The sequence below is a fragment of the Geotrypetes seraphini genome, chromosome 4 (assembly GCF_902459505.1).
Source record: "Geotrypetes seraphini chromosome 4, aGeoSer1.1, whole genome shotgun sequence".
Taxonomy (NCBI): Eukaryota; Metazoa; Chordata; class Amphibia; order Gymnophiona; family Dermophiidae; genus Geotrypetes; species Geotrypetes seraphini.
Window position 1 is genome coordinate 240,239,786 of NC_047087.1, and position 72,089 is coordinate 240,311,874.

At 42.8% G+C, this 72,089-nt stretch overlaps 1 protein-coding gene across 2 annotated transcripts; it reads right to left on the reverse strand.

Moving 5' to 3' along the window:
* Positions 1–5,984: 5,984 nt before the first annotated feature.
* On the reverse strand, positions 5,985–29,079 carry LOC117359590 (alpha-1A adrenergic receptor-like). 2 transcript variants are annotated; one of them, XR_004539275.1, is made up of 3 exons: positions 28,966–29,056; positions 28,038–28,604; positions 9,968–10,103 (listed from the first exon to the last, which is right to left on the reverse strand). XR_004539275.1 is itself a non-coding variant. In XM_033942647.1 (2 exons), exons 1-2 carry the CDS (start codon positions 29,054–29,056, stop codon positions 9,595–9,597), a joined length of 600 nt encoding a protein of 199 aa, XP_033798538.1. In that variant the 5' UTR covers positions 29,057–29,079; the 3' UTR covers positions 5,985–9,594. The 2 variants fall into 2 exon arrangements, 1 of the variants encoding a protein (XP_033798538.1); XM_033942647.1 differs by lacking the exon at positions 28,038–28,604 and having other exon boundaries at positions 5,985–10,103; positions 28,966–29,079.
* Positions 29,080–72,089: the final 43,010 nt, after the last annotated feature.

Here is a 72,089-nt window from a genome sequence, read left to right on the forward strand (position 1 = left end):
AACAGCCTCCTGGAGGCAGGAGTAACTCGGGATGCTGCTGCCCCAGAGGCCTCTAGACCACCAGGGCTTTTAGAAAGTAGGCTCATGTGGTAATTTCCCCAAATGGCTGTGTGCTAATGGGCCATTAATGCAAAAAAGAAACTTGGCTTTAACGTAAGAAAAGACAACAATTTATTATTTCTATAACGCTACTAGACACACGCAGTGCTGTACATTAAACATGCAAGACCTGCTTATGGGCATGCTAAGGCCACTTTGTGACAAACCCAGCACCAGCACTAGCCCAGACCCTGATAGGATTAGGTGCAGAAGAATGGACCAGATTGATTCTGGCGCTCAACTTGAGGCTGACCTCCCTTGCCCCTATAATCAAAGTGATAGTGGGCTGGAACAGAGGCAGGCAGGTTGGCAACAGCAGCTTCCGGGCTTTAGAACAGCTAAAGAAGCCACAAGGAAAGTAGCTGCAGTTGAAAAACCCAGGCAGAGGAAAACTGCTGTAGAGCCAAAACCCATCACCCGCTACAGGCTGAAGGGGATTGGCTCTGGTCTGTTTAAAAGCAGGCAGATACAAACAGGAGGAGGAGGAGTGAGTGACGAGGGGGAGTCACTCCCACAGCCCAAGGCAGGAGAGGAGCTGTGGAACAGGGCAGCAGAGGAAAACGTGCTGGATTATCCCATGCAGGATTTGGAGGAAGTCTTAACCCCTTCAAACTATCCAGTGCCAGACCAGGTAGAAGGCATGGAGATAGAAATAGCTGGCCCTAGGGTAGAAGGCCAGTTAGAAGGTATGGAATTCTGAATGAAAGAATGCAGCAACAGGGAAACTGTTTGTGCTTTATGTTTTCTGTTTGCATATCGTTTTATTTCTCTCTCTGCTGCCCAAGTTAAACCTGAAGAAGGGGATATATATATTGAGCTGTATAAGCATAGGAAGTTGGAGAATAATACTTGCCTGAAGTCTGAATCAAGTTATGCATTCAAAGACAAGTTTGTGAACCAGATGCAGGCTGAACTGTTTAAAGTGCAGTTGGAACTGTAGGAAAGTTGCTGTGACTCCCGTTGCAGGGAGCTAATTAGATTAACCGTCTCAGCTGTGTGATTTGTGCCTGCACGTAGAAGCTGTGAGAAAAGCTGAACTGCTAACAGAGTGTGCTGTGACGATTTTTGCCTACTGAGTTCTTGTCTGCTTGAAAATGTACTGTAAGTTTGATTTTTGCCAATTTACTATTTTTGTTCAATGACCTGCAAAGTGATATGGTTTTGCTGTTGCATATCTTTTGACCTGGAGGTCAGAATAAACCATTTATGTTTTCCTAAAGAACTCGTTTGCCTGGTGATATAGTGAAACCTTGTACTTACCCTATATCTCGAGGGGCCTAGACCGTTGTCTGGGGCCGCCTAAAAATCCTGAAGGTACCCCTAGTTGAAGGGGACGCGCCCGAATCCGTGTGTTTGTCACACGCCAGCCCTGGACTGCAAGGGGGTTTGTGACAACTTTCAGCCCAGCTATTGATCTTCAAAAAAAGAAAAAGTGCTTCATGTGCTCATATAAGGCTATGAAAGGAGCTGGATGAATGAACTGAAGTTTAGATACAATGCTTTGATATCATCAAGTATGAATTGTCACCAATGAATGGAATAGGAAAAAAATTTTGTTTTTCATCCCAGGAATAAAGAAATCAGTTTACAGATAGCCAAGTACAATGCCTTAGATTGTACGGCTTCATTTCTGATGTGATAAAAGACATTTTCAAATCATTAATTATTACGAATTAAAATTACCTTTTGTATTGGTCAACATTCAGATATACTGAAGAAAAGGATAGAAAAAAGAAGGATAGAAAAAAGAACAATGGAAGGAGGAGGAACTTTGTGTGCCTGAGGGAAGGCGGCTTTGTGTGGCACTCAGTACCTTGTGGTCTCTAATGTAGATGATATGGAGGAAAAGTCTAGAAGTTTGATGTTAGATCGAGGAAGATGGATTTTCAGATTGGCACTCTACAACTGATAGGCATCTCAGTGATCAAGGATAGTCTTTGCTTTCATAAACAACTTGAATTAATGGGAAAACAAGTTAGAGCTGCCAACTCGAGAATCCTACATTTTCCTGTGTCCACTATTATGAGCAGAGAACTTAAGGAAATATTTCAAGGAGGTTCTGGCTTTGATTAATGTTGAGAGGATTGTATTGAATAAATGTTATTATTTGCCTAAGATGAGTATTAGTGGAAACCTGCCACATGTTGCGGGACTGATCAATGTTCAAACTGATTTTCTCAGTCGCCAGACTCTGGATCCGGAGGAGTGGTTGCTGTCCCAGAGTGTGTTCAACAAAACTGTGAAGTGCTGGGAACAGTCGACAATCAACCTGATGGCATCAGCACACAAGAAAGTACCTCAGATTTTAGCCGTCAATTCAAGCAAGGAAACACCACTGTAGGCCTTGGCCAACAGAAAAGCTGTTGTATGTGTTTCCTCTATGGCCAATGCTAGGCCAAGTCATTCAAAGAATAGTGATTATAGTGGTACCAGATTAGCTGCGTCACCCATGGCATGTGGACCTAGTATGGCTACAGCAGGACCGATACTTACATAAGAACACAAGAACATAAGAAGTTGCCTCCGCTGAGGCAGACCAGAGGTCCATCTTGCCCAGCGGTCCGCACCCGTGGCGACCCATCAGGCCTAATTGCCTGAACAGTGCCCCTGACTAATTTTCTAACTGTCTCTAATCCTCTAATCCTATCCCTATAACCTACCTCTACTTCAGGCTATCCTTATAGCCAATGCTCCTATTACAGAGGCCAATTATCCTGGAGGATCCAGAATGCTTTGGTATTATGGCATGGCTCTTGAGCAAGCAGCCTTAGCACAGAGAGGGTACTCAGAGGTAGTCATAACTACCCTTCTATGATCCATGAAACCAGCAATTGTCACGGCTTATGCTAAATACTGGGAAACATTTCAGCACTGGTGTGATGGTCAGAAGGTAGAGCCATACACGACTCCCATATCTGTAATCTTGCCATTCCTTCAGTACGCCCTCAAAAAAGGCCTAATGGTTGGCTCTCTCAAGGTACTGGTAGTCAGCTTCTCATGCTTTAGAACTTGAGTGGAGAAGGAGTCTTTGGCTTCCCATCTTGACATAACTAGATTTCTGAAGGAAGCATTGCAGCTTCATCTTCCTGTGCGACAACCATTCCCTAAGTGAAATCTTAATATAGTTTTGAGGGCCCTCTTCCTGTGCGACAACCATTCCCTAAGTGAAATCTTAATATAGTTTTGAGGGCCCTCTGACTGTATCAGTGATGAATCTTACAGTCAAGATAGTTTTCCTGATGGCTGTTACTTCTATAAAAATTGTTTCAGAGCTCCAGGCTCTATCATGTAAGGAACTCTTCCTCAGATTTACGGAAGCAGGCATGTCTCTACACATGGTACCTGCCTTCTGCCGTGGTTTCAGCCTTTCATGTAAATCAGGAAGTCCAGCTTCCAGCATTCCATACCACAAGCATGAAGAAAAAGGAAAAGGTCTTGGGGTAACTGGACGTGAGGACAGTCCTTCTCCATTATCTCGAGGTGATGAATGAATTTCATCTTTCCCAACCTCTTTTTGTGTTGATCAGTCACAGCAAACGGGGAAAGTCTGTCTCAAAGGTGTCCATCTCCAGATGGATTTGCATGGTGTCCCTGCAGATGATCATGGGAAACCATTCCCATGTCATTCTTTAAGGAGAGAGGGAAGAATCGGAGAATGAATGGGCACAACTACTGTCACTCAAGCCTTGAATTGAAGAATGCTGGTGTAGAAGGACTGAGGTTGAGATAGACACTAAAGAACGACATGGGATGTTTTCATGCGGTTATCCACAGGGACGGGTACGATGACAAATTCTGTCATTGTTTCATTCTCTACTACATATATTAGCTGTTTTAAACAGTTGCCAATTTCTTTGAAAGTGCATTCCACCAGAGGCATAGTTTCTTCATGGGCAGAATCCTGAGCAGTTCCACCGAAGGAGATCTGGAGATCAGCTACTTGGTCCACCTTCCATACTTTTACAAAGTTTTACAGAGTGGATATAGCAGCACAAATGAACACTACTTTTGGGTCCTAAGTGCTTGCAGCAGGCTCATATGCTCTGCCCTAGACTCAGAGGACTGCTTTGGTACATCCTACATGTCAAGCCTACTGCACCCTCTGCACTGGAAATAAAGATTAGGCTCTTACCTCAATAATCTTCTTTCCAGTGTAAGGGTACAGTAGGCTTGATGGCCCACCCTGTCAAATGTTAAATTAGCCTGCTTTCTGCCTCAGACACATATGGGTGTTTGCAGATGATTGTCTGTGAACATCCAAGGAAGAATGAAGAGGTTTACAGTACTTCTATTAAACAAGAAGTTATCTGTTAGCACTATAGCAAAGCTTTTGGGATAGGCTAAAGGAGCTTCATAAATATTAATGCTGGTTGCACTCAGGTATGTGGCTTGTTTGGTTCCACCTTGTTTATGATTTGTATCCATTGGGTTAATTGTTCTTGTTGCAGAGCAGAAAAGACTTAAAATGTCAGGGAGTTCCCTGCGCCCTCCTTGCTATTTCTCCTTCTTAAAGGTTATCCATCACTTTGATACAAACTGAGGAGATGAGGCACTGTCCAGTGGCACAAGGAGTTGAAAAATGTAGACAAATCTTGCAGGTGAAAGGAAGAAACCCACATATCAAGCTTACTATACCCTTATACTGGAAAGAAGATTATCGAGGTAAGAACCTAATCTTTCCTTCTTTGTGCCATGATTTATTCCTCTTTCTCCCTTAATGTAGACTTTTTATTTTCTTTATTGAGTGTAAAGCTCATCTTGTAATAAAATAAAACTAAAAAAGAACAACACTTTATTTTAAATGGTGTTGTTTGCTATTACTTACTTTGGGCATGTTAATTATGTTCATACAATTTCTCACATTTTAGAAATACTCTTTAAAAATAGCATGTAAGACAAAGAAATTAATCACCAATATAAGAAAATATACAAGTATAATATAAATATATGTTAATTTGGGGAATGGCTCAACTTGACTATAATTTAGCTCTGTATAATATTTCACGATAATATATTTAGAACATTAAGAAAGAATTAGTATCTAATTTTTACAGAGCAAATTTATTTACAAGAATATGCAGGCAATGCCATAATTTTCATTACAATTTAGGGATCTTTAAACAAGGGAAATGTGCCACAAGATAAATATTGTTAGAGAATCAGAATAATTAATTAAGCTGGATTAAAAGTGACTAACTCTAATAAAGGGCCAAAAAGTATTCTTTCTTCTTATTGTTGCTTTTAACCAGAAAAGCCTCATCCAAAACTGAAGTTTGCCAGGCAGTGGCACAAGTTGTACAGCACAAATGGACACTGCTTTTGAGTTTGAGATACTTGCTTGTTGTGTGCTGACACCATCGGGTTGATTGTTGGCTGTCCCCAGCGCTTCACAATTTTGTCGAATGCATTCTGGGACAGCGACCAATCCCTCGAAGTCAGGATCTGCCCAGGATTCTGCCCCATCTAACTAGAACGGTAAAGGAGCTCTGTTGTTTGCAGAGGATAGCTTGAGAAGATGATGTCCTTACTAGAAGAAAAATTTATTTGCAGGATGATTGGGAGTGGAAAATCTTAGGCGCATCATGTGTTCTTAGTATGGCTGGTTCTATCGTATCAAGATTTGTAGCTCCTTTCCATTATTTTAAGTTGTAGATTGTGCACTACCTTGATCTGCTGCCATAGTTAAAGACAGTATAGTAAGTTTGAAATAAATAAATAAATAGTGCATACAACTCATGAAATAGAGCACACTCTACTGAAAGAATACACATTCATTTCTCAACAGCATACACATGCATGCATGCATGCACTATTAAAAAACTGTACACACTCTTCGCATATAGTGTACACCCTTTCCAAAGAGTACACTCTGTTTTATTGCACACCAAATGAAAATGAATATATAAATGGATATAATGAAACAAAATTATTGTAAATTACATGGGAGACTACACAAAATGAAAATATTTTGGCTTCATATTCTAATAAAGACCCCCAAGACTCTGTTTGGTGTCTGCTAATTCTTCATTTCTAAAGAGATATTTGTTCCTTGGATTTTCATATACTAAAAATATGATTTTGCCTTGTTTTTTAAAAAAATATTTTGGTATGGCTACCTTACCTTTGATCATTTATCCAACACACATTACTTAGCATGCTATGGGGCTCATTTTCAAAACTGATAAAATTCCAGAAAGTGGCTTAAAGTGGCAGAGGGATGTTCTTCTCATCAAACTGGCCAAATCGCTATCTTCTAAACCTACTAGTATTTTCTATTCAGATTTCTATGCTGTTCATCTACAATTCATCTAAATCTCAAGGGGGCATGTTAGAGGCATAATATAGGTGAGACTAGGGCAGGCTTATGACTTGGGCATTTTTCTGCCATAATCAAACATTTAAGAAAATGTCCAGGGCACAATTTGGACGTTTGGGGCTAAACCTGTTTTAATAACAAATGTGCCAAAAAGGTTCCCAAACTGACCAGATAACCACTGGAGGTATGGAAGCATGACCCCACCTCCTATACTCCCCTAGTGGTCACTGACTCGCTCCCACCCCACAAAGATGTGAATGAAACATTACACACTTGCCTGTATGACAGGTACAGATGCTATGTCCAATTCTATTATAGCAGCAAGCAGGTCTCTGAAGTATCCTGGGGATCAGCACAGTGGACTCTAGAGAAGGGGACCCAGGCCCATATCCTACTGTAAATGCTACACTTATGGTGGAGAGTGTGAGTCCACCAAAACCCATCCAAATTGCACTGTACTCACGTATAGGTGACACCTGCAGGCATAAGGGCTATTGTTGTGGTTTATAGTTGGGTTCAGTAGGTTTTGGAGGTTTCACCATATACCATAAGGGAGTTATGGTATGATGTGTACCTGGGACCCTTTATGTGAAGTTCACTTCAGTGCCCTCTAAGGTGCCTCACCAGTCTGCTGGTTTGTCTGTGTAGACAGTCTACTGCAAATGCTGGCCCCTCCAATGGCAATGCCAATGGCTGGTTTTGTGCATTTTTTAATTGGTCGTTTTATTTTTCCACAATGGTCAAAAAAGATACACACTAAGGACAAACACATCTAGAAAGGTCATTTAAAAAAATAGATGTTTTGCAGCTTAGAAAGTTGCTATTTTCTCTACCCGATTTTTGGACACATTTCACAAAATGTCCAAACTCTGACTTTAGACATCATATTGAAAATGCCTCTTCACATTAAATGTTAGCATATTTTAAGTGCTGCATTAACCAACTAATTACAATTAGGAAGCATAGACTAGACAGAGAATGGTGGAAGTTCTTCCTCATTGTTGCTCATTAACTGCTAATGCAACAGATAACAAAGAAGAGTTCATCAAATCTCCAGTGATATGGTTAACTGCATTTTGTAGTGGGGCCAGTAGCGACTATTGCCCTGTGTTAGCGGTCTGGTTACCTTCTCCAAACTTTTACTGTAGAGATTTTGAAGCTATTGTGGGTTAATATTTGCAGACAATGTGCATTGGATGAAAGCCTTAATATGGTTTAATAAATAGGCCTCTCTGAATACTAATATTCAACTAGTTTAATATCCAGTTATAATTATTCCATCTCTCGCAACAGTTAAGCCTCCTTTTATCAAACTGTGTAAGGGTTTTTTTTTATCCCAGACTGCTATGGTAAAAGCTTTGACGCTCATAGAATTGCTAAGAGCGTCAGAGCTTTTACTGCAGCGACCCGTGATAAAAGAATCTCCTAATGCAGCTTGATAAAAGGGGGGCCTTAGTTTGCTCGTCAGTCTTCTGTTTGAACCAGTGTCAAAGACTTTACTAAAATTCAAAGAGGACACAACTTTTGAAACCCCTTTCCCCTTACCCTGTCTGATCTATTAATTGAGCTGCATACTGTGACGTGTCAAGCAAATATTCAAAAGTAATATGCTTTTTGCAGATTTGTTCTATAGGGAGTTAAACAAACAATCTTTTGAAGACGTAATCTTTTGTCTACTTGTATGCATGTAACATATGTAATTACATGGTTTTCATTCAGTATAGGCATTGTTTACCATTTTGGAATGCCAGCTTCATAACTGAGTACACTGTGCTTAAATATCCAAATAAGAAAGTATGCTTTCTAAATGTATTATCATGCATTGGTTTAGAATTAGATAATATAATTAGCATAAACCAACTTTCAATATTTAAATCTCTTTGGGGATCTCAGCAGTGCCATCCGTTGCAATTCAAACTTCCATTATCGCTAGGGATTTATACACTATTTCATCACTGACCCCTTCAAAGATTTTAGATTTTTAAATTTTAAAAGTACTCTTCCATAGTTCAATATTCCAAATAGTTCTCACTTCAAACTTTAAACTCAATAGATTCAATGACTCTGTTAGGTTTACTTAGCTTTTTTGTCAGACCGGGGAAATGGGAAAATATTTGTTATGATATTGATTTGTTTTGAACCTCTCCAATCTACAATTTTCAGTGTCATTGCCCCTGCTCTGTCAAAAGCCTTTCTTAGTCACCTTCACTTAGAACCTGGCAAACCTTCTGAACCCAGCTCAGACCTTACTTTTCCATGATGCCTATGGCTCATGAGTCTCCATCTTCTTAGACTTAGGGCTCCTTTTACAAAGGCGAGCTAGGGCCTTAATGTGCGGAATAGCACGTGCTAAAATGCCACATGCGCTAGCCGCTACCGCCTCCTTTTGAGCAGGCGGTAGATTTTTGGCTAGTGCGCACTAATCCGGTGCGTGCGGTAAAACCCAAAGCATACCTTCGTAATAGGAGCCCTTAGTATGGGTTTGAGCTCTGAACTAGCAGAATACCTGTCCCGCCCTCTAATTTTTAAAAACGTTTCTATATGATAATGGAATTCTTTTAAACATAGAAATATGACAGCAGATAAAGGCTAAAATGGCTCATTCGGTCTGTCTGTCAGCATCCACTATCTCTTCCTGTCCCTAAGAGATCTCACATGCTTGTTCCACGTTTTTTCTTGAATTCCAACACATTTTCCCTTCCAGTCTTCTAAAACACCTTTTTAAAAAATATTTTTATACTATGTAACTATGCACTATACCACTTAGACAGACTTCCTTTCTCTAGATGATATACCAAAATTTTAATAAACCTGCAGTTTCTAGCTCAGTTGGAACCAAATCTGGAACCATTTTTTTTATATTTCCTATTAGCCCTCAATGTATCAAATTTCATCATTGCAATGGCAGACCTTGATTGAGGGCGAATCATCAAAACAACATCCTGAAGATTGCAATTATGAATCCAGAATGTAGTTAGCTGGTGTTGTCCTTATGGATGACAACAAATTCTTCCTCTTGGAGGGGTGTGAAGGTCTCCACAGCATCTCCACCCCCAGGCAGCCTGGGATGCAGAAGAGCTGTCTGGGAATCAAACTGGGGTATCTCCACATGGTTAGTACGCAGCATTGCCAATAGGCCAGCCTTGTTTTACATTCTTTAAAACAGATAGAATGACATCTCAGTTGCTGAATGTAAACACTTGTATTTTTGATCTTGTCTGACTATTCTCATAGGTAGATGAAGCTGTAACTTTTTCATCACCAAGACAGTCAGCCTGTAGTTTACTGCCATGAGTATATACGTAATCTCGGTTGTATGATATACAGGAGGTAGTTCTGTTAAAAGTTTGAACATTCTTCAGGGAAGTAATCAACTTCCACTCACTTTCATCCGAGTGGGAAGGCCTATAGATTGGTCTTCCAGAAGTCAGTCTGATTTTCTGTCCGAGTTGTTCATTTTCAAGTTTCTTTGTGGTTCGTTTAGATCTCGCGCAGTAAGAGTAATGCCTTGCATGGTGTTTTCTTTTTTCTGTTGTAAATTGACCCTTAAGAATTCTTTTGAATGCTCGTTTAAATTCTTGGCTAAAACAGGGATATATAAGAGGATTAATGCAGCTGTTTAAATAGCCTAACCAGAAAATAATCTTAAAAAGGTTCTCTGGAGGCTTGTACTCAGGAAAAAAAGAACCTGTAAAGAAAAGAAAGAATATATTAGAAAATCCCCTTTCATTCTTTTAAATTACAATTTCATTTTTTTAGCATATTTCAATAAGATATTTTGGGGTCCTTTTGCTAAGTTGTGCTAACAGATTTAGCACATATTAAATGGATCTTAACTTACACTGATTCATTAGTGTGTACTAAATCTATTATTATACATTAGACCCCTTTATGTCTTCATATTTCTTTTTATGATCTCATCATCAAACAAACTGAAGCCATAATATGTGGAACGATACTACATGTTAAGCCCACTTTAGACAAATATAAGAGCCGTCTTTTTAAGATTATGACAGGTATAGCTATCCAATTGATCACAAGTAACTGGAAAAACCATGACAGACTAAGTTACACTTTTTGGTGGGTGAATGTGTGTACTACGTACAGATATGAAAGAATGAACGCGGAATGTAGGGGATTTAGTAGTGCATTTAATAAAGTGTGGAGCCCATTGACTAAATTTGTGAAACTATAATAATGTTTATCTATCTTTTCTTTTCTTCTTCTCATTTACCTTTACACATCTTTTCCTACCTGCCCAGCCGCAGCACACATAGCCGACCGGAAGTCTTCCCCAATGTCAGCGCTGACGTTGGAGGGAGGGCTTATGCAAAGCCCACCCTCTGACGTTAGCGCTGACATCGGGGAAGACTTCCGGTCGGCTATGTGTGCTGCGGCAGGGCAGGCAGGAAACAGAAGACGAGCCTCGCGGCTCGAGCTCCATTTGGATGAGAAAGTTGGTAATTTGTTGGGCAGATGAGGGCTGGACACAAACGTGGGAGGCAAATGCGGGACAGAAGGAGGTCGAACTTGGGAGGCAAACGCCGAACACAAAAGGGAGGGAGGGAGTGCGTTTTTGGACACAAGGCATGAATTTGGGAGAGAGGATGGAGGAAGGGAAGGAAAGAGGTGGGGAGGGAATGCATTTTGGACACAGGCATAAACTTGGGAGAGAAGATGGAGGAAGGGAGGGAAAGAGGTGGGGAGGGAGTGCGATTCTGGACACAAGGCATAAACTTGGGAGAGAGGATGGAGGAAGGGAGGGAAAGAGGTGGGGAAGGGAATGCGTTTTTGGACACAGAAGGCATGGACTTGGGAGAGAGGAAGGGAGGGAAAGATGCTGAGGTGGGGGAGGGAATGCGTTTTTGGACACAGAAGGCATGGACTTGGGAGAGAGGAAGGGAGAGAAAGAGATGCTGAGGTGGAGGAGGGAATGCGTTTTTGGACACAGAAGGCATGAACTTGGGAGAGAGGAAGGGAGGGAAAGAGATGGTTGTGTACATGGGGAAAGGAAGAAAGGAGAATTTTTGGTCATAGGGAGGGAGTGAGGTGCAGATGAGAGGGAGAAATATTGTGGTGGAACGGACAGATTGAAATGGATGCAAGAGGAAGGAATGTTGGACATAGTGGTGAAGGGATGGAGGGAGAGATGTGGCATAGTGCTGGAGAGGGGTGATAGAAGGAGAAATGTTGGGCATGGGACTGGTGGGCAAGGGTGAAAGATGAGAAAGGGATAAATGCTGAACCATGGTAGGAAGAACCAATGGACAGCAACAGAAGAATTTACAGAAGATGGGAAAGTGGAAAAAAGAAACTGGGACCAACTTTATGGAAAAATAAGTCTCCAGACAACAAAGGTAAAAAAAAAACAGAATTTATTGACTAAAATATGTTAGCTTTGGAAAATGCATATAGCAGATGTCTTTGTATTGTGTTCAAAAGAAAAGGAAATGCATTTCTGGTTTTATTTCTACAGTGTTGAAGTACTTGCTGAGCCTTACTGTGACTGGTGGGGATCCCCAAGCACCGCCAGAAGAGGACCTCCTCTAGAGACGGCCAGAACTCCGCTCTACCAAGCACAGCAGTCGCTGGCAACATCCATGAGCCACTGAGGTGCCAGCATCTGTGGCTCAGGGACACTGCCTGCCAAGCTTGGCAAAAGGGACTCCCGGCCAACAGCAAAGGAAGTCCTCAGCTGACATTAGAGTTGACATCTGACATTAGAGGCTCTGGTAGAAACCCGTTTACAAAGTATGCATTCTTCCCAATTAATATTTCCAAATTAATAAAGTCTCTTTGTTTATTTGTAAATGGGTTTCTTCCAGAGCCTTTAATTCAGTAGCATAATTAAATGAAATAACTATTTCTGAAGTTTATAGGGATGGTCGGGGACGGAGGGGATTCCTCGCGGGGATGGGTGGGGATGGAGGGGATTCCTCACGGGGACGGGTGGGATTTCTGTCCCCATGCAACTCTCTACATGACACATCCCATCCAGAAAAATATTTAAAAAATAACCCCCTCCTTTACACAGCTGCCCTAGTGTTTTTGAGCACCAGCTAGGATGCTCATAGGAATTTTATGAGTGTTGGAGCTGTAACCAGGGCGTCTGGCGCTAAAAATGTTAGCACGGATTTATAAAAAAAAAATTTATAAAAAAAAAAAGGGGGGGGGGAGAAGTAAGTAATGTGCTGGTTAGCATACACAAAGAGACAACATACTGCAAAACATTTTTACACATTTCTGCAGGAGTCTGTTCTCACATGCTAACCGTGTGTTAAGAGCCTAATGCCCTTAAGTAAAATGACCCATAAGGTAACTTAGGGGCCCTTTTACAAAGCTGTGGTACACACTACCACACACTTACCACAGCAAAAAAATGACATATTGAGGTGTCCTGTGGTCATTTTGCTATATGTTTGTGCTACCTACATGCAAAAATATAGTACAGAGGGCATGACTACACATGCAGCCAAATCTACACTCTGTCACAGAATCCACACAATCCTTGCACCAGCCATATGCAAATCCAAACTATACAGAAAACTCCATTCAAAAATCCCACTCATCTATAGCCTACTTTCCATTCATAAATTCCACCTATTTTCCCATAGTCACACGTAAGCACATAGGCCTGGATTCTCTAAACGGTGCCATTGTTGGCGTCTACTGATTGCATGTCAGTCATGCAATGGCATCGTTTAGAGAATCACGCCTCCAGTAAAGGTAGGCACCAGAAATGTAGACCAGAGTTTTCAAGGTCTACATTTCCGACACCTACCTTTGACGTGAATTGTCCCTACCTAGAAGCTTTACGGTGCCTAACGCCACTTCCGGCGTTAAAAATTAGTATTTCTTCAGCACTAGAACCTTTTATTATATGGCATTATTTTCACAGAACGTCACGCTAATTGTGCCCAGCATTGTTTGACTTCCAACGCTAGCCACATCTACAGCGGCGCTAGGCGCTGTAAAGAACCTCCAGAAGCATGATTCCAGCCCTTTGAAAAGTCTTTTAAGTCCTCTTTTAAATGGTGTTTTGGACTTAACTTAGGTGCCGGTAGGATGCCTGCTGGCGCCAAAGTTAAGGTGCCGTAAGTGGAGTATGTGAGCAGTCACCCATAAATTCTAAGAATGTCACTTATAGATTTTACATGATCGCTCACAAAAATACTTGCAAATCTGGAAAACTGTTGGTATTCAGAACTTATCGCTTATACGAAATAAATCTGCACGCATTCAGCCAGTCCTTAGAGGGAGCACTGATCCCCACCCACTCAAACATACTAAACCTAGTTGCTCACTCTTACACTCTCCATACACTGTAATAGATCACACCGATTAGACACTACCCACTCAAACATAGTGCAATCATTCATATACTGTTATGCAATCTCATACACCAATACACAGTTGCCCTCAGTCAACTCCCCTCCCCCTACACTCACTGATCCACATGCATACACTTGCAATTTCTAACATCCCATGTGCCCATCCCCTTACCTCCAACCTAATGTTCAAATTATGTACCATTATTTTATTATTTATTTAAGTTATTTATATATCGCCTATCAATGGAGGTTGTCTAAGCGGTTTACATTCAGGTGCTCAAGCTTTTTCCTCTATCTGTTCCAGTGGGTTCAAAATATATCTAACATATCTGGGGCAATGGAGGATTAAGTGACTTGCCCAGGGTCACAATGAGCAGTGTGGGGCTTGAACCCACAACCTCAGAGTGCTAAGGCTGTAGATCTAACCACTAGGCCACTCCTGTTTGTGTGAAAAATTAAAGTAGCTATCTTAGCATAATCTTAATTTATTATCACTCAATTCTGAAAAATGTGATACATAATTCCCCAACATGTAACCAGGAGAATTTTTAAATGTAATACGGGCTCTCTGATAATGCAGCCTGATAGGAGGAAAGCAACAGCATTGTGGACTAACTGCAAATGCCTTCAGATCACTACTTGATAAACCATTGCGTGGAACGTAACAGTAATTCATGCAGGAGGCTTCCAAAGTATGAATCATAGAGACCAGATTATTTTTATTTAACCGTGGATTTTACTTTCCTAATATTACAAAGGTGAAAGGAATGAGAAATAAGAGGGTGTTAATAGTGAGAGAGACATGTAAAGACATTAACTGCAGTTGTACAAGTATGCATTACTACTGTATATTAAACTGCTTTGACATTCATGTTTTTGGTTTATAATGTCAAGAAACAACTTAATGGAAATATTTCATTTTTAACTTTGTGTAAGCTTTTTTTTTTTTTTTTTTTAAAACAAACCAACCAAATTCTGTAGCAAATGTTTACTTAGAAAAGAAATTAAAGAGTTAACTATTGTGAAACGATAGTGGTTGATGATGCTTCAGGAATGAGGCAGTTGCTTAGCAACAACCCCCTTTAGATGACTAATCTATTTTTAAAGTGCTTTACCTGTGTCAATTAGATTTGGTTTTGCTTGAGGCTTGAGTTTATGGGTTTGTATTTTGGAAGGAAGAGACACTAGAATGAAGGAAAAATAAAATAAGGATATCCTGATAATGAGGATTGTCTGATGCTAGAAGTACAAAAGATACAGTGGAAAATATGAACCATATAATGAGAAAAATTACATGAGCAGGAATGATGTCTATTCTGTCCTGCCCTTATGGATCTGATCTCAAAATGGTCACTGCATCCTCTAGTCCAGTGGTTCCCAAACCTGTCCTGGGTGACTCCCAGCCAGTCAGGTTTTCAAGATATCCCTAATGAATATGTATGAGAGAGATTTGCATACCTGTCACTTCCATTATATGCAAATCTCTCTCATGCATATTCATTAGGGATATCTTGAAAACCTGACTGGCTGGGGGTCCCCCAGGACAGGTTTGGGAACCACTGCTCTAGTCTATTGTGAGACTACTGCAAGAGGTCATGGTAGTCATTTTGAGGCCACAGCAAGAGGCAGGAGTGAGTGGGCATTGCTCCTGCTCATTGGATCCCTAGGGATCTTAAAGGAAGATCAGGGAGGGTCTACAGGGGGTGGAGAAGGGATAGGAATTGGGATGGTTGGCTTGGGAAAGAGGGGGTTATGTATCCTGGGGGAGTCATGAAGGAGGGGTTATGGGTTAGAGTGGTGGCCTATTGATCTTTGGGGGGGGGGGGAGAGAGTCAAAAGGGGGCTTCATGATACTTTTATATGCTGCCACACAGACTTTTATGTTCCTGCATTGACTCATTGATATTTTAGACAGCTATTTTTTTCTAAATTGGATGTTCATGCTGCATGGCACAGGCATGTGGATGTCTATTTCGCCATGAACTATATCAGCCGCGAGAGGCATGTCCTGTAGGCGGGCAAACAGGAAGCAGAGGGTTGGCGTAAAGGGCCACTACTCAGACTGGAAAGGGGTCATGAGCGGAGTTCCGCAGGGGTCGGTGCTGGGACCGCTCTTGTTCAATATCTACATCAGGGGTGTCAAAGTCCCTCCTCGAGGGCCGCAATCCAGTCGGGTTTTCAGGATTTCCCCAATGAATATGCATTGAAAGCAGTGCATGCACATAGATCTCATGCACATTCATTGGGGAAATCCTTAAAACCCGACTGGATTGCGGCCCTCGAGGAGGGACTTTGACACCCCTGATCTACATAAATGACCTAGAGGCGGGAACTAAGTGTGAAGTCATTAAATTTGCAGATTACACCAAACTATACAGCAGGGCTCAAACCAAGGAAGACTGCGAGGAGCTCCAAAAGGATCTAACGCAGCTGGAAAAGTGGGCCGAAAAATGGCAGATGAGCTTCAACGTGGGGAAATGCAAGGTCATGCACGTGGGGAAAAAGAACCAGATGTTCACATACAAAATGGGGGGGGAACACCACTAGGGGTTAGTAACCTGGAGAGAGACCTGGGAGTGATGGTAGACGCAACACTGAAGGCATCGGCGCAATGCGCCACAGCCTCTAGGAAAGCAAACAGAATGCTGGGTATCATTAAGAAGGGTATTACGACCAGGACGAAGGAAGTTATCATGCCGCTGTATCGTGCAATGGTACGGCCGCATCTGGAGTACTGTGTCCAGTACTGGTCGCCGTACCTCAAGAAGGACATGGCGGTACTTGAGGGAGTACAAAGAAGAGCAACCAAACTGATAAAGGGAATGGAAAATCTCCCATATACCGACAGATTGAAGCAGTTGGGACTTTTCTCCCTGGAGAAGCGAAGACTTAGAGGAGACATGATAGAAACCTTCAAGATCCTGAAGGGCATAGAAAAAGTAGACAGGGACAGATTTTTCAAATTAAGGGGCACCACAAGTACAAGGGGGCATTGGGGGAAATTGAAAGGGGACAGGTTTAGAACAAACGCTAGGAAGTACTTTTTCACTCAGAGGGTGGTAGATACATGGAACGCGCTTCCAGAGGCTGTTGTAGACAAGAAAACACTAAATGGTTTCAAAGAAGGTTTGGATAGATTCCTAGAAGAAAAAGGGATTGGGGGGTATAGATAGGTATAGACCATTGCTCAGGCAATGGGCCTGATGGGCCGCCGCGGGAGCGGACCGCTGAGCAGGATGGACCTATGGTCTGCCTCAGCGGAGGCAACTTCTTATGTTCTTATGTTCTCTCCTCCCCACTGCACACCAAGAATCTTGCTGCAGCACACAGTTTGCAATACACTAGATTAGTACATGGATACTGTATAAATTGGATGGTGGTAAATTAATTGATAATTGCTGCTAATTATTAATTGCTATGCACTGACAAAAATAGTGTATGCTCACTAATAAAAAATGGGGAAAGAGCTTCACACAAAAATATTAAGGGCAATATGAAATATAAGACTATGTGAACAACACAGTGTTCAACTCCCTTAATTTCTACAATCTCTAAGATGTATCGAAAGGAATTAGTACATAAATTGAATACAAAAAATATTTAAAAGTGTGGTCAGAGACAGCAAAAGTGTTACTAGGCTCAACTTTAGGCTCAAGATTATAATCATCTCGCGCAATGTTTTTTTTGTAGTCAAACAAAATCTCCAAAACACGAATAATATGAAAAATTATATGAAATAGCAATTGTTACGGTTGCGGTAAAAAAAAAAAAAAAAAGCCATGACACATGGGAAAAAACATATAAGGGCACGCTCAGGCCACTTTCACCTGCAGCTTAGTAAAAGTGCCCCCTAATCAGTTAAAAATGACTTTATATTACAAAAATCTAACCAGATAAAAATAACATAAACAGTATGCAGAGTTTATTTCTTTAAGACGCTGTCATTTTGAGGTTAGGGTCTTCTTCTTCCACATTTTTTTTATAGAATCAGACCTAGCAGAGCTTAAGATCATCTCTGCCCTCTGGCCATGCCAGGCGTTCAAGGATGATAGTCTTTTTTAACGTTGGGAATATCTATGTGGGGATCCGCAAGGTTCACCTTTATCCCCCACTTTGTTTACTATCTACCTTGCTTCACTGGGAAACTTTTTGCAAAATTTAAATCTTAGGTTTTATATTTATGTGGATGACATCACTATAGTCATCCTGTTAGTTTGTCTGACAGTCGAGATTACAGATTTTTTAGCGACCATTCTGACTCAGATTGAACTTTGGATGATTGCTTTTAAACTGAAACTAAATCCAGAAAAATTAAATTTTTTTCTTGCAACTCCTAATGATAAGATCAAAGAAACAATGATACATCTGAATGGTCCTGACTATACTCTAGAACAGTCTATAAAAATATTGGGAGTGACTTTGGATAGACACCTTACTTTGGAACAGCATACTGATCTATTATTCAAGAAATGTTTCTCGGTGCTTTGGAAACTTTGCACCATTAAGAAATATTTCAATGAAGTTTCATTCCGTTTGTTAGTGCAGTCATCTGTTTTAAGTATTCTTGACTACTGCAATATCATCTATCTGGGTGCCTATAAGAAAATCTTTTAAAAATCGAGAGTGGTTCATAACACTTCAGTTCGACTGATGTTTGGTCTGAAAAAATGGGAGCATATTATTCCATATTATCAGAAACTTTACTGGTTGCCGATTGAGGCCAGAGTTTCGTTAAAATTTGCTTGTATTTGTTATAAATCAATCTTTGGCATGTTGTCATGCTACCTTGTTTCCCAATTTTCTTTGAACCATTCAAATAAGTTTACACGTAGAGTTCATTTGTTTACATACCCTTCTGTTAAATTATGTCGCTATAAGAGGTTTCTTGAGAAAACCCTCTCTTTTCAGGCTGTTAAATTGAATGTTTGGTTTGGAAAAATTATGCTAGGAGCTTCTTCCTATTTCTATTTTAGAAAATTATTGAAGACACAATTATTTGATAAATTTGTATCACAATGCATTCTCTGTCTTAAAATGTTATGTGTTTCTTTTGTTTTTACTATCTGATGTATTTTCGCTTTTGAATTGTATTTTTTGCTGCATGTTCAGTGTTTACTTGTGAACCGCCTAGAACCATTCCTGGTCTGGCGGTATATAAATAAATTATTATTATTATTACATTGACGTTAGGTGCCATTAGCCACCATGCGGTAGGTTCGATTCTGGCGCTTACCTCGGTATGGGCAAGTTCTCCCATACAAATCCCACCTGCTCTCAGCCATTCTGCCCTTCTCTTCTGCTTATTTAGGAAACAAGACAAATGGGAAACTCCATACTTAATTGAGTGTTTAGTGCAATTTTCCCTAAACCAATGGCAGACCGTGAGAGACTGAACCCTTATACTCTGCCACTCTGACCTGCAGAAGAAGCAATCAACCAGCCATGCGTCAGTTCAGCAAACATATGGGGGCACAATGCATAAAATCACTGGGAGAGTAATTCTATTAGGGGCTGCCTACTAAAGGCACCAGTCACGGTGCCATTTGGCACAGTGGTTAGAGCTACAGTCTCAGCACATTGAGGTTGTGGGTTCAAATCCCATGCTGTTCCTTGTGATCCTAGGCAAGTCACTTAATCCCCCATTGCCCCAGGTACATTAGACAAATGTGTGAGCCCACCAGGACAGATAGGGAAAAATGCTCGAGTATCTGAATGTGAACCACATGGAGGGGCATAATCAAAAAAAGCGTCTAAGTCCCCTTTTGGCCTAAGTCCCTAAACATTCAACCCAGAAGCAGGGAAAGTGTCCATAACCAAAACAAACGTCCATGTTTTGATTATGGCCTTCCCCTGCCTAAACACCCAATCTCCACTACGTCTAAAAGTACCCCCACAGCACGTCTACACTTTTAAGCCATAATGAAACAAAAAAACGCCTAAGCCAAAAACGTCCAACAGAAGGGCTTTTAGGCGAAGGAGGAGCCAGTCCTTCGCCTAAAAGCTGGATTCTGTAACCGGTGTCTGTCAAAAACAACACCGGTTACAGAATCCCCCCCCTCCCCATAGCCATCCAGGCAGGAGGGTGTCAAGCCCTCCTGCCATGGCAAACCGCGACCCCCCACCCTCCCGACAAAATCGGGGCAAGAGGGAGCCCAAACCCTCTTGCCCCTTTGAAGCTGCGAGCCCCCGACTCGATCGGGGCAAGAGGGAGCCCAAGCCCTCTTGCCCCGTTGAAGCCCCGACCCCCTCTGACTCGATTAGGCCAGGAGGGAGCCCAAGCCCTCCTGCCCTCGATGAACCCCCCTCTCCCCCAACGTCCGCCCCCCCCAGAACCCCCGATCGGGCCCCCCAGCTGACCCGCCACCCCCCCCCCCCCGGACGACCCCACTACCCCCCCACCCCCACCCTCTTTCCCCGTACCTTTTTGTCGTTGGCCGGACAGACGGGTGCCAAACCCGTCCATCCGGCATGCAGGCCACCGAAGAATGGGACCGGATTGGCCCAGTGGTACCAAAGCCCCACCTACTGGTGGGGCCTAAGGCGCCTGGGCCTATTCTGATTGCAAGAGATTGCAAGGCAAATTTAAATAAACAAGTATTAGGATATAATTAAATTCGGTTATATACTGGACAAAATAAACCTGTTGTGAGTGTGTGGTGCAGTGGTTGGATCTACAGCCTCAGCACCCTGGGGTTGTGGGTTCAAACCCCGTACTGCTCCTTGTGACCCTGGGCAAGTAGGCGGGGCTTTGGTACCGCTGGGCCAATCCGGCCCCATTCTTCAGTGGCCTGCATGCCGGATGGACGGGTTTGGCACCCGTCTGTCCGGCCAATGACGAAAAGGTACGGGGAAGGGGGATGGGGGTGGGGGGGGGGGTCATGGGGTCGTCCGTAGGGGTCATGGTTCGGCTGGGGGGCCCGATCGGGGGTTCTGGGGGGGCGGACGTTGGGGGGGAGGGGGGTTCATTGAGGGCAGGAGGGCCTGGGATCCCTCCTGCCCGTAATGTAGTGGGGGGTGGGGGTAGGGGGGTCGCTTGGGCCAGGAGGGCTTGGGCTCCCTCCTGGCCCGAACGTGTCGGGGGTGTAGGGGGGTAACCTGGGCCAGGAGGGGTTGGGCTCCCTCCTGGCCCAATCGAGTCGGGGGGGGGGGGGTCGCGGCTTCAACGGAGCAAGAGGGCTTGGGCTCCCTCTTGCCCCGATCGAGTCGGGAGGGTCACGGCTTCAACGGGGCAAGAGGGCTTGGCCTCCCTCTTGCCCCGAAGTTGTTTGTGGGGGGGGGAGTGATCCATCGCGGCAGGAGAGATGCCTCATCTCCTCTACCGCGATGCCATCACTCCTCTACCGGAACTGGTAGAGGAGTGATGGCATCGCGGTAGGGGAGATGAGGCATCTCTCCTGCCGCGATGGTTAGGTTGCCGGGCCGCTGAACTGATGGCGCCAACAGCCATCAGCTCAGCGGCCCCTTTTTCGGCACTTAGACCTAGTTTTATTTCGTCTAAGTGAAAAAGGTCTTAGTGCCGACTAAACTGTATTGGTTATACCTGTTGTACGGCTAGGTGTAGGTCGGCCTACCTCCCGCCCACTGCCCACCCTTTCCCCTCCTCTAAACACACATCTTTTCTCTCTGTGCGTTTAGAGGCAGGGGAAAGGCCTAAGTTGGTTTTAGATACATCTAAAAACCAGCTTTGGTTATGGGTACTTGGACGATCAGGCTTTTTGATCGTCCAAGTAGCCACTTAGGACACTTTTTAGACTTTTTTTTTTTATTTTTTTATTATTACCCCCTTAGGCTATAAGTAGTATATAAATACTAAAATAAATAAAAGTAGGCATCTACTTTTCTTCATGGAATATTATTGCAAGTGGCTGGAAACGTGTGAATGCCTATACCTTTTCAGACTCACAGATATCGGAATCCACAAATACTAGAACAGTGTTTCCCAACTTTTTCAAGCCAAGTACCCCCCCCAGATTGAAGAGTTTTCTTTTTTTAAATTATTTGATTGAAAAGTTTTCAACCGAATACCCCCTCAGAGATTTTGAAATGGACATTTATTGTTAGGACAGTGACTAATTAGGCAACATACATATCAAATACAGGTCAGTGCAACTGGCGTTCAGACCATGGCATACTTGGCATGATCTGTTATATTTCAGTCTCATGTAAACTGGCCCTTTGACAGGTGTTGTATCATTCTTCCAAACTGAGTGAACATGAAAAATAACACTTTGACACAGCCTATTTATAAGAACAGGAAAAATGGAAGATCTCTACAAAAGTTGTCAGCCCAGTTTCATCTTTTCTCTAGGAAAATGAAATATGAAATCTGATTTTAGTCAGTATGGGCAAGTTCTAGCACACACATCCCAACTACCCTCAGCCACTCTGCCCTTCTCTCTCTCTTTCTCACATACATGCCTGCCCTCAGCCACTCTGCCCTAGGGTTACCAGACATCCAGATTTCCAAAACCCTCCAAACAGAAATGACCCCTTCCCAGATTAAAAAAGAAAGAAAGAGAGATCTGAAACCCTAAGTCACTTTTGAAATAGTCTCACATGCAATCAGCACACTAGGACCCTCCAGCTCCATTCTTGATTCGTGTCCACCTGAACTCCTGATGTTCACAAAGGATGCCTTCACTAAATCAATACTTCCCCTAATAAACTCCCTTCAAACATGAATAGTACCACAAAGCTGGAAATCAGCCATCATCAGACCTATCTTAACAACCCCACCTTGACCCAAAAGACCCCCAGTAACTACAGACCAGTCTCCAACCTTCCATTCATCACCAAGATCCTAGAAAAAACCATACTATCACAATTCCAGACCTTCATTGACAAACAAGACACCCTCTCCTCCTATCAATCTGGCATCAGGAAATTCCACAGCATGGAAATAGTCTTGGCAGACATCGAAGACTGCTGGAACAAGCTAGTCACAGGAAACAATGTATTATTGGTTCTTCTGGACCTGAGCACCACATTTGACACCATTGATTATCCCCACTTCCTTTCCAGACTCAGAATCCACAAAATTGTACTCCACTGGTTCTCGTCATTCCTAAGCTAAAGTACCCAAAATGTTCTGCTAAGATCTGTTTTATCAAAACCAAAACTGATAAAATATAGGAGTACCGCAAGGTGCCCTCCTATCCCCTTTATATCCGACTGGTAATAGATATTGCCATACAGTACCATATAAAGATCCACTCCTTTGTGGATGACTAAGTTCAAAGAGGGTCATAATGCTGCTTTATAGAGCAATGATCAGACCACACTTGGAATACTGTGTCCAACACTGGTCTTCCTACCTAAAGAAGGATATAAAACTGCTCGAGAGGGTGCAGAGGCGAGCAATGAAGCTGGTGAAGGTATGGAGAACTTGAACTACAAAGAACGACTTAGAAAATTGGGACTGTTCTCCCTTGAGAAGAAGAGACTGCGAAGGGATCTGATTGAGACTTTTAAAATAATAAAAGGAGTCGACAAGATAGAGCAGGACAAAAAGTTATTTACGATATCAAATGTGACAAGGACAAGAGGTCATGGACTGAAGCTGAGGGGGGACAAGCCCAGGACAAACGCCAGGAAGTTCTTCTTCACATAGCGAGTGGTGGACACCTGGAACGCTCTCCTGGTGGAGATTTCTGCGGAACCCACCGTTCTAGGATTTAAGGGCAAGTTAGATGCACATCTCCTCGAAAGGCGCATAGAGGGATACGGGTGACTAAGTTTTCGCCAGGTTACACCTGGCTGGGCCTCCACGGGAGCGGATCACCGGACTTGATGGACCTAGGGTCTGATCCGGAGATGGCAGTTCTTATGTTTTTATGAGACACCCAAATATCCAAACTACACAACTGCCTTACGGAAATAAAAAGCTGGATGACTCAAAACAAGCTCCAATTAAACGCTGCAAAAACTGAGCTCCTCTGGATATGGAAAGATAACCCCACACCTGCTCGCCGTTCGATTTCCTGGGAATCCACCACCCTAACTGCCAAAGATAAGGTACACAGCCTAGGAGTGACCCTAGATTCCAATCTATCACTCTGATCATATCTCCCAAGTGGTATGCATCTCATTCTAAAACCTCCTGCAACTTTGAAAAATCAGAAGATATTTTTCAGAACTGGGCTTCTCGCAGCTACTCTACCCCTTTGTTCTTTCCCATGTAGATTACTGCAATATGCTACTAAATGGTCTCACATCAAAAAATCTCCATTGACTATGAGAACAAAATGCCACCATCCACCTCCTAAAAAAGTTCACATACGTGACCCAATCTCTCCAGTACTGCGTGTAGCTCATTGGCTACCTATCAACAAAATGTGTATTCAAGGGCCTGGTAATAGCCTACAAAGTCTTCCACAACATAGTACCAACCTATATGGCCTCCAAACTACCCCCTTATACCCCAAACCGTCAACTTCATTCGCAAGAAGAAAAAGACTACACACCCCTTCAGGATGCTTTCTCTGCCTTGAGAACATCCTACTTGCACTACCTATCATGCCTCTGGAACCAACTACCACCTCACATCAGATCACTAGAAGAACTTCTAAACTTCAGGAAGGCAATAAAAACTCACTTCTTCCTCTAACCTTCTATGAAATAGCTCCAGTCTAAATACCACTGTCTATGCAACAAGATCAACCATCACTCATCCTATGGTGCCCTGCCATACATTCCATACCATGTCATACCTAACAGATTATCATTTGCTATTATGTACTATCTTGCCATGCCACAAACTGTCATGCACTGTCATTGCCAATAATTCCACACTTTGCCAGACATTCCATGCTATACCACACTTAGCATATATTATCATTCACAGGTATGTATTGAACTGCCATGCTCCTGTATGTATACCATGTATGTCATACATCCTAATACACTGCCATGTTCTGTTATATACTACCTTACCTCGCTTTGTACTGTCAGGCACTATAATGTACTGTCAAGCTTGATTAATTACTGCAAAATCAAACCAAACTCATAACATCACCACCCCATGCTATACAAGATCTTATCTTGTCATATCCTATTAAGTATTGCCATGCTTTTTGACTACAATCATCTCCCCTATGTATTGTCCTATCATGCCATGACCAAAAATGTACTATCATGTTATGCTTTATTATGTATGTAAACTTGTAACCCATTCTGAGCTCTTCTGGGAGGATAGGATATAAATCCAAATAAATAAATGATTTCCAAATGTATCAAGAACAGCCCTCAGAATATCATACACAAATAACTTAGTGCTTTTTTTTCAATGTAAAAGCAAACTAATAGCGCATGGTTTAGTTAGTGCTTTTCTCAGTGTGAAGCAAAACCAAACAGACAATGTCCATTTCCAAGCAATAAAAACATTCAATCAAGTACAGCCCTCAGAATATCACACAAAAATAACTTGGGACCTCTTATGAGCACATACAAAGCCCATAGGAAGTGAAGGGCTTTGGTGTATTTACAAGGACATCATCGCTACCACAATTTTGTAAAAGAGTGCTTTTCTCTCAGTCATTTCCAGGAATCTTGAAACCTATACAGGTATTCCTTAACATTAACCTATAGCACATGGCTTATTGCCTTTTCAGTGAGAAAGCAAATAGCCCAAACAGACAAAAGAATATCAATGTCCACTATAACTGTTCAGACCCTCACCAAGCATGGGATAAGTATCTACAAACTAAAAATAAAAATATGTAGACAAAAAAGTTATTTTAAAAATTTCTATACCATTTAAAACTAAACAGTTTACATAATTTACATCCATAATTTTAAAACAAACATGATAAAAACATACAATCCTCAGAAATCATGTCTACAAAATAATACCATAGCTTGCGTAGTAAACTGAATAGACAAGAAGCCAGATTCTGCATATAATGCAATACCACAGAAACAATGAAACATGTCCCCTAATGCCATGCAAAATAAAGATAGCAGACGTAAATTTGAAAAAACTGACACATTACAATCACCACTTTATAAATTAACAAATAGAAATAAAACAAAAAATGGAAAATGAGATAATGCCATTTTATTGTACTAATGTTTTTCAATACGCCTTTAGAGGCCAAAACCTCCTTCCTTAGGTCAGTACAGTATACTGCTATTACAGTATCCTGTCTTGACTTGAGAAAGAGGGTTTTTGTCTCCGAAAGTTAGTAAAAAAAAATCTATTAAAATCAGTCCAATAAAACCTTATTTCCATTTCCTATTTATAAATGTTCATCAATACAGCTACTATATACTACTTTACTCTAAAGCAGGGGTGTCAAACTCAATCACATAAGGGGCCAAAATCTAACACACAGGCTAAGTCGTGGGCCAAATTTTTTATTAAGACCCTGGAAACTACAGACCGGTGAGTCTGACCTCGGTTCCGGGGAAAATGGCGGAAGCACTGATAAAAGAAAACATCAATGAACATTTTGAAAGAAACGAACTTCTGATAACCAGCCAACATGGTTTCTTCAAGGGGAGATCGTGCCTAACAAACTTATTGCACTTCTTTGAAGGAATTAACAAAGGAGACCCCATAGACATCATATATCTAGATTTCCAAAAAGCCTTTGACAAGATGCCCCATGAACGCCTACTCCGGAAACTGAAGAACCATGAGATAGAAGGAGACGTACATAGATGGATCAGAAACTGGTTGGTGGGTAGGAAACAGAGGGTAGGAGTGAAGGGCCACTACTCGGACTGGAGGAGGGTCAAGAGTGGGGTCCCGCAGGGCTCGGTTCTCGGGCTGCTGCTATTTAATATATTCATAAATGATCTAGAAACAGGGACGAAGTGTGAGATAATAAAATTTGCGGACGACACCAAACTATTTAGTGGAGCTCGGACTAAAGAGGACTGCAAAGAATTGCAAAGGGACTTGAACAAACTAGGGGAATCGGCGACGAGATGGCAGATGATGTAATGTAAAGTATTACATGTGAGTATTACATGTTGAGAAATGTAAAGTATTACATGTGGGAAACAGAAACCCGAGGTACAACTATATGATGGGAGGGATGTTATTAAATGAGAGTACCCAAGAAAGGGACTTGGGGGTAATGGTGGACATGACAATGAAGCCGACGGCCCAGTGCGCAGTGGCCGCTAAGAAGGCAAACAGAATGCTAGGCATAATCAAGAAGGGTATTACAACCAGAACGAAAGAAGTTATCCTGCCATTGTATCGGGCGATGGTACGTCTGCATCTGGAGTACTGCGTCCAATATTGGTCACCGTATCTTAAGAAGGATATGGTGTTACTCGAGAGGGTTCAGAGGAGAGCGACGCGTCTGATAAAGGGGATGGAAAACCTTTCATATGCTGAGAGATTGGAGAAACTGGGTCTCTTTTCCCTGGAGAAAAGGAGACTTAGAGGGGATATGATAGAGACTTACAAGATCATGAAGGGCATAGAGAGAGTAGAGAGGGACAGATTCTTCAAACTTTCGAATAATAAAAGAACAAGAGGGCATTAAGAAAAGTTGAAAGGGGACAGATTCAAAACGAATGCTAGGTAGTTCTTCTTTACCCAACGTGTGGTAGACACCTGGAATGCGCTTCCAGATAGCATAATAGGGCAGAGTACGGTACTGGGGTTCAAGAAAGGATTGGACAATTTCCTGCTGGAAAAGGGGATAGAGGGGTATAGATAGAAGATTACTGCACAGGTCCTGGACCTATTGAGCCGCCGCGTGAGTGGACTGCTGGGCACGATGGACCTCAGGTCTGACCCAGCAGAGGCATTGCTTATGTTCTTATGGGTTCTTTCTTACCTCCGAAGAGACCACTAGACTACCAGGTATGTTGAAAGGTAGGTTTGTGGAGGGTATCCTCTGTCCCCATTGCCGCGGTATTACCACAGAAGAAGTTCCCATTCCTTCAGCACTATCATGGAACAGCCTACCACTACCGTGCAAACTGATTTAGTTTCCCCCATTACCACAATAATTACTATAGAATTACCACAGTAACAATTACCGTGTCACTCTCTACTCCTCAGTAAGGCCAATACACAATCCCGCCATTGGAAAACACTAAGCACAAACTTTGTGTCAAAAAATAAAAAATAAAAAAAGAGTTGAAACCTTACCATATCATAACAGCACTAACTCCCAGGATTCAAAGAGCAACAACCTTATGTGTGAAAAAATGCACTGTAAATTTAATACCAATTCCTAAAACACTAATACAACACCTAGTGACTGCTGCAAGATTTCTACAAAGAAACATTCCAGTTAATAAATTCAGAGTGAGATTCTTTTTTCTACCTTTGTTCTCAGAGTATTTTATTTTTTCCATTCACTTTGATCAGTGTCTCTTTTTCTTCTATCTTCACAAGGTGTCCTGTCCATTTGACATATCTTCTCTCTCCATGCAGTCACCTGGCCGTGCCCACTAAGAGCAATGCGGTACCCCACCACCAAGCGGTATCAAATATTAGGCCTGCCTCTCAACAGGGAGAAGGCCCTACAGGCAGTGCTGGCTAATAAGGTTTGAAAAAGTACTTTTACAGGCCACCCAGAAAAGCTCACAGAAGTCACAATGGCAAGGTTTTAATTGTTGAAAACAAAAGTAGACTTTTATTATGTAGTCTTTGCAAAATAAACAAGTTTTCAGGAAAAACAAAATCAATCCAAAAACAGGGCATAAAGGTAAAACAGAAAATATGCAGCACACAAGAATCAAATAATGCAGCACTTGAAACAAACACAGAACAATAGGTAAGTATAGGTAATGGCCGACTGCTTGCATTCAGTGGATCTTTGGCTTCCTTCAGCCTGGTTAGATGCCACGCCCGGACTCTGCTTAAGCCTTGTTTCCAGGATATCAGGAGACTCAAAAGAGAGGAGAAAAATAACCTTGAGTAAGTTCCCACTTCACAGGTTCATTTAGCAGTACTACTGAATAGTTGTTGCTTAGTTAACTCCACCCAGTGTGTATGGTGCAGCATAGGTTTCATAATTCAGTAAAGTCATTCAATTAGTCCCAGCCAATAAGGAAAAAAAACCCAAAATACTTCCATTAAACAAAACACAGTTCAAGCTGATTTTTCTCAGATGAAAACAATAAAGGTTTACTGCACAGTTTCCTAGCAATAAGGCAAGAAAAAAAGGAAAAAGAATCCCTTCTCCAAGAAAGAGAAAAAACAATAAGCAGGGTTCATTCAGCTTATGTGAATATTCTCATTCAGCTCACCTTGTACAGGCACTTCTTCACACACCTCCTTGCATTCCTCAGGAATAGGCCAAGTTGACTGAGTGGGCAGTCCAGTTTCCTCTAGTTCCATTAGCTCAGGGGTGTCCAATGTCGGTCCTCGAGGGCCGCAATCCAGTCGGGTTTTCAGGATTTCCCCAATGAATATGCATGAGATCTATTAGCATACAATGAAAGCAGTGCATGCAAATAGACCTCATGTATATTCATTGGGGAAATCCTGAAAACCCGACTGGACTGCGGCCCTCGAGGACCGACATTGGACACCCCTGCATTAGCTCCTCACCAGGACTGGTTCTGGGCTGAGCTCTGTTCCACCCTCTGGTCTGCTTCTCTGGCACCTTGTGCCAGGCTGGTTTCCATCCACTTTCCTGAGCCTCTTCTTTCCCTGTCTGAGGTAGAGAGTTGCGTGGGGACAGAAATCCCACCCATCCCCGCCAGGATCCTCTCCATCCCCACCCGTCCCCGTCAGGATCCTCTCCGTCTCCACCCATCCCTACAAGGAATTACCTCCATCCCCGCCCATCCCCATAAAAGGCAGCAATTACTTTTGACAGGATCATCAATTCCACAGTTTCTTTTGTGTTTGCGTGTTGTTTTCCTTGTGGAATCTCTTTGGTGGAACCCTTTGTTTTCTGTTCAGGTAATTAGCTTATAAACCCCCTCTTTTATATTATATGGACAAACCCTGCTTCCAAAGTCTTCCATCTCCATGGGAGTCCTGTTGGCTAGAGGGGGGTCCCCGTGGGAGTCCCGTGGGCCAGAGAGGGGTCCCCGTGGGAGTCCCGTGGGTTAGGGGGGATTCCCGCGGTTCCCGTGCAGATCTCTAGTCTGAGGCTCTGGCTTATATTGTGCCAAGCCACGCCTCAGGCTCTGAGGTATGGGAATGGGCCAGTACTGCCTTTGGCTCCTCCTTTGGCCAAGCTGAAAATAGCGGTTAGGGAACATATGCTACTTAAAGGCAGTTTTAAAGGGTTTTATTCTTTGTCTTGAATAGGCTCCATTTGCAGAGCCGCTTTTCTCATTCTGCACAGAGATGGCCTCTAAGGTTACTGTACTGGGATAGGTAGCCTCATAGCTAGGGAAATTCCTCTGATGGGCTTTACTACCACCTGAAATATTGCTCTCCCTGCTTTTACCATGAGGCAAGATGAAAGCAGTGCCAGACTTGCCACAATGTCCACCTTCCATCTACTCTCTATTTCTTTGTTCTTGTACCCCTGTGATCAGTATTGCCCTTCTATGTCCCCATCCCCTCTCCATCCAGCATTCCTCCTTTGTGTATCTGTCCCTATCCTCCCTCCATACCTAGCATCTCTTTTCTATGCATAATCTTTCTATTGTTTTTTGCCTACACCCTCACCCTCTGGCTTGCATAACTCCCTCTCTATTCCCTGCTGTCTGTTTACAATCTGCATCTCTCCCTCTGAATTCAGTGCTCCCCACTTTTCCCTCAATCCAGTCTCTCTCTCTCTCTCTCTCTCTCTCCCCTTTTCTACAGAATCTCTTTCTCCCTCCCCTGCCCCTAGTCCAGTAGCACCTCTCCTCCCTTTTCTGCCCTCAGTCCAAGAGCACCTCTTCCTCTTACCTCCCCTGCCTCCCGTCCAGCATTGCCTCTCCCTCTCACCTCCCCCACCACCCATGTCCAGCAGCAGCTCTCCTTTTCCCTCCTGTCTAGTAGCACCTCCCCCTCCTACCACTCAGGTCCAGCAGCATCTCTCCCTTCCTCTTCCCCCACCTAGCAACAGTATCTCTCTCTTCCCCTTTTCCCCTGACTCGCAGCAGCAGACCCACCTCCCCCTCCCAACTAGCAGACCACCCCTTCCCCCACTAGCATCAGAATCCCCCTCCCAATGGAAAATATGGCAACCCTATATCCTGCGCTGCATAACCTCTGCTAGTGGTATGCGTACCATGTGTAGGGAACCTCTGTACTAGAACATACATATAGTAATCAATAATTTATATGTGTATGTGTTTACTGTCTGTATTCCACTTAAACTCTGTCCCAGCACACAACCACCAGCAAAGTACAGGCCATCAAATTGTATTGTGTACTTTTCTGCTAGTCAATATTCTATGAAGCCATTATGGGGCTCTTTTACAAAGCAGCAGTAAGCAATAATACGCGCTTACTGCAGCACAAAAATGGCATATTGTGGGGAACACTGAGACATCGCACGATAACTTCTTGATGTTTGTGCTATTGCGCTGAAAAGTAAAATGTATTTTGTGGTGCAAGGGGTATGTCTGAGGGGTGAAAAATGGGCATATTCTGTGCTAATAAGTTAGCACACCTATTGCTGTGCACTAAGTGATTAGCACAGGCTTAAGCATATGAGCTGTTACTGACTACATAATGATTAGTGGTAAGGACTCATACGCTAATCGGTTTTAATGGCCATTTTGGCCATTTTTTTTACAGCAGTAAAAATGGCCTTAACGCATGGGAAAGTCCCATTTAAGGTTGCGCTAAGGCAACCTTTTACTGTTGTTTGGTAAAAGCACCCCTATATACAGTATGTCAGTGTTCCATAAACTTTTTTACTCGGCAGCAGAGTATGTATGAGGTCCTGTCCTGTCATATTCTATTTTTTTATTTTTTTTTATTTAAACTTTTTTATTCACCAACATGAATGATATACACAGAACCGAGAGAACACAATCATTTTCACAGTACAATGCCTCAATACGGTATATCATGGTAGCACCCAACTAGAAATCCCAGATAATAGTGAGAGTCCAGGCCTGTACTCTGATAGCCTGGAGCCCTCCAAAACCAAACTAGAAACAACCCCCCAACCGCTCCAACCCAACACCCCCCACCCCCAAACCCCCTCCCTCAACCCACTGGCAATACGGGGACAACTGGCTTCCGCAAGCGATTGACCACCTGGCTCTTTATCATAGGGGGCAAAGTATCCAAATAAGAAGCCCAAACGGACAGAAAAAGCTTGCTCCGAGATCCAGAAAACTGAGCGGACATGGACTCCCAGACCATTAAAAGATGCAATTTATTGCGCCAATCACGCTTTTTGACTACAGTCATGCTCCACTATGTATTGTCCTATCAAGTCCAGCACTTAAATATCACTTAAATATCTTGGGCTGCAACAGGAGAGCACCTGGAAATGTGTGGATGTTGACTTGATGATGTCACATGCATGCGTGATGTCATCACATCGATCTCTGTGCATGTGCAAAGGCCCTCTAGATGGGGTCCTGAGCCACAAGTAGGGGTTCCTGGAGCAGGAGAGGCACCGGTGAGGAGAAGAGGTGTGGGTGCCAACTGACTGCCTACAAGATGTGCCTCTCACACCTTGGGAGGGGCCTGAGGCACAGTGTTGTAGTTGGAGGGAGGAAGGGCAGGAGTTGCCTCGGTACCTTTTGCTCCCAACTATTAACAGGTATGGATAGGGGGGCCTTGAGGTGGCAAGAGGGAGTGAGTATTCATCCTGCCTTTTTTTTCAGGATGCACAAGGAGGGAGTTCCTTTGTGGCAGGCACAAGTGAACATCCCTCCTGCCATTTTGGAGGGATTCAAGGGGCTCATTTGTTGGGTGACTTCATTTATTTCTTTATGGAACAGATATTTTGTGTGTCTAATACACGCAAAATATTTGTGACATTGGAAAAAAAAAAGAAAATAAAACACCAGGCAGACCTGTCGTAGTTCATAATAATATAATAACTTTATTTTGCTATTTCTAGATCAGGCTCCTCTTCATTTGCCGATAGCTCTCCGCCTGGTGACGGATTTTGGAGCCATCTCGGGCCTCCGGGTGAATTGTGATAAATCGGAGCTGATGCCTCTGACGGGCCTTGCCTGGGAACCCTGGCATGCGGGTCTGCCCATACCCCCAGTGAAGTCAGCTATGAGATATCTCGGCATTTATTTACACCCAGATCCGCGGGTTCTCTATCAGCGTAATATTCTGGATGCCATAGAACGAATTCGACTGCTTTGCAGTGCGTGGAAGGATCTTCCCTTGTTGTTGTTCGGACGGGCTGCTTTAATTAAAATGATTCTTCTGCCGAAGATTCTTTATCCGCTGCAGACGGTGCCTCTTTGGTTCCTTCAACGTGATATTGGTAAACTTCGATCCATCTTCATTGCTTTTTTGTGGCGTCGCCATTCGGCACGTATTAGCTATGCCAAGCTGACTCTCCCTGGGGGCCAGGGTGGCCTAGGCCTTCCGGATGTTTGACTTTACAATGTGGCGGCTCTCCTTCGATTTGTGCATGAGGGGCTCTCGGGCGTTGCCCGGTTTCCCCCCACAGGCTGCTGGCCGACTTGGTGCGCCCCGTATACCTTTTTGAATCTTTTACATTCTCCCACGATTCCGAGGGGAGGGGGGTTGTTTTCCAAATTTCATTTTTTGAGACCTTTTTGTTTGGCATGGAGATGGTGGTGCCGGATTCACCGGGTAAGACCCCCAGTGCTTCTCCACTTCTTAACCTCTCGGGTAACCCTGATTTCCCCCTAGGTCTTCGCAGTCGACTTTTTGCTGAATGGGCTGCTCGTGGGGCCTCTACTCTTCATGATATGATGGAGGGGGATCTGGTTTATTTTTCTTCGTTTGCCTCTTTCCAGGACCGTTGGAATCTCTCACATAATCACTTTTTTGCTTTTTTGCAAGCCAGACATTATTTTTCTGGTCTTCAGCAGCTCCATGGGATTAGGTGGCTGTGCGGGCCTCTCGATGAGTTTTTTTTTCAGATTCCTGCTGAGGGGGGCTCTTTGTCTGTCTGGCATAAGGTGGCCGTTTCGGGTTGTGCGGCGGGTCGCCTTACTCAATTACGCACCGCTTGGAATCGTGATCTGTCGGCTCAATACACTCCGGAGACCTTTCATGAGCTCTTTCATACTTTAAAGGACTTTGTGAAGTCCGCGGCTTGGCAGGAAACCCAATTTAAGATTCTTCACAGGGCGTATATTACCAGGGCACGGGGCGCTCGGTTGGGGCTTTGGGATTCTGATTTATGTTCCAAATGCGAAGGGGCGAAGGGATCCTTTTTGCACTCCTTTTTGGAGTGTCCCACCTTTGCTTTGTGAAACCAGTCTTTTGCGCAGCTTCGCTTGGTCTTGCAGATGGAGGTGGATTGGGATTATAAGACGTTGCTTTTAGGGGACCAGACCTTGCTTGAGGCTCAGGGTCTTACACTGCCCCAGCGGCGCTTTATATATTTGACTTTTTTGACTGTCAAACGCACTATATTGCGTTACTGGACGCAGGCTGGGGATGTTCCTTTAGAGAGCTGGTTGGGACAGATGTCTGAATTGGCTCGTTTTGAGCTTACCTATTACAAATGCTCGCTTAATCCTGAGGTGCTGGCGTATCTGGCTCTATGGCAGGCGTTTCTGCAGTTGCCCTTGGTCGCACGTTCTAGGGGAGGGTTGGGGGGTGTATGAATGGGGTGTGTGTTTTTTGTGTTTTTTGAATGCGGAGTGTATGCTTGTTGGTATGCATGACTCTAGGGTTATTGAGGCTGGGTGTGTATGGTTTCTCTTATTATAAAATGTAAAGGGTTGGCGGGGTGCCTGGGTTCGCATTTTGTGTTTTCTCCTCTCTTTGTTTCCACTTTTTGGCGTCTTCTTTCTGGGGGTGTCGCTCACCCCTATTTTGCTATTTGGTGGTTTTGGTTTTTATTGCTGCTAGCTCACTTTCTGCTCTTCTTATGGATTTGGAGCCTTGCAGCTATGGCTCTATGATTTTCTGTACTATTGTAGTTTTCTTACCTCTTTGTAACTGACTTTTGGTTTTTCCTTTGTATGGCCCATTGCCTTGTTGTACTCTTTCTTCTAATAAAAATATATATAAAAAAACAAACAAAAAAAAAACACTTTATTTTGCTATACCGCCATAGTCAAATGACTTCTAGGAGGTTCACATCGAAAGAAGGCTGGACATTTAGCGAATTACAAATGCATGAGGGGAATGTTACAGAAGAAAAGGGTTGTAGGGGAGGGAATGTAAGAGGGGTTGAAAGGGGGAGGGAAAGTGAGAGGGGTAGGAATTGCCTGAAGATTGCTTTGGGTTTATAGGGGGAAAAAGCGTAGTGAGCACGGATTGGTCTGTTTAGGTGATGAATTTGTCAAACAGAGTGGTTTTGATAGATTTTCGGAATGCGTTGAAGGTCCATCTGGTTTTATTTATGTAGTTTCCCAGCCAGGATTGTTGTCTTTCAGCTTGGAACATGAAGGTTCTGTCAAGGTAGGATTTGTATTTGCAGCCACTAATATTAGGATAGACGAAGATGTTTTTGTTTCTGGTTGTTCGTGTGGGGTTGTGTAGAGTAAAGTGTGTTTGCAGGTAGGAAGGTGCTAGGCCCCAGATTTGTTTGAAGCAGATGCATGCAAATTTGAACTGTATTCGCGCTTCCATTGGTAGCCAGTGCAGTTTTTTGTAGTATGGGCTAATGTGGTCTTGTTTTCTCAGTCCGAAGATTAAGCGAACGGCAGTGTTTTATACTAATCTTAGTTTTTTAATTGTTTTTTTGTGGGATACCCAGGTAGACGATGTTGCAATAGTCCAGGGTGGATTGGATCAGCGATTGCACCAGTAACCTGAAGGATGTTGTGTCAAAGTATTTTTTAATAGTCCTTAGCTTCCATAGAGTATAAAAGCATTTCTTCATTGTTAAGTTTGTGTGGTCAGTTCTCCAACGTTGGTATTGGCTGGCAAGCCACTAAGATAAGTGTTGCTGTTTCTCTAAAATATATTGTTGTATCAGTTTTAGACTTTGACACCATTACAATCACTGAAACTAAGAAAAAGTTGAACTCTTAGTCAGTTTTTTATATTACATATAACAAAATAAAGATCTGAGGTTAAGGTTAGGAAGGTTTTGAAGTAGATGATTACATCACATGCATTCAGGATGAAGACTTGAAATAACATCCATGTTATAAGAGGTCTTTTTTCTGAGAACAGTGCATTTTTATGATACTTCAACCTCCATTTGTAGTTCTTCAGGGGTGAGTTTGTTGTTTAAATTGGGCATCATTGAAATGATAAAAAGTAGTGGGTTTACAGAAGTGCAACATTAGACCATAAAATGGAAGTTGTACACAGATGTGTAAAAAACTCTCTAAAGCAAGTAATGCACAAATTATCCTTAATACCCCCTCTCTTTAATTCATGTTAACACCGTTACTGACAGGTTTAGAGCAATTGGGTTTTAGGATCAGTAAATAGCCAAGTGATGTTTGTGCATCAGTCGCTTGGCTATTTTTCATGGGGTTTTACTAATTTGCATGGGTTGGATCAGATCGGAAAGCATGCGGTGGGCAGTTTTGAGCCCGATCGATTGCTAAATTGGTCAAACCGGTTTAGTGACATTCGGGACACAATCGGTAAGTTTTGTGCATCCCCCACTAACACCTGTTTACAGGGTTGCAAGAGATTGCAAGGCAAATTTAAATAAACAAGTATTAGGATATAATTAAATTCGGTTATATACTGGACAAAATAAACCTGTTGTGAGTGTGTGGATCTACAGCCTCAGCACCCTGGGGTTGTGGGTTCAAACCCCGTACTGCTCCTTGTAACCCTGGGCAAGTTACTCAGTCCTCCATAGCCCTATGTACGTTAGATAGATTGTGAGCCCACTGGGACAGATAGGGAAAATACTTGAGTACCTGATTGTAAAACTGCTTAGATAAACCTTGATAGGTGGTATATAAAAACCTAATAAATTTGAAACTTGATTTTAAGTGGCCAGGAGAGGCTCCTGGCTGATTAATCACTAGTTCAAGGCTATCTGCTGATATTCAGTGGCACTTAAATATCAGAGGTGGGAATTCAATAAAGGGCGCTAAGCACGTTAGCGCATGCTAACCGCTAAAGATGCCCATAGGAATATAATGGCCGTCTTTAGCAGTTAGCATGCACTAATGCGTTTGTGCGTGCTAATGCGATTGCGTGCACTAATGCACTTAGCACCCCTTGATGAATTCCCCTATGAATGTCAGCACTAGCCACTAAACAGAACACTGGCTATTTTGTGGGTGGTCACCGAGCAGAGTTGGCACCTATGTGGTTAAGTGCTGAAATTCAGAACTTAACCACAAAAGTTAAGTATCTTAATTGGACCTCATAAAACACAATCCAGTCGCTAAGACCGTTTAGGGGTCCTTTTGCAAAGCAGCAGTAAAAACTGGCTTTATTGCAAAGGAAAGACCTGCATAAGGGTATGCTAAGGTCATTTTTATCACAGCTGTAAAAAAATGTCTTTTTTTCAGTTATTTTCATTGATTGTCATATGCAAATGTTGCTATTAGCACACAGCTGTTTTCAAAGATTGCCACGTGACCACATATTGCCAGCTATTTTTTAGGTGGTAAGGGATCTTACGTTATGTGTGTGTTAACCTGTTAGCTGCAGTAACATAAGGTAGATGAACTAACTAGTTACTACAGGAATGCCCACTGCCCACCCCTGGCATGTCTCCTCCCCAATAAAAAAAAAATGATTTAGCATGCAGTTAGCATGTACAAAAGCTGTAGCATATTCCATGGTAGTCCATTTTTGCTGCATTAAGTATGCGGTAACACTTAACACAGCTTAGTATAGGAACTCCTAAGTGCCGAATATCACACTTAACAACATTAGAGATAGCCGACTGCATAAAAATGGATAGTCAACACCAGTGCCAGGCCATGACCTGGCATTGAATATCAGGGCATAAAGCCAGTGGTGGCTAAAAAAATACTGCCTCAGAGTGAATATTTACCCCAAACAGGTCTCCCTCCATATTCGCCGGTTCAGCATTTGTGACTTGGGTATTCGTGAGTGTTCCACCCTCCCAAACAGATGAAATTTCCCTGATACCTGAACTGCTTTTTGTTCTTCCTTCTCACCTGCTCAGTCACAGTCATGCTGCACACTGGGTTGTTTTTTTTTTTTTTTTACATTAAAACTGCTGCACTGACTCTCACTGTCTGCTCTCTCCAAACTGCTGCTGACATCACTGTGCCCAATCCTGACAGGGGGGGGGGACTGCTGCTGACATCACTGTTGGGGGCTGGCTTTGAAATCCTGTGCCCAATCCTGACAGGGAGGACTGCTGCTGACATCACTGTTGGGGGCTGGCTTTGAAATCCTGTGCCCAATCCTGACAGGGAGGACTGCTGCTGACATCACTGTGGGGGCTGGCTTTCAAATCCTATGCTCATTCAAACAGTGGGACTGTTGTCTATATCAGTGTTGTTCAACCTTTTGACACCGATGGACCGGCGGAAATAAAATAATTATTTTGTGGACCGGTACCAGTCCACGGACTGGCAGTTGAAGAACACTGGGCTAAGTCATGCCCATCTCCACCCAATCTCCACCTCAGATCCTGCCCCCCCAATAGTACTAATTGTAACACCATTTTTTCCATTCATTTTTCATATATACATACACACAATATAATCGTATTAACAACACATAATGATTAACCACAAAATTAAAAAACACAAAGCATACTGTATGCTTTTCAACATTCATTCCTACCAGAAAACATTTTTTCCTGAACAGACAGCAGATATAAATCAATCACTAAATAAAAAAATAAAAGCATTCCCCCCTACCGTTGTTGTCTCTCTCCCTCCATGCTGTGCCTTGCCTTTTGACCTGCCCCCCCCCGGTGTTATCTTTGGGCTGGTCCATGGTGCGATCAACGCGGCGTGGCATGATAATCTTCTCTGATCTGTTCATGATCCCCTTCTTTATCATTCCTAGCATTCTGTTCGCCCTTTTCGCCACCGCCGCACATTGCGCATACGGCTTCATTGATTTGTCAACCAGTACTCCCAAGTCTCTTTCCTGGGGGGTCTCTCCAAGTACCGCCCTGGACATCTTGTATTCGTGTATGGAATTTTTGATACCGACATGCATTACCTTACACTTATCCACGTTGAAGAAAGTCACTAACTCCCCTCAACCCCCCCATTTTACAAAGCCACGTTAGGCTTTTTTATCGCTAGCCGCAACAGTATTACCTCCAATCCTCATAGAATTCCTATGAGCGTTGGATCTAATACTGCTGTGGCAGCAACAAAAAAGCCTAACGTGGCTTTGTAAAGGGGGGGGGGGTGTGAGGGAGTTAGTGACTTTCTTCAAGCAGCACACGTTTGTTAAAGTTCACCTAAGTGAAGTTTAGTTGGTTTTTTTCATAGCACTTCACTTTGCCTTTATGTTGTTGAAAAACATTTCAGAAAGCTGACTTTTTAATTTTAATAACTTCAAAATAAAAAACATTTTTCTACCTTTTGTTGTCTGAGCAGTTTATTTTATCATTTACTTAGGTCCTTGAGTCCCTTTCTGCTTTACTTTGGTTTTTTTAAAAATTTAACTGTCTTCCCAGGATCACCTGTCCATTTTACATTTTGTTCCTATATATCTTTTCTAGCATCTGTGCCCCCTATCTCTATCCTGAGCTTCTCCCTTCTGTTTCCTTCTCCATTCCCCTGCATCCAACTTCCCTCTGTCAGAATCATCTCTTTTCAAGCAATGCCTCTGTTTCAATGCTCTCGCTCCATCAAGCATTCTTCTCCATGTCTGTCCCGCTTCAGTGTCCCTATCTCTATGTTCAGTCCCCATATAGGATCTCTTCTCTATGATTCTATGCCTCTTGGTGTGCAGGATCTTCCCCCCCATCCCTATCACTCTCATTCTCCCTTATTCTCTCAGAAGCCAGCATCTCTCTCTCCCCCCATCCCCAAATAGCATTTCATGCTAATTCCCCCTTCCCCCTGAGTCAGCATCTCTCTCCCCAATCGTCCCTAGCCAATACTCTGTCTTCTCACTATCCTTCCTAAGCCAGCATCTCTCTCACCTGTTCCCCCAGCCAGCATCTTTTTAACTCTGTCCCTCCCCTAGCCAGCATCTTTCTCATCCTTGCCCTCCCAGCCAGCATCTTTCTAACCCCTGTCATCCCCCAGCCAGCATTTTTCTCATCCCAGTCTTTCCCGGCCAGCATCTTTCTTACCCCTGTCTCCCCCAGCCAACATCTCTCACACTCTCACCCCTGTACCCCAGCCATCTATCACTCTCTCACTCTTGTACCCCCCAGCCAACATCCCTCACTCAATCCTGTACAACCACAGCCAACATCTCTCATTCTCTTTCCCCTATCTTCCCTAGCCAGCACTCACTCCCCTGTTCCCAATCTAGCATTTGGGGTACTTCAGCACCGATTGGCAATCTGCTTTTGGCTTTGTAGGCTTCCCTCTACCGTGGTTCCACCTGAAAAAAAGGGTGGGAATACAGTAGAGAGAAGCTTGCAGAGCCTGCGCAGGCTGCCTGAAGATGTTATGGCAGTGATTTGGACCGCAGAGAGGCAGTGCCGATGCAATTCTAGGCCACAGAGAAGGATTACCAATGCAATTTTGGGCTGCAGCAGAGATTCTGCATGGAACACAGGTATTCTCTAAATCTTGGGGAATTCTGCACAAATTCTGCATTACGCAGTTGCACATAATTCCGCTAGGAGTAACCCTTCCACAGATCTTTCATGCAAGCTAAGGCCATTTTTGTTACAGCTGGAAAATGGCTGATTTCACTATTTTCTGAATTAATGGCCATGCATTAATTTTGGCCCTTGTTTACCAAGCCGCAGTAGAGACTTCTCCCATGGCCTGGGCCGCTAAATGCGCCAACGCTGCCCTGAACCTCATACGAATTTTATGAGTATCAGAGCAGCATTGGAGCTTTTAGCGCTCTAGGCCATGGCAGAAACCTCTACTGCGTCTTAGTAAAAGGGGAGGGGGGTTGCTATTAGCATGTGGCCATTAACAACATTTGTGTGTGAGCACTTACCAATACCTATTTTACAGTCAGAAAGAGGTCATGTGCTTATACTATGCTATTCAGTTAAAGCACGGAATGTAGATACACTAAGGGCCCCTTTTGCAAAGCCGCGGTATCGATGCTGTGGTTAATGCATTGAAGCCCTTTCAATTCCTGTGGGCTTCGGTGCATTTACTGTGGTAGCTTTGTAATAGGGGCCCTAACTGATTAGAGCAGAAATGCCCACTCTCCATCCCCTTGACTTTCTCCCCCTCCCAAAAAAAAAAAGGTGCATCTCACAGTAAGTCATTTTAACCTGCAGTATGTATGCACTAGTATTTACTGCAGCATAATAAAATGACCTTATGTGAGGTGTATTAAATTAAATAAATGTAACTGTTTAAGCATATATTGACATTTCACATTATTTTTGATAGGTAAGAGCTAAAATTATGTATGCACTTAACATTTTGATTGATTGCTTGTTTGTTTTTTTTATTAACGTTCTGCTGGTAAAAATAATTCTAAAGAGTATTCAGGATCTCTGTCAGAAGTATATATCCAGTTGTTAATAGAAATGGCTTACCTAAAGGCAGGACGACAAAGAAGGGGAGCCAACATAACACAAAAACACCGACAACGATCCCCAGGGTTTTGGCAGCTTTTTTTTCCTTTGAAAACTTGAGAATTCTTAGGGAGATGGAATTCTTCATGCTTTTGCTTTTCGATCTGGCTATAGACTTCCTGGAAGGGCTCTGCAGGATTGAAATCTTTCTATGGATCCTCAGCGTGACTTCTTCTTTGTTAGAGCTGAACCGTTCTGTTTTCACGCCAGCCTGTAAACTTTTAGTCTGCTTCTTTGCAGCCAGGTAGACCTGGAAATACATGACCAAAATGATCAACAGTGGCAGGTAAAAGGAGCCCAGAGCTGAAAACAAAGCATATCCAGGCTCTTCAGTTATTTTGCAAACTTTATCATCCTCTGGATCAGGCTCCTTCCATCCCAGCAGTGGTCCTATGGAGATCACCAAAGACAGAACCCAAAGTCCGGCTAAGGTACATAATCCTCGTTTTTTGGTCATGATCAAGGGGTAACGCAAAGGGTAACTCACACCAAGATACCTGTCCACTGAGATGGCACACAGGCTCATAATAGAAGCAGTGCAACACAAGACGTCTATCGCTGCCCAGATGTTACAAAACACCCGACCGAAGTCCCAGTATCCCAATACTTCCAGAGAAGCAGAAAAAGGCAGGACAATGGTGCTGAGGAGCAAGTCGGCTACAGCCAAATTTATGATAAAATAGTTAGTGACTATACGAAGGTGCCTGTGGCAAGCTACTGATAGGATCACAAGTATGTTGCCCATGATAGCAAAGAGGATGAAAGCACCTAAAGTCATACTTAAAAGAATTGCCCGCTTGGTATTGGGCATCATCTGTGTACCACTGAAATTTGCTGAAGAATTTAACTCCGATAGACTGCTCCAGTTGCTGAAGGAGGACTGCACATCCATTATATACCACTAATAGTTAATTCTGCCTAAACAAAATGTCAAATATTTCCCATAACGAATGTAAAACAAAAAAGAAATTAAGAAAAAGCAATGCTTTTCCAATTGTTCTTCAAGTTTCTGCAGTTCCAAAGCTCCTTCTTCATTATAGGCTGTGTGACAAATACACCATCAGCCTGGGTTTCTAAGTATAGTCTTTACAGAGCTGAAAACGCTAACTGCCTCCCCTGTGCTAGGGATGAAGACATTAAAACAGTGTTGTTGCTGAGTCCTGGGAGAAAAGAAGCCGTTGCTTCTTCATTTACGTCACCACAGAACTCCAGCGAACTAGACTCGGTCACCATTATCTCATTTTACTTTGAAATCAGCCTCTGGAGGCATGATTTGATGGGATAAGTCTAAAGAAAGGATGAAAAGAAAGGGTGAGATTTCGAGGTCAGACAGTGCACTAAGTAGCCTTTTGCTCCTGCTGACAGAATCAGAATTATGAGGGTGGAAATGAAGCATCTATGAAAATGACTGGAAAAATAAGGCAGTAAAGAACAAAGCACTGGTAATCATCCATAGAATTTTTTAAACTTTTATTTACCCCCTCCCCCCTTTATCAAGCTGCACTAGAGATTTGTAGCATGGGCTGCAGAGGTAAGTGCTCCGACGCTCATAGGAATTCTATGAGCGGTAGAACATTTACCTCGCCGGCCTGCACTAAAATCCTCTGGCGCAGCTTGATAAAAGAGGGGGGTATGTTTCTTAATTAACCACTTCAGAGCCAAATCATTGCTATTCTAATTACAATAACCTATTTACATTCTAAATAAAATAACCTATTTACATCTACCTTTGGAACAGACTACAGAAACAAGGGCATTGTTTTAATAGGTATAAAAGCAAATTTTGCCAAAGTATATTCCTCTAGGTCAGGGGTAGGCAATTCCGATCCTCGAGAGCCGGAGCCAGGTCAGGTTTTCAGGACAGCCACAATAAATATGCATGAGATAGATTTGCATCTCAAGGAGGCAGTGCATGCAAATCCATCTCATACATATTCATTGTGGATATCCTGAAAACCTGACCTGGCTCCGTCTCTCGAGGACCGGAATTGCCTACCCTGCTCTAGGTCAATTCACTTGTCATTTTCTTCCTATAGATAGTCAGCTTTCTTTCTAGAGCAACAGGACACATCCCAGTTCTGGGACATATTTACTCCCAGACACAAAGGAGGAGAAAAGCTATAAGAAATCTGATCTTTTTGTTCCAAACACTTACTTGTAGCAAGGCAGAGAAAGAATAATAATATTTACACAAAATGAACTCTGCTCCCATGGCTACCAAGGTCTGTTTTCTCCCAGAACTAACCGTATAGGAGGCGGTCTGGCACTAATTTACAAATCATTCTTCGATGTCCAGCTCATCGAAAAGAACAGCCACACCTCTCTAGAATACATGTTGGCCTCGGTCAACGACGAACTCCAACCTCACCCACTGGGTATCCTACTTCTTTACCACCCACCCACCCCTTGGAATAAATCCTCTGATCTCGTTCTCGAAACCATATCAAACGCCTTCCTCAAATTCCAAAGACTCTTGATCATTGGGGACATCAATCTCCACCTCGACGACAATACCAACAAGGATACGATTGAACTAAAGAGCTTCCTCACCTCTTTTGGTGTCTCACCCCCTTCACCTTCCCCATCCCATGAAAAGGGACACACTCTAGACCTCATTACCTTCCTTGATCTTACCGCCTACAAAACCTCAGCCGGTGACACCCGCTGGGAACAGGTCCCCTGGTCTGAGCACTTCTTTGGGACCTTCTCCCTCCCCATTTTCATGTCGCATCTCGGGGCTCCTCCCCTCTCCTCTAACTCCATCTCCTTTCGCAAAAAAATTTCAAGCGACTTGTTCTGGACAAAATTTCTCAAACACTTCTCCTCAGCTCCTAAGCCTGCAGACCCTGAATCTAACTGGCATAACTGGACCGCCCTCTCTGAATCCACTACCACTCCCTCGCCCCCCTCTCCACCAAATCCATCTCCTACCCTCGCAAAGCCCCCTGGTACCTCCCTTATCACAGAGAACTAAAGCAGAAATGTCATGCTCTGGAGCGCAAATGGAAAAAATCTAACTCCCCTTCAGATAAACAATCCTGGAGAGCCAATATTAAGCACTACAATACAGCACTAAAAAAAGCAAGAAAGAACTATTATGGTGAGAAAATCTCCAGATCCAACAACCAGAGTAGTACTCTCTTCAAAATCTGGCGCTCTCTAACCTCCAAAAAAGACTCCACCTCTCTCCCCTCCTCTCCCTCAGCCGATGTTCTAGCAAAATTCTTCAATGAAAAGGTCACTACTTTACGAAACTCCTTTCCACCTGCAGTCTCCTATAACTCCCTGGTGCTCACTGACCCCCAACCCTACTCTATTGGCCTCTAGTGCTTTCCCAGCTGACAGACTCTGGGCTTCCTTTGACCAAGTATCCGATTCCCTCATCCTCAAACTCTGTCTCAAAATGAAATCCTGCAATCCTACGAAGAAATACCCACTCAAGCCATTTCTTCCATTACCAAACTCCTAAACTCCGCTCTACATTCGGGCCTTTTCTCCCCGGAAATGGGCCATATCGCCTTAACCCCGCTATTGAAAAAACCCGACCTCGACCCCTCCACTCCATCCAGCTATCGCCCAATAGCAAATATCCCTCTCCTAACCAAGATGCTCGAGTCCATCATATCGACCCAACTCTCATCCTACCTAGAGAAATTCTCCATTCTCCTACCCTACCAATATGGCTTTCGCCCCAATTTCAGCACCGAATCCCTTCTGACCTCCCTAATCTCCAAGGTCCAACAACTTCACTCCCGCAACAAGTTTGCCGATCTCCTGCAATTTGACCTCTCTGCCGCTTTCGACGTTGTTCACCACGACATTCTACTTTACCAACTCTCCGAGATTGGCATCACCTCTACAGTCCTTGAATGGTTCTCAAAATTCCTTCGTTCCCGTTCCTACATTGTCAACATGAACGACACCTCATCCTCCCCCTGGATACCAACCTGTGGAGTCCCGCAAGGTTCACCTCTATCTCCTATCCTTTTTAACATTTATATGTCCTCCCTAAAACTCCTCCAGCTATCCCCCCTTGAAACAATTTACACCTATGCTGACGACATCCTTGTCCTTCTCGAAACCGACTCGAACCTCACTGATCTCTCAGAGAACTTATCCTCCTGTATCTCGAACCTGCAATCTTGGGCCCACACCGTCCAAATGAAATTGAACGAATCTAAGACAAAACTTCTTTGGCTTGGCCCAAAATTAGCTCAGCTACCCACCTCAATCCCACTGTCCTCCGGCTCCACTCTGCAGCTCGAATTCTCCAGCAAGGTCCTGGGCGTCATCATCGATTCTACACTGTCCTTCAACGACCATCTCAACTCCCTGGTAAAAAAATGCTATTTCAGCCTTCACATGCTGAGGTTAGTAAGATTCTGTTTCCATCAAAAACATTTCGCCGTTCTCGTCCAATCCATCATCCTCTCCAGACTGGACTATTGCAATTCCATCTTCATATGCCTAACGAACAAAAAACCTCCACAGACTCCAACGGATCCAAAATGCCGCAACCAAGCTTATCTTTGCAAAAAGTAAATTCGACCACGTCTCACCTCTCCTTGCCAAGCTTCACTGGCTTCTGATAATTTCCAGAGTCCACTTCAAATCCATCTGCCTAACTTTCAAGATCTTCCACGGCATCCTTCCTCCATTAATCCCACTGTCCTGGAATTCCTCGAATCTTAGTACCACCAGACCTACCCAAAAATCGAAACTATCCTTCCCCTCATTAAAAGGCATTTCCCACCCAGGAAAACTGGGGACTTCCCTCCTCTTCAGATTCATCGAGCTCTGGAACAACCTTACCTCCCCTCTTCGGAACCTGAGTGCTCTCCAACCCTTCTGTAAACATCTGAAAACCTGGCTTTTCTCAAAAATTTAACCACTCCCTCCTCATCTGACATCCTAGCTCTCTAACACTCTTCTTTCCTCCGATCTTCATCTAACCCTTTCCCTGGAGTTCCTTTCTCATTACAATCCCTGTAAACCGTGCCGAGCTCTATGACCATGGAGATGGCGCGGTATACAAACCTAAGGTTTAGTTTAGTTTAGTTTAATAATAATAATAATAACAGTTTATATACCGCAGGACCATGAAGTTCTATGCAGTTTACAATAATTAAAAGATGGTACAACTTGAGTAGAATAAACAGAGTTAAGAGCTAGTGATTAGCAGGTATAGATTAACAGTTATTTTGGAGTATGAATTGTACAGGTCAGCTGCCTAAATAGTTCAGGAACAGATATGTTTTTAGGCGTTTCCTAAATTCCCCATACGTAGTAGGTGTAAGCAATTGATCTAGATCTTTACCCCATAATGCTGCCTGATGTGAGAGAAGGTGCTAATGGTGTCTTTTGAGTTTACATCCTTTAACTGGGGGGGGGGAAACGAAGTTCAAGTGTGAGCTTCTCTTATGTCTGTTGGCTGAGAAAGAGAAAAGGTCAGTTATATATTTAGGGGCTAGACCAAATAGTGCCTTAAAGCAAAAGAACTTAAAGAACTGGGCTGAAGGAGTAGTGGGACAACATCAATTGATGTAGCAGATTTCAGCATCCTAGAATCTGATGGCAACAGTGTCAAACATAGCTGTGGGTTTTCACATGAGGGTTATATATTAGTGACCTTATTTAAAGTTTTCATGAGCGATAGTGGGGCACATGTTTTCACTGGAAACACCCCAAAGTGTCAATCACCTTAAATGATTTAGGCATTCTTGGTATACAAAAGCCCTAATACAAAGTTACATGTCAGTCAAATAATTTTAAAGGGACCTTAAGCAGTATTATTTTTAAGCTTCATGACAAGTAATTTCATAGATCTATAGACCAGTGGAGTACCAAGGGTGGAGTGATGGGTGCAGCCAGTAAGGGGATGCAGGGAGAAGCTGTGGGGCTGTGCCCTGGTGGGTGCAGCTGTTGACTCTGCTGGCCCCAACCCATCTGATGTCAACTTCCTGTTCCGAGGCCAGAGTCCAGCAAAATTGACTCACTAGACCGCGGCCTCTGCTGAAAACGTCCCAGAATCAGGGGTAAACATAGCAATTTTTGAACCCAGATAACATCTTTCTGTTTTGAAAATTGCTGTTTTCTAGACATTTTCTTCTCAGTGCATCTATCTTTTGGTACCATTTAAAAAAATTAAAATTAAAATGTTTTAAGCAAAAATGCACAAAAATAAGTCATTGGAATATCTGGGGGCTAGGATTCCGAGTAGACCAACCACAAAAATATCTCAGCAGTGCAGTGAGGCAGCCTAGGGGACACTAGTAGACTTCACATACAAGATCCCAAGGCATATCTCACCATAACCCCCTTATATTGTAGAGTGAGTCCTTGGAATAGCAAAAAAACGTACTGTATCCAGTTGTACATTTCTACAACCTTAAACCTTCAGGTGTCACCTATATGTACATGCAGTAGATATGGGGTTTATAGAGGGTTCAAACTTTCCACCACAAGTGTACCAGTTAGAGTGGGATATTAACCATTGGGGAATTAAGCAGGGTAATGCCTTTGTTCCTCCCATGGTTGTCTGATTAGTTTGGGCACCATTTTAGCCCAGGTCTAGCCTAAAACATCCTGTTTATTGTCCTAGATGCTTTTTATAATATTCTGTTATCACTGAAAAATGGCTAAATTATAAGCCTGCCCTAGTCCACTGAAAACACACTCTAACATGCTCCTTTGAGATTTAGATGCACTTTATATGAACTGGGTTTCAAAAATAGTGATTTAGTTGTTATGGCAAAAAACTGTCTGTCGCTTTGTGCTGCTTTTTGGACATTTTTCTGTTTTGAAAATGAGCCCCTAAGTATATAATAAATTGCGCAATTTGACCTAGGACTGTTGATGGTCATAGATCAGTTTTGTGCTATAACATTGTCAAATTAATTTCAAAATTTAATCTTTAAAAGGAAAAGATATATAAGGCATGAAAACATTATATTGTATTTATGGCTAATCATCTCTGCTTCTAGAATTATACAATGAACCATCTCGTATCACATTAGATTACCTGGAAAGGCAATGGAGTCCTTTTAGGCATGCTAGCTATTTTAGTGCACGCTAAAAATTATATCCTATGGATGCTTATCGGCTACTGCACTTTAGTAGAAGGACTACTATGTTTTCTTACCATTCTTTCTATGTCACATGATATAATGAATGGCTGTGATATACTCACTATTGCAGGACCTAATTATTAGCCTCGCCTGTCGGATAAAGTGGTACTTTACTGTAGTATATTCAGAGGCACAGAAGGGCAAATTCTATAAGAAGCGCCCAAAAGTTAGGTGCCTAATTAGGCACTGTTCAGCACGATTCATACAAAATTGGATGCTGTTTAATGAATCACGCTGAGAGGAACCTATTTTGGAGGCGCCCAAGAAATAGGCCAGCTCTAGGCACAACTAAAAGTTAGGCGCCTAGCTGAGCGCATAAGCACACTTAAGAGCAGTGATTCTGTAAGAAGATGCCTAACACATAGCCTAACACGTGCCTACATTTTTAGAGGCGCCTTGTTATAGAATCACACTTTCTTGATAGGTGTCTAGGTTTCAATCAGTGCTGATTAAAAAGCTTAATTAAGCTTGTTATTCAATGTAGATAGGCACCTATCTAGTTGGGCGCCTCTAACGTCAGAGAAAGGGCGGGACCGCCGGAAGACGAAGCAGCGCAGACACAGGGCTCACAAAAGGGCCGGGACCGCCAAGAGGAAGCAGCAGGACACCTGTAGGAGCTTCTACGTGATGAGTGGGGGGGGGGGGGTCGGGAGGCTGTGGGGGTGCGAGCGGTCCTTCAGGGTGGGGGTGCGGGTGCGGTGGGAGTGCGTGCAAGCGGTCCTTCGGGGTGGGGGTGCAGGTGCGGGTGCGTGCGAGCGGACCTTCGGGGTGGGGGTGCGAGCGGTCCTGCGGGGGGGTGAATTGGACTTCGGGGGGGGGCATCAGGCTTTCAGGGTGGGGACAGGACTTCAAGGGGAAGAGGAGAGTCGGGGCGGGGGAAAGGAGAGTTGGGCGGCGACGGGAAAGTCGGGGCAGCATGCGCGGTATACGGGTGCACGCGGTATATAAATTTTTTTTTACATATATGTCGGTTTCCCGCGCGCTATACCCGTGAGTGCGTTTTACACGGGTGTGCGTTATCTTCATGAAAATACAGTAAATCTTTGCACGTAAATTAGGTGTGGATCCCCCAAATTCTATAATACTGTGCACATCTTCAGTGAACCCCTCTGGCCTGCCCTTACCCCTCCCAAGGCCATGTCCCTTTGCACGCTAAAAGATTTGTGTGTACATCTTTATAAAATAGTACTTAGCCGCTTTGGTTCTCAAAAAAAGTAAAGAATAAGAGGTTAGTTTTCATAAACTACAAAAGATTCCAGAAAGAGGAAGACAGGCAAAAATATCTGGAAAAGTTAAGAGAGGCTGATCGTGTAGTCAGGAAAGTAAAGATGCAAATGGAAGAAAAAATAGCTGACATGGTAAAACAGGGAGCGAAGATATTTTTTTTAGATATATTAGTAATAGGAAGAAGTGCAAAAGTGACATTGTGAGATTCAAAGGTGAAGGGGAGGAATAAGTAGAAGCTGATAAAGAAAAGGCCGAATTGCTTAACAAATATTTCTGTTCTGTGTTCACAGCTGAAGCACCGGGAGCGGGACCACAGAAGACAAAAGTGAATAGGAATGGAGGAGTAATAGATCCTGATCAATTTTCAGAGGGTTGTGTTCGTGAGGAGCTAGTTAAAATAAAGATAGACAAAGCGATGGGGCCGGATGCTGTACATCCAAGGGTGCTGAAGGAACTTAGGGAAGTTCTGGTAGCTCCGCTGACTAACCTATTAAATGAGTCTCTAGCGTCGGGAGTAGTACCGGAGGACTGGAGGACTGGAGAAGGGAGGACAGGAGAAGGGTGGATGTGGTCCCTCTGCACAAAAGTGGAAGTAAGGAAGAAGTAGGGAATTACAGGCCAGTAAGTCTTACTTCTGTGGGAAGCAAATTAATGGAAACACTTTTAAAACAGAGAATGGTGAAGTTTCTGGAATCTGGTGGATTACAGGACCAGAGGCAACATGGATTCACTAGTGGTAGGTCTTGTCAGACAAATCTGATCAATTTCTTTGAATTGGATAGAGGATGTTCCCTAGATATTTAGATTTTAGCAAAGCCTTTGACAGTGTTCCACACAGATGTTTAATAAATAAACTGAGTGCCCTTGGGATGGGTCCCAAAGTGACGGGCTGGGTCAGGAACTGGTTGAGTGAAAGGCAACAGAGGGTAGTGATCAATGGAGATCGCTCTGAGGAAAGGGATGTTACCAGTGATTGGTGGCCCCATTAGAGTGCAAATCCTCCTCTTTTCATCCCTAATATCCACTCAAGTAAACTGCATGAAATGATTAAACTACTTAGTGCATGTTCTGTTGCAGTGACCAGCTGCAATGGTCTAAGCACGGTGCTTCCCCCCATCAATGATGAGAGAACTCAGAATTTCATCAATAACAGCAATTTTAAAGGTTTTCTTTCTTTATGTTTAAGTATACATAGGGTCGTAGGCGTTGGTCGTAGGTCCTATCTGTTATTTTGTGCAAGCCACTCTCTGGATATTGGTGCTGAATATCTGAAATTTTTGTAGCTGTAGGAACCAGGTCTTAAAAAAAAATACTGATTGCTGTGGTTCATTATTGACCCAAGTATTTCTAAGTAAAACATCTTATTTATCTATTATTTATTTTAAAATTTTTACACCGCCTAAGACCTTAGCGGTTTACTAAGAAAACATACATAATCATGTAAACACATATAATCTACTCGCTCCTCACAGTTGTCTAACTAAACTAGCATATGGTTAATAAGGTATTAATAAAATAGCTTGTCAAAATCTGAAACATCACTACCTAGTAAAAAGCTTTCACAAACAAATATGTTTTTAATTGCTCCTTAAAAGACATCTTGCCTTTACATAGCCTCAAATATCCTGGTAAAGCATTCCACTTCAGAGAACCCGCCACAGAAATGGCTGTTGCTTGTGTCTTTTTGTAATGAGTTTCACCAAGCACCTCTATTGATAGCCTCACGGCAGATTCTGATCTTAATGTTCTAGAGGGTATATAATGTTTCAATACCTGCTTTAAATACTACGGTGTTACCCCAGATTGCTTGGTGAACAACCATGAAAATTTTGTACTCAATTCTACATTGAATTGGCAACCAGTGTAGACTTTTCAATATCAGTGTTAAATGCTCATTCCATGCCACCCTTGTAATCATTTCTCCAGTCAAGGTACATAGGTTTCTCTTGCCACTGGGGTTTGCGTGCATCTGAGAAGCTGAAAGCTATGCCGTTGGTAGTTCCACTACCAGTAGGGCCTCCCAAGGTGGACAGGTTTTAGTGGGAGATGTCAGACTAACGATGTACCACATAAGAACATAAGAATTGCCTTACTGGGTCAGACCAATGGTTCATCAAACCCAGTAGCCCGTTCTCACGGTGGCCAATCCAGGTCACTAGTACCTGGCCAAAACCCAAGGTGTGGCAATATTCCATGCTACCGATCCAGGGCAAGCAGTGGCTTCCCCCTTGTCTTTCTCAATAACAGACTATAGACTTTTCCTTCAGGAACTTGTTCAAACCTTTCTTAAAATCAGCTACGCTATTCGCTCTTACCGCAGCAGCAGATGGCCAGTGTTGGAGGCGGAGGATCATGTTTGATGCAAAAATGGTGACAACTTTGAATTTATATTATGCAGAAGAAAGGGCCGGCAATCTACTTCTGTATTCTGCCATGAAAACTTGATGATGTTCAAGTCGCTAGGACTCGAACACGAGTTGATGGCACCTAACATAGTCTATACTTAAAAAAACAACCCAGTAGAAATGGCAAAATATACATGGTTGAGCTGAGTCTCAGAACTCAAAGCTCTCCTTTGCTTCTCATTCCTGATTCTCTTCTCCTAAGAGCTCCTGGGTGGGTGTCTTCCTTTGCCCACATGAAAAGTGTTCTTATAGAACAGTGCTTAGGCAGAAATTAGTCTCAAATTTACAAAACGTGCATGTATATACTGTATGTGTATATGTTAGTATTCTAAACATTTATGCACATATATGTCAATTCTATTAAATTTAGGTGCCATTCGTGCACCCAAAATCAACATATGGCCACCTAAAAGCCAGAAACATGCACAGCGGTGTTCTAATGGATCTTGCCAGTAGAAAAATTACTGTAATCATTTAGGAGCATAGTTACCAATGTGGATTACCATTAAGACCTGTTATTTTACCGTCCCATTTTACAGGTCCCATTTTATGCAATGAACCGTAGTTATTAATAACTGGGGTTAACAGTAGAATTACATGCCTTAATAGCAGCCCATGTTAATAAAAAACCAACCTGCTGTAATTTCTAGATCTTTCTTTAAAATGTCAGGGATATACTTGCTTTTAACCTACTGGATGAAATGCATTTGAACAATAAAAATCTATAAGGTTATGAGGACTAACATAATTTGTAATGAAGTCTGTCATCTTTGAGAGCACCATTGACAGTTTATGTCTTTAATGCATCTGAATGTATGCAGTATGTGACAGTGTCAAGAATTTAATTTGATTGGGTACAAATCCTGTTTTACTAAAAGGAAGATTTCTGTCTTGAACATTTGCCAGCATTTTTGCCACTTTGTGAATAACTAGAAAATCATTTTTGTCTGAACTATTTTGATGTCACTTAGTCAAAAGATAATAGAGCTCTTTGGAAAGAAAGCACAGACAAAAGATGAAAAACTATGGGGCCCTTTTACTAAACTGCACTAAAATGTGGGTCTATGATTAGGGTTACCAGAGGTCCAGATTTCCCCGGACATGTCCTCCTTTTCGAGGACTTATCTGGGGGTCTGGAAGGCAGTTCAAAACCCGCCACTGTCCAGGTTTTGAAAAACTTACAGCTAGCAGCGATGTTGGGACGGTATCTGTGCGTACACAGATGCAACGCGGTGATATCACGTGCACGCACACATGCGTGCAACATCATCACGCCACACCAGCGCATGTGCAGATGCCCCCCAGCAAGCAACCAGGTTGAGAGGGCGGAACGGGGCGTGACTTGGGTGGAATGGGGCATGATTCGGGCAGAGTAGGGCAGACCTGGAGGGCGGTCCCAAGGGTCCAGATTTTCATTCCTGAAAATCTGGTAACCCTATCTAGGATGTTTCAGTGTGGCCAGTTCAGCGAACCTTTATGTGAAGAAAATAAATAAAAACAAGAGAAAATGGAAACCTATATGGTACTCCAAACTAGTGGCAGAGAAAATAAAGGCAAAAGAGTTGGCGTTCATGAAAAATAAAAAAAACCCAAGAAAAGGAGTGCAGAAAGGACTACCGGGTGAAACTGAAAGAAGCAAAGAGAGAGATACGTCTGGCGAAAACGCAGGCGGAAGAACAAATGGCTAAAAATGTAAAAAAAGGGAGACAAAAATTTTTTCAGATATATTAGTGAAAGGAGGAAGATGAAAAATGGAATTGCTAAACTAAAAGATGCTGGGAACCGATATTAGAAACATAGAAACATAGAAAAAAGCGGCAGAAAAGGGCTACAGCCCACCAAGTCTGCCCATTCCAAGTATCCCCCCCCTGAATTTACTTCCTTAAAGATCCCACAAGAGTATCCCATTTATTCTTAAAATCCGTCACGCTGCTGGCCTTTACCACCTGGAGTGGTAGTCTGTTCCAATGATCTACCACTCTTTCGGTGAAGAAGTACTTCCTGGAGTCGCCGTGAAACTTCCCTCCCCTGATTTTCAGCGGATGTCCTCTGGTGGTCGAGGGACCCATGGGCCAGGAGATATCATCTTCTGGCTCGATGCGTCCCGTGATGTATTTATACGTTTCGATCATATCTCCCCGTTCTCTTCTTTCCTCGAGTGAGTACAGTCGCAACTTCTGTAGTCTTTCTTCATATGGGAGATCCTTGAGCCCCACGACCATCCTGGTGGCCGTTCGCTGAACCGACTCGATCCTTTGCACGTCCTTTCGGTAGTGTGGTCTCCAAAACTGAACACAGTACTCCAAGTGCGGCCTCACCATGGCTCTGTACAACGGCATCATAACTTCAGGTCTCCTGCTGACGAAACCTCTGCGGATACATCCCAATATTTGTCTTGCCTTGGAGGAAGCCTTCTCCACTTGATTGGCAACTTTCATGTCTTCACTAATGATCACTCCTAGATCACGTTCCTCCGTGGTCGTTACCAAGGTCTCGCCATTTAGTACATAAGCTCTACGCGGGTTTCTCTTGCCCAAGTGCATTATCTTGCATTTTTTAGCATTGAAGCCTAGCTGCCAAGTATTTGACCATTGTTCCAGCAGCAGTAGGTCGTGTGACATAGTATCAGGTAATGAGCTTTTGCCTACTATGTTGCAAAGTTTGGCGTCGTCGGCGAATAGTGATATCCGTCCTCTAAGTCCTTGTGTCATATCTCCTATGAATAAGTTGAATAGAATTGGGCCCAGGACCGATCCCTGCGGCACTCCACTGATCACGTCCGACGCTTCAGATGGGGTACCATTCACCACCACCTTCTGACGTCTGCCGTTCAGCCAATCCCCAATCCATGTAGTTAGAATGTCTCCTAATCCTATCGATTTTAGCTTGTTTAGTAATCTTCGATGAGGGACGCTATCAAATGCTTTACTGAAGTCCAAATATACCACGTCTAGTGACTCTCCGGCGTCCAGTTGTCTAGTAACCCAGTCAAAAAAGCTAATGAGGTTAGATTGGCATGATCTACCCCTGGTGAATCCATGTTGGTGTGGATCACGTAGGTTTTCTTCGTCTAGGATTGTGTCAATATGCTGTTTGATCAGTGTTTCTATGAGTTTACACACTATAGACGTGAGACTCACTGGTCTGTAGTTTGCTGTCTCTGTCCTGCAACCCTTTTTGTGGAGTGGGATTACATTGGCGGTTTTCCAGTCCAAGGGGACCACTCCTGTGTTTAGGGAAAGATTGAAAAGAACCGATAATGGTTCTGCCAGGACTTCTCTTAACTCCCTGAGCATTCTGGGGTGTAGGTTATCCGGTCCCATTGCTTTGTTTACTTTGAGTCTTGATAGTTCGTTGTAGACGCTACTGGGCGTAAATTCGAAATCTTGAAACGGGTCTTTCCGGTTATCTCCCGTCTGAAGCTGAGGACCAGCTCCCGGTGCTTCACGAGTGAATACTGAACAGAAGTATTTGTTTAGTATTTCTGCCTTCTCAGAGTCTGATTCTGCAAATTTACCGTCCGATTGCTTCAAGCGTACTATGCCATCTTTGTTTCTTTTCCTGTCACTGATATAGCTGTAGAAAGATTTATCCCCTTTCTTCATTTTTCGTGCTAGCTCTTCCTCCATTCGGAGTTTGGCCTCTCTGACTGCTGTTTTGACAGTTTTGGATCTGTCAAGATAGTCCTCTTTTGCCCCCTCCCCGCCTAAATGTTTGTAGGCGATAAATGCGTCTTTTTTCTGTTTAACTAATTCTGAGATTTCCTTATTGAACCATTGGGGTCTTTTGTTTCTTCTACCTTTACTTACTGTCCTTATGTATCGGTCTGTTGCTTCGTGTAGTATGGACTTCAGGGACAACCACATATCCTCCACGTTGTTAGTTAGTCCTTGTTTATGTAGTTCCTGATGGACGAACTCTCCCATTTGCTTAAAGTCTGTGCCTCTAAAGTTGAGAATCCTTGTTGCTGTGCTTGTTTTTGGGAATCCTTTTCTGAGGTTGAGCCATATCATATTATGGTCGCTGGAGGCCAGTGTTTCCCCTACCGAGACCTCAGTGACACTATCTCCGTTGGTGAGGACCAGGTCCAGTAACGCCTGGTCCCTGGTGGGTTCCAACACCAATTGCTTGAGGCGTGCACCCTTTATGGAGTTTAATATTTTTTTGCTGCTACCCGTGGTTGCAGAGAGTGTGTTCCAGTCTGCATCTGGCATGTTGAAGTCTCCTAGTATTACTGAGTCCCCGCGCAGCGTGATATTCTCTATGTCCTCAATCAATTCCATGTCTTTGTCCTCCTGTTGCCTGGGAGGTCTATATATCACACCAAGGTATAGGCATTTTTCATTCCCTCTGGCCAGATTCACCCAGAGGGATTCCCCAGTGTATCTAACATCCGTGATTTTGGTGGTTTTGATATTTTCCTTAGTGTATAATGCTACTCCTCCTCCCAATTTACCCACTCGGTCGCATCGAAGTATGTTGTACCCTGGTATAATCATATCCCATCCATGCGATTCCGTGAACCAGGTTTCAGATATCGCTATCACGTCAAGATCGGCGTTTGCTATTTCAGTCTCTAATTCTAGAATCTTATTGCCCAAGCTGTGTGCATTAACATACATAGCCCTCCATATCTGTGAAGAGTTTTCCTTATTTGACAGTGTGGCTCCCGAAAACTCAGTGATATTTCTCCCTGATCTATTGTGGGTATCATTGGTACTTACCTTAGACTTGGTAGTATGAGTGCGATTTGCCTCCTCAGGGTGATTTCTTACTGCTCTGGGATATAAGTATGTACCCTCCCCCAACTTACCTAGTTTAAAGCCCTATGGAGTAGTCGGGCCAGTCGATGTCCAAATACGTTTCTACCTCTTCTGGTTAGGTGGAGTCCGTCTGGTCCTTGTAGTCCCTGTAGTGTCTCGCCGTGGTTAAGGAATCCAAAGTTCATTTCTATGCACCACTCTCGTAGCCATTCGTTAGTTCTTCGAATACGCTCTTCTCTGGCTCTGCCTTTGTCTCTCACTGGAAGGATTGATGAAAAGACCACTTGGGCTCCTATCTGCTTCAACTTCTTTCCCAGCGCTCCAAAATCTCTGGGGATGTTCTCTGTGGTATTCCTAGCAGTGTCGTTAGTGCCTACATGAATGAGAAACATGGGAAAATGATCATTAGGTTTTAAAATTTTGTCTAGGTTAGTGGTAATATCCTGGATCCTGGCTCCAGGGAGACAGCAGACCTCTCGTGCCTGCAAATTAGGCCTGCAAATCGGTCCCTCGGTGCCCCTTAGCATGGAGTCACCAATAACTACCACTCTTCGATCCTTCCGAGGGGGCCGGTCTATGTGCTCTTGATTAGATGTTGTCGGCTGGGTATCTTCATGAGTCTCTTCTGCTATTTCCTCGGTGCTTTCGTCCTGTAAGATCTGATATCTATTTTGTAGAGTTAACTGTGGTATTGATGGACGATTATCCTGTTGAAGAGAAAAAGAAGGAGAAGAGAGTGAGAATGAGGTGGGTTTGTTTCGCTTGCCCGTAGAGGAGGTTACCAGTTGCCAGGGGCCAGCATCTCTAGTCATCTCCTGGACTCCACTCGTTGTGCTCAGTGCTGTGTGTTTGGGTGTGTCGAGGATGGACCTGTCGTGGGTTCTCCCTGTGATGTGTGACAGTTCCAGGATGGCGTCGTCGATGAAGGCCTCGTCATCCTTTATGCTCCTCAGGCGCGCTACCTCCTCCCTGAGGCTCCCTGATATTTGTTCGTGGAAGAAAATCCTGGAGAAGGACCGAGATTGTCTGGTAAAGTAACACGAGAAAATGGAGTAGATTCTGCGCTGTTCACGGAGGAAAGTGTTTTTGAGCAACTTGAAAAACTGAAGATGGACAAAGTGATGGGATCAGATGGGATCCATCCCAGGATACTGAGGGAGCTCAGAGAGGTTCTGGTGGGTCCTATTAAAGATTTGTTCAACAAATCTCTGGAGATGGGAGTGGTTCCTGGAGATTGGAGGAGAGCGGATATGGTCCCTATTCACAAAAGTGGTCACAGGGATGAAGTAGGAAACTACAGGCAAGTAAGCCTCACTTCATTTGTTGGAAAAATAATGGATGTGTTGCTGAAAGAAAGGATAGTGTACTTCCTAGAATCTAATGGGTTACACGTTACAGGATCTGAGACAACATGGCTTTACTAAAGGTAAATCTTATCAAACTAACCTGATTTAATTTTTTGACTGGGTGACCAGAGAGCTGGATCGAGGACATATGCTAGATGTAATTTACTTAGATTTCAGCAAAGCCTTTGATACGGTTTCTCATAGGAGGCTCATGAACAAACTTAAAGGGCTGAAGTTAGGACCCAAAGTGGTGAACTGGGTTAGAAACTGGCTGTCGGACAGATGCCAGAGGGTGGTGGTTAATGGAAGTCGCTCGGAGGAAGGAAAGGTGAGTAGTGGAGTCCCTCAGGGTTTGGTGCTGGGGCCGATCCTGTTCAATATGTTTGTGAGTGACATTGCTGAAGGGTTAGAAGGAAAAGTTTGCCTTTTTACGGATGATACCAAGATTTGTAACAGAGTAAACACCGAAGAGGGAGTGTAAAATATGAAAAAGGATCTGCAAAAGTTAGAGGAATGGTCTAATATAAGGCAACTAAAATTCAATGCGAAGAAATGCAGAGGAATGCATTTGGGGAATAATAATTGGAAGAAACCATATATGCTGGGAGGTGAGAGGCTGATATGCACAGGAGGGGAGAGGGACCTTTGGGTGATAGTGTCCGAAGATCTAAAGGCGAAAAAACAGTGTGACAAGGCGGTGGCTGCTGCTGGAAGGATGCAGGGTGTATAAAGAGAGGCATAGCCAGTAGAAGGAAGAAGGTGTTGATGCCCCTGTACAGGTCATTGTCAAGGCCTCACTTGTAGTATTGTGTTCAGTTTTGGAGACCGTATCTGGCGAAGGATGTAAGAAGACTTGAAGTGGTCCAGAGGAGGTGATGACAATGATAGGAGGTTTGTGTCAGAAGACGTATGGGGAGAGACTGGAAGCCCTGAATATGTATACCCTAGAGGGAAGGAGGGACAGGGGAGATATGATTCAGACGTTCAAATACTTGAAGGGTATTAATGTAGAACAAAATCTTTTCCAGAGAAAGGAAAATGGCAAAACCAGAGGACATAATTTGAGGTTGAGGGGTGGTAGATTCAAGAGCAATGTTAGGAAATTCTACTTTACGGTGATGCCTGGAATGCACTCCCAAGAGAGGTGGTGGAGAGGAAAACGGTGACGGAGTTCAAAGAAGCGTGGGATGAACACAGAAGATCTAGAATCAGAAAATAATATTAAATATTGAACTAAGGCCAGTACTGGGCAGACTTGCATGGTATGTGTTTGTATATGTCCTTTTGGTTGATGATGGGCTGGGGAGGGCTTCAATGGCTGAGAGGGTGTAGATGGGCTGGAGTGAGATTTAATGTAGACTTTGGCATTTGGAACCCAAGCACAGTACTGGGTAGAGCTTTGGATTCTTGTTCAGAAATAGCTAAGAAGAAAAAAAAATTAAATTAAAAAAATTTGAATTGAATCATGTTGGGCAGACTGGATGACCATTCGGGTCTTTATCTGCCATCATCTACTATGTTACTATGTTTACTATGAGTGCCAATTTCAGCACTCAAATTTGGAAGCCAGGACTTATACCTGCTGAATCCAGGTCTAATCCGATATTCTATAACAGTGCAGGCAAATTTTAGGAACGCTCCTGACCTGTTCATGTACCTCCCATGGTCATGTACTCTTATCGGTAGCATGGTACGAGATTTCAGCACACAATTATTATAGAATCATGCATATGAAAATATGCACCCAATTACAAATTGGTGCCAATTAACACATCTCAGATTGTTGCCCCAAATACCAGTGTCCAGTTTTAGGTACCATATATAGAATCTGGGGTTACTGCAGGGGCCTGAGTTCCATATGCCTGTCTGATATTTTAAAACTCTTTGAAGGTTTATAGATAAAGGCAAGCTGTCACTGTACAGTATCTGGATTATCAGGTGGCATTTCATAACATGGCAACTGTTCAGGAAATTAAAAAGCTAGGAAACAAAAAGTAGGATGAAACAGCCACTTTCCCAATAGAGAGAAGTGAATAGTGGAGTGATCTCTATGGGGAATGGCGGGTTGTTATAATATTAGTTTTAGCAAATATGAGATATTAAAAAATATGAATATAAAGTCAAAATGAGGTCCAACATGTATAGATGGTTTATGCAAGACCAGGAAGTGCTTTTAGCTGATCAATAAGCAGTCAAAAATCACTGTAGGGGTAGGTAATAAACTCAACTAATCCACTGTTGAGTGACTCTGCTCAGAGACATGAAGGCTGAAAACTCCGCCTCATCACCCAATCATCGCAGTGTTCAGTGCAATTTCAAACCAGTACTCATTGTAGTTCATTATGTTATCACTAGCTACTCAAGCTATAAAGGAACGTTTCTTTTTAAATAACTTGAAAATATATTGAAAATACTGAGCCTTAACTTAGACTTTTTACTTAGATTTAGACTTTTTACTGGTTCTGACATACCGAAACGTGGCATGTCAGAACCAGTAAAAAGTCTAAGTTAAGTCTCAGAATTTTCAATATATTTTCAAGATGTTCCTTTATAGCTTGAGTAGCTAGTGATAACATAATGAAGTACCATGAGTACTGGTTTGAAATTGCACTGAACACTGCGATGATTGGGTGGTGAGGCGGAGTTTTCAGCCTTCATGTCTCTGAGCAGAGTTCTGCTAGATATGCAAACAAATTAAATCTGGGTTGAATTTACGGTACTTTTGACCTTAATGGAGTGACTTCCTTCAAGATCAATAAGCAGTGGCATGCGACGAGGGCTTTCAGGGGATTCAGTGAATCGCCAGTTCTACAGCCCTGCTTTTCTATTTTTGTTTACTTTTTGCTTGATGCAGTTTGATTTTTTTGAGTAGACAACCTGCTCAACCAGTCAAACTGTTGAAAAATCTCCATTTCCTTCTCCTGAGGTAGGGCCTCAACTTCCTGGCAATGAGCTATAATCATCCACCTCTATGAGCTCTAGATAATTAAGTTGCTCTGGTCTGTCTGTCTGGCTGCTGATCAGTGGAGAGAGAACCATTCCTCCTCCTTGTCCTCTCTAACTCTGGAGGAAACACTGCTGACTTTTCAGTGTGTGAGCCCCGCCCTGCTCTCTGTGGGTCTGTACTGCCCTAAGGCTCCCTTGGGTTCCCCCTGTGGATGTTTGAGTAAGTGCAAGGCTTTCTCACAGGGGCATTTTGCCTAAACCTAATGTTAACAGGTTTGGAGACAAACCTTGAAGAGCTGGGCTGAGTCTCCATTTCTTCTACTTATGGATGGTCGGAAAGAAACTCATCTTCAGTCAGATTCTCCCTAGTGTAATCAGGGAACCTAGGCTGCTGGGCTTTTCGGGGCTTGGGAACAACTTTCCTTGCCTTAGTTCTGTCTCTTCTGGGGCTTTTAACTGGGAACATGTCAGGCACAGAGTCTGACTGGTCACACCATTCCCTTCTGACCAGCTCTGCACTTACTTTTGTGCTTAATCATATTCAAATATAATAAAATCAAAATCTATCAGCAAATTAGGGAATGTCCTAAAGACATTTACATTTTGAGATAAAAGTTTTAAAATGACAACTTAAGACAACAAGGTCAAGTGTCTATAGTGGACACAAAAGTTGTACTGCTGTTTACTTACTGTATCTGCAAAAACTCACATATTTAATATTTATAAGCTATATATTTTTAGTTTGATGTTTCTGGAAAGCAATCCTTGTTTATGTGAAACAGCCAGTTGCTTTATTAAGACAAAGGCCAAAAGATCACACTAGAAATTTCACTGATGTTGTCTTTTAGCTAATGAGGCAGACTTTGTGCCAACTTGTAGATATTTGTCCTAAGGCGCTACTTTTTCCTTTAACACAAGGAGTTTTTCATTTAATTTAACAGGATGCTCATATTATTTTGCAGTAAATGCTTTACATTTTTCATCCCTGTAAGAAAACTTGATTAGGAAAGGGGTAGCGTGCTGTCAAAAATTTGCCCTTGGGTTTGGTTCCTTTCCAATTAGATGCCTACTCCTGGATATATATGACACTTAGCTGCTGAACGAGATAATGGTAACTCTTTCTTCATTTGTCAATAGTCCTTTATTGAATCGTTGGTTTCCCCAGTTCCACTTAATACTACTGAAGTGAAATTTACTTTTCAAAGCTAAGCATTTCAAAGAAGAGGAATGATTCAGTTTTCAAGTTTATAAAGCCTTTTGTATTACGCAGAACTTGAAATATCTACTGATGAGCAATACAATATATTATGTATTTTATGATCCAAGACGTGCTCAGCATCGGCCTCATATTAAAAGGAATGACAGATACAATTTAATTCAACATTTTGAAAAGCTCCTAACCTTTACCCCCTCTTTTACTAAGGTGCACTAATCGAATTAGTGCACGCTAAACGCTAATGCGTCCTTAGACTAACATACACATGTGAGCGTTTAGCATGTGCTAATCGGTTAGCGCACCTTAGTAAAAAGGGCCTTAGTGTTAAAGTTATTCATAAAATAGACATTGTGCGCTTTCCTGGGCATTTTCAGAGCTTAGTCCAATGTATATAGTGATCATTCAGATAAGTATGTAGTAAGGCAAAGATGATCATAAATAAGGAAAAAGTATCAAGGATCAGCAAACTATTTTCTGGTGGTAACTCTTTGTTAGAATAAGGCTTTATTGTAAAAGCATCTCCATTATAAATAATAATAATAATAATAATTTTATTTCTTATATACCGCTGTACCGTGAGGTTCTAAGCGGTTTACAGTAGAAACAGAAGAAATGCAATAAGTAAGATTAATTAAGATGAAGAGAAAGTACTTAGAGTTCCCTGACTGTCCCAAAGGCTCACATTCTTGCTAAAGTACTTGAGAAAAATAAATTAGTTAGGTTATAAACATAGAGTAGAAGAAGGTAGGAAAATAGTTCATAGGAAAATTAATTTCGAATACATTATACATTATATATTGTTCAAGGCGGAATACAAATTATAGGAATTACCAAAAGAATTGCGTAATAAAGATTATCTAGATAAATTACATAACAGTGATTCGTGTACATTAAATGGTGTGGTAGAGGATTCAATTTTGAGAATTACATATCAAGGGAATCAAGTGATAACAGAATATAGTGGAGATTATCAGTATATACGGTTTACAGATTGGAAGTTACCTAATAATGAAGTAAGAAATTTATTGGATAGTGTGGAAAATGTTTATATAGGAATCAGAGTATATATGATAGGAAAGGTTCTAAGAATTGAATTAATGTGTTATTCTATCGAGGGAGAGCTTGTGCATAAAGGGAGGATATTAGTTGGTAATGACGTGTTTTCTGAATAGAAATGTTTTGATTTCTTTTCGAAACACTTTGATGTCTGTTGTATTGATCATTAGTTTGGTGATTGTGGGGTCAATTTTTGCTGCCTGTGTCGCTAGAAGGCTGTCGTATAGTTTCTTAAGACGGGTTCCATTATTAGGTGGGAAGGTGAATAGGTTTTGAGTTCTTCTTGATCTGGATGAGCGGTAATGGTTTAGGCGGTTGTTTAGGTAACAGGGGGCAGTTCCATGGGTTATCTTAAACAGCAGACAATAGAACTTGAATTGAGTTCTTGCTTTTATCGGAAGCCAGTGAGAGTCTATATAGGCGGGAGTGATGTGGTCAAATTTGCTGAGACAGTAGATGAGTCTGATGGCAGTGTTCTGAACTGTCTGTAGTTGTTTTATCATATTGTTAGGACATGTTAGGTAGAGGCTGTTGCAGTAATCCAAGTTACTGAGTGTGAGGGATTGTACAATGATCTTGTAGTGTTCTTTGGTAAAGAAATTTCTTTAAATTTCTTAAATAGCAGTGTTTGCATGAGCAGATTGCCTATTGATGGAACACATAGAGATCACTGGGCTGCAAAGGACCCAGTGATTCTTAAAACTTTAACGTGGTAACTAAACCGATTACAACCGGTTTAGTGTCCATGTATTTTAGCGGCGGATTATCAAAACGGCTTACCATGGTCTTTTCCAAGCTTCCTAGCAGTCTCTGACTCTGCCATGCAAATGTATTACAACAAGGTATTTATGACCTAAATTGGTCACCATGAAGGTGGGATATTGGGCTAGATGGACCATTGGTCTGACCCAGTATGATTATTCTTATGTTCTTATAACAAAGTAATGACCCCAATCTGCCCATTCCTCATCATTGACCCCCCTCCCCCTTTCTGTGCCTCCTTTTTTGACACACATAAAATTTAGGTGTGAATCCTGATTCCCCAAAGCAACCTCATCTACTCATGATCTCCACTAGAAATTTACCAGATATCTTTTTCATGTAATATGTTTTTTATAATTCTTTTGTAATCTGCCTTGAACCGCAAGGCAATGGCGAAATAGAAATCTCTATTGTAATGTAATGTAATTAGCTCCAATAATTGCTTGTTAAAAAGCTAATTATTGGTAATAATTAGCTTGTTGTACAAGTAATTTGCATGCAGTTTGGATATACAAGCAAAATTGTATGCATAAATTGTAGTGCTTTTTGTAGAATTTGTAAATTAGTGTGTAATTATTTTAGCCTGTGTATACCAGTTCTGAAAGGGAAACAACCTGCACCATTCCCTTTTGAAAAAGGGTACGTGCGATTTGAGTTCAATACATCAACATTTTTTGTTCCTGCTATTTAAGTGGGTGGATGAATGAGAATTAAATAGCACCTGTATTGTGGGAAATCCCAGTTTCTAAAAGTGACCACAGAAATGTTTCCTGCTAATGTTACATGAATTATGCAAATTATGTTTATTTTTAGTGGCATTTGAAGAGGGCAACATTCTGTCAAGTCTCAGAATATTGCCTTCTCATTGAAAAGACTAATACCTATAAGACAATGTTCTTCATCAATTTACAAGTTGGGGCTTCTTTGAATTCTAATGAGTTGGAGGAGAGCCGCTAAATATTTTCCCACGCCAGGGGGGGGGGGGGGGCACGACACTGCTGACATCCATCCCTAAAGCCCATCTTCAGCCTTCATTGGGGAGTATTTACAAGGTTGTGACCATTTCCAAATGCATTGTCTTCACTATTGAGAAATGTTTATTAAAATTTGATATCCCACAGAAGCTTACAACAGTTCTCTGTGGCTAACAATTAACACATATAGTCAATAAAAGAGAAAAAAAACCCTCCATAACATATAGGAAAGACCTATGCAATCATACAAGAAAAAAAAGGGGGGGGGGCATGTGCTCTTGTCCCCATCTACTTTCCCCTTTCTGTACTGAATCTGGAAAGAGAGGCAGAGTAATAGAAAAAACAAAACAAAACCCTAAAAACAACCAGAAAGGCAATGAGGGCCACCAAAGAGGTCCTCAGGGGCTGCCATTGGCTCCTGGTAGAGAATGACACGGTGGCGGTTTACCCGCGGCCACCGCATTTTAGCCGCGGGTCACCGCCGAAAACGGGGAAGAAAACTAGCAGTCGCTGCAGCGACGGGGACAAGGCCATTCACCGCCCGCGGGGCGGTGAATGGGTCTTGTCCCCGCAGTGAGGCATGAAGGATCGCGCGGTCCCCGCAGCTCACACCCGCCTGCCCAATCGATTCTAGTGTTTAGCCAGCTCTCTCCCTTCTCCTCACCTTAGTTTGTAGATTTTCTTTTTCGGCGACCCGCACGCTATCAAAGAGCGCTGCTGCTCAGTTTCGATCTTCTGCTCTGACGCAACCGGAAACAGGAAGTTGCAGCAGAGCAGAAGATTGAACACTGAGCAGCCGCGCGTGTGCGGCTCTTTGGGAAAGCGTGCAGGTCGCTGAAAAAGAAAGCCTGCAAATTAAGGTGAGGAGAAGGGAGAGAACTGGCTAAACACTAGGATCGATTGGGCAGGCGGGTGGGGGCTGCGAGGACCGTGCGATCACCCGTGTTCCCGGCTCAGACTGTAAGGAGGGAGTGAAAGGGAAAAGGATTCTGGGCCAAGGTGATGAAAACGGAAAGAAAAACCCACAGCAGGAAAGAAAGGGAAGGACAGGCAGGTGAGCCAGATGCTAGAAGCAGGGGGGGGGGGAAGAAAGAGGGAAAAAAGCTAGATGGGGTTGAAAAGAAGAGACACACTGGTATGGAAGAGGAAGATAGGGGAAATCTGGACACAGGAAGGTAACAGAAAGAGGGGAAATTATGTGCATGGGGCATAGGGACAGAGACAAAAAGGGGACATGCCAAGGGGATGGTATATGGACACAGGGGGGGGCAATGGCAGATACATAGGGGAGATATTAGAAAAGTATATAAAATCGTACCCGTTTGAGGCTTTTATGTATGCAGCGGTGACGGTGACGGGGCGGTGAATGGGGTTGCAGTGGCGGTGACGGGGCGGTGAATGGGGTGGCAGTGGCGGTGACGGGGCGGTGAAGGGAATGACGGTGACGGGGCGGTGCAGAGGATGGTGAGACGGGGACGGGGCGGTGACGGGGACCAATTTTTTCACCGTGTCATTCTCTAGCTCCTGGGCCTTGCATTGAAAAACACTGCAATAAGAGATCAGGATTGTTTTCCATCTCAGAGGATTGCTCTGCTGTGAAACTGTTAGTTTGAGCAAACTTCAGTAGGGATGTGCATTTTTGTATCTTTTCTTTCATTTTGTAATAGTGGGTATTATTTCAAGTAGTGCACATTAAGGGGGAATTCATCAAGGGGTGCTAACCAATTTAGTGCAAACTAACAATTAGCATGTGCTAAATGTTAAGATGTCCTTTATATTCCTATGGGTGTCTTAGCATTTACCACATGCTAATCATTAGTGCACGCTAATGTGGTTAGTGTGCACTAAATTGGTTAAGCACCCCATTATGAATTCTCCCATAAATGGTGTAAAATGTTACCAAATGTATAAGAACCAAAGCTAGGAGGTCCTTCTTTACCCAGAGGGTGGTGGACACCTGGAATGCGCTTCCAGAGGGTGTGATAGGACAGAGTACGGTATCGGGGTTCAAGAGGGGATTAGATGATTTCCTGAAGGATAAAAGGATAGAAGGGTATAGCTAGAGAATTACTATACAGGTCCTGGACCTGATGGGCTGCCACGTGAGTGGACTGCAGGGCATGATGGTTCTCTGGTCTGACCCAGCAGAGGCACTGCTTATGTTCTAAAAAAAACAACAAAAAACCCAAAAATGAATTTAAAAAATTTTCAGCTTGTATATCTACTTGGACCTAAAATGTAGGGCTCCTTTTGAGCAGGCGTGCGTGCTAATTCAGTGCGTGTGGTAAAACCCATGGCGCACCTTCGTAAAAGGAGCCCTAAGTGAACATTTTTAATGTAATTGGTTTTATGAGACCTTTTGGAAAAATATTAAGGGGAGGGGGTGCAGTTGGAGAAAGGGCCTTTCACTGGGACGAATAATACTTTTTGTGTTAATACACATTTGTAATGATGTCATAGCTATGTGTATTCTCTGATATGAAAAATGATTAATAAAAAGTTTAAAATAATAATTAAAAAGAACCCAACAGATATGTTAAGTACTGTACACCTAGACTATGTTTTTGTTTTTTTCTTACTTTTCTCACTTCTTATTACACGTCCTCACAGACTACTAGCTGTGGCTAGTGTAGGAAATTTCACTGGAAATTTAAAAAAAAAATCTTAGTTTTATATAAAATACTTTAGCTCCCTCTGGTGTTTTTTAAATGAAAGTTGCATCTACAAATAAATATGAAGAGGACAGTTTTCAAAGATTTAGGGCCAGATTCTCAAAACTTTCACGCCGTCACTAAATTGGTTGCTGACGGTTTAGCCTGCAAGCAGATTATAAAAAAGGCTTATTACGGTCTTTAGCAAGCTTTCTAGCAGTCTCCGATACTGCCATGCAAATGGGCTCTTCAATATTGAAACGAGCACTCTGATGGATTCTTAAAAATTGCCAAGTCATTCTCCAAGAATGATGTCGGCTTTTGGTAACAAAAATCAGTGACTGGTCTGGGGTGCCGGTACAGTGACAGCACTGTTAAAAGTACATCTTGTGGCATGTATTTTGACTGTGGCTAATGAAAAAAATAAAAAAAATTACAGGAAGAATCATAAATTGTCTTTTTTTTTTAGTGGGAGTAGTAAAAGCACGCTTCTTGAGCGTGTGTATTTTAGCCCCCTTCAGCAGTGGGAGAGATGCCCAAACTTTCCCACTACCAAGAAACACACCTCCAGCACCCCCATCTGCAGCGGGAGAGATGCCCAATCTCTCCCGCCGCCAACTGACACACTCCCCAACCGCCAACTCCCCTTGGTAGCGGGAGAGTTGCTCATGCTCTCCTGCCACCAATCATCAACCCCCTGTGCTTCCAATGACCCCCCCAGCCCTCTCCCCATTACCTTACTTTCAGATGGCTGGCCAGAGGGATGTCTACTCCATCCGGCCAGCTGGCTCGCCTCTTCAAAATTGCGGGCCTTCCCTTCCCTGGTGCATCCTGGGATGCACCGGGAAGGGCCTGAGGCTCTGATTGGTCCAGGTTGTTTAAGGCCCCTCCTATGAGTAAAGTTTTTTCCACAGTTGATGACCAATGACCAGAAGAACAGCCATGTCATGATCTGTCAGAATCTTCTTGAGCAGGCAAATGAAGATGAACCATTTCTTGATAAAGTGATAACTGGTGATGAGAAATGGGTCTACAGTTATAAAAGCTCATTCATCTCAATAGAGAACCAAAACATCACCAAGACTGAAAAAAGCTCAGCATGTTCAGTCGAACGCCAAAATGATGTTAACAGTTATTTTTGACAGTCGCACTGTTGTTCACCACGTATTTCTGCCACAAGGACAAACTGTCAACCAAAATTACTAGCTGAAAGTGTTGAAATGACTCTGTGAGAGACTCAGGAGGAAGCGGCCCGAATTTTGGAGGGAACAGTTGTGGTTCCTACATCATGATAACGTGCCTGCTCACGCTGCTGTCAAAATTCATGAAAATGCAATGACAGTTCTTCCCCAGCCACCTTACTCTCCTGACTTGGCCCCTGCTGACTTCTTCTTGTTTCCTAAACTTATATCCATGCTGAAAAGAAAGCGATTCAATACCATTGAAAACATAAAGCAAAATTCAACGCAGCAACTTTTGATGATTCATGAAGATGTGTTTAAGGACTGTTTCCAGAAGTGGAAACAACGTTGGGAAAAGTGTATTCGTAGGGAAGGGGAGTACTTTAAATAATAATAATAATTTTATTCTTATATACCACCAAAGCCATGGAAGTTTGAGGCGGTTTACAAGAAGCGCCGGACAATCAGCAAAGAGGTCACAAATCAAAGTCATCAATACAATCTTACATAATGAAAGAAGTGGAAAGGTATATAGTTTTTAAGGTTACTGGTTGAATTAGCAGAGCTGTATAAATTCTTAGCTTACAAATCGAGAACAAACTCATTTTTACCAATTTTCTAAAATTGAAATAGGATGAAGAGAGTGTGATAACGTTACTAAGCCAATCGTTCCATTTGCCTGCCTGGAAGGCAAGAGTTCTGTCCAAGAATCTTTTGTAGTGGCAGGCCTTTATTGTCAGAGAGATGAACAGATTTATTCTTCATGTGGGCCTAATAGAACTTGCCAGGTTAAATTGGGAAACTAGGTAAGTGGGGGCCAGACCAAATATTGATTTATAACACAGAGAAGAGAACTTAAACAGGATTTGCGCTTCCTGGGACAGCCAATGGAGTTTTAGATAATATGGGCTTGTGTGTTCCCATTTCTTCAGCCCAAAAATCAGTCGAACTGCCAAATTTTAAATGACTCCGAGTCTTAGAATGTTTTTTTTTTAAGGATCCCATGTAAATGATGTTGCAATAATCGAGCAAGCTTATGATGGAAGATTGAATCAGTAAGCGGAAGGATGTTGCATCAAAGTATTTTCTGATGGTTCTGAGTTTCCATAGTAACGAGAAGCATTTTATAACCAATAAATCTGTGTGAGCATTTAGAGTGAGGTGGCGGTCCAGGGTCACTCCCAGGATTTTTATGGTCAATAGGGAAGACCTGACCATTCAAGGAGATCGATGAGTCTTTGATTTTGTCGTTAGGGCTTGCCAAGAAAAATTTAGCTTTGTCTGTGTTGAGCTTCAATTTGAATTCGGTCATCCATAGTTCAATTTGCTTTAGAATGGATGATAGGCGAATCTTTGTCTCGGAGGTCAGAGTAGTAAGGGGAATAACAATGGTGATATCAACAGCATAGATATAAAATTTAACTTTTAAGCTTTGTAGTAAGTTCCCCAATGAGGCAAGGTAGATGTTGAACAATATAGGGGATAGAGGAGAGCCCTGCGGGAATCCGCAAGAGTTTATCCAACTACAGGATTTTTTATTGTCACAATAGACTTGATATGACCGTTTGCTCAAAAAACCCCGAAACCATTTTAACACATTACCTGAAAGACCAATTGACTCCAAACAGTCAATCAGAATAGCATGCTCAACCAGATCGAAGGCACTACTTAGGTCTAGTTGCAGAATTAGAGCACTGGTATCCTGACTGAATAAGGTATGAAGGAAGTCCAGCAGTGATGCAATGACAGTTTCAGTGCTGAACCCAGAACGAAAACCGGACTGATTGTCTTGCAGTATGCTAAATTTGTCCAGATACATTACTAGTTCTTGGTTGACCAATCCTTCCATCAGCTTAACGAACATGGGAGTGCTCGCAATTGGTCTATAATTAGATGTCAGTTTGGTAGATTCTCTAGGATTTTTGACGATCGGGGTGATCAGAATCTGGCCTAAATCCTCAGGAAAAGTACTGGTTAGTAAAAGAGAGGAGAGCCAGTTGTATAATTTGGCTTTAAATGTGACTGGAGCAACTTTCATTATATTTGGGGGGCAGCAGTCTAATCTGCAGTAGGAAACAGCATATTTCATGTAATATTTGGAGAATTGTTGCCAGGATGGGGTAGTAAAATTATTCCAGACCATATCTACCCTAGGCTCATTTTTGTGTTGGGCAACTGGTTGGTTGTGGAGCCCATTAGTTTGGATCTCAAATTGTTGATTTTGTTGTTGAAAAATTCAGCCAGATTGTCTGCAGATGGTGGGGAATCTAGGGTAGAACATGAGAAGGCCTATATATCATAGAGATTGTTGACTAATTCAAAGAGATTTCTACTGTTGGTGTTCGGTGTTCCGATTTTTTGGGCGTAAAAGTTAGTGTGCTTCTTTATTATTAATTTTTTGTATTCATTTAATTTTTGTCTCCAATTTGACCTCCCCACACTGTCCCCTGATTTCAACCATTGCCTTTCGAGTTTCCGTAACTCCCGTTTCACATTTCCTAACTCGGTATCATACCAGCCATCCAGATTCTTGTTTCTTATTTTCCTTAGTTTAGTGGGGGCCATTATGTTTAATATCTGTGTACTCATGTTGGTCCAAGAGTCCACCGAAAAGTAGTCTGAGTCTGAACTAGAAGTTATGTTATAGTGTGACCAGAATTCTACTGGGTTCACCATACCTCTGCTAGCTACCATTTTCTTAGGTCTTTTTGCCACCTTGGATTTGGTTGGGGAGTGTCTTATTTGCCAGCTAAACTGGAAACTACATAAACGGTGGTATGACCATAGAGAGTCATTCCAAATGGCTTGGTTCCAGTAAATCTTGGGATTGACTAGTTCTATGGAGGAAAAAGTGACTAGATCTAGCTGGTCGCCTTTTTGATGGGTCTTTTCGGGAGGCAGCACAAAGAAGTCTAGTGAAGAAATGAAGGATAGTAGATCTTTGAAGTCACCCTGCTCTGCCTGCTCTAGGTGAATGTTTAGATCACCTGTCAGTAGGTTGTGTGGGCCTAGCATAGAGTTTGTAGGGAGGAATTCATAGAAAATGTCTTT

Bases quoted from the DNA above. Each gene is read 5' to 3' on its own strand.
- LOC117359590 (XM_033942647.1), bottom strand. From the start codon at position 29,056: ATGGAACTAGAGGAAACTGGACTGCCCACTCAGTCAACTTGGCCTATT. The intron at 10,104-28,965 runs GTGAGCTGAATG...TTTTCTTTACAG, and splicing joins TGAAGAAGTGCCTGTACAAG to GTTCTTTTTTTCCTGAGTAC.